This window comes from Pistacia vera, unplaced genomic scaffold (genome assembly GCF_008641045.1).
Source record: "Pistacia vera cultivar Batoury unplaced genomic scaffold, PisVer_v2 Contig350, whole genome shotgun sequence".
NCBI lineage: Eukaryota > Viridiplantae > Streptophyta > Magnoliopsida > Sapindales > Anacardiaceae > Pistacia > Pistacia vera.
Window position 1 is genome coordinate 312,445 of NW_022196169.1, and position 72,089 is coordinate 384,533.

The following is a 72,089-nucleotide window of genomic DNA, read 5'->3' on the forward strand; positions in this document are numbered from 1 at the left end:
GCTCTAACTATAGGGAGCCTTAAAAGGGGTTTTGGTAATTTTGTAAGGGATTGTATGATATATTTTAGGAAAGCTTTTTATAATTATAGAGGGATTATTTGATATTTTCTTAACAATCAAATGAATACATTTTAAGCGATTTTAATTAAAATAAACCCGTTGGAAAAAGATTATAACACTACACAAAACAGAACTTGTTTAAATTTTAAGTTTCCAAGTCTATTTTGACACCAAAAAAAGGATGCTTGATTCAGATGGATGTAACAAACAACTCTAAAATTTCATTCTTCGAAAACTTACATGAGCATTAAGTTTTCAGACACTGAAAAGAATTATCAAACACATATTGATTTGTATCCCACAACCATTTATTTATGAAACAACATCGGAAAATTTCCAGTATTCTATCCAGAATGATTCAAAGTTCAAGTTCCTCAACCGATCATATCTTGATAACGTTTGAACGATTCGTCCCTTTGAATCCTCAACTGATTCCTGAAGTTCTTGATGAAAGCATCAGCTTTTGCATTGATGTCTTCCTTCTCATGATCCTCCACAATCAACTGACTTGTCTTGCTCTCTGTTCTCTTTGTATGACTCTTCCTTTGAGTCATTTCATGGCCACCATGAATAAAAATCTCTCTATGGTGATCCATGAAAGCAGCTTTGTTGAGAAGTGATTTTGTGATTGCAGCAAAACATCACAACCCTGAATTTATAAGTCCATTTTAAGCTTAAAAGCATGAGTTTAACATGCATAAAAGCAAAGGAATCTGCAGAGAAATCTTTGCTAGATGCCAAGACTTGTTTAATATTTCATCAAAAGGTAAAAAGCAAAGGGATTTGTTCTTGAGACTTTCTCGCTCATTTTTCACATACAACTGCTCAAATTGCTATAAAAAAAAAAAATTTGATTCTGATGCGCGGTTGACGACATTAATCACATCACTATCTTATCTGTTCAAATTTGATGGCTTAGACAATTGATGTTTTGACATTCAAGGAGACAGAAATAAAATATATGCAGTAGGTTCAACTGCAGCCGCTTGAACAAAAGTAAGAACATCCAAACATTACAAACACAAACCAGAGTTCATCTCTACAAAAAAAAACAAAAATATGCAGAAGTTCCAGGCAGATTTGAATGCAAATGCTGATGCATGATCGTACCAACTAATATACTCTCTTAATCCTTTCGTAGCAAAGAAACATTGAGAAGATGCCAGACAAATACTTAACATAAAACTCAAACCACAATGCCGATAAAACTCAAACCACAATGTCAGTTGACATTATTTTACTCAAAAGTCAGTTACACCAATTGCTTTGCTTTTGAAGTTGCCAAATTGAAACAAACTGAACCTAACACGAAATTGCAGTAAATGATAAAAAGACTGAAGAAGGCTAGAAATGATAATAGAGACTGCAAACATAAAATATTGTGATATATAAGTACAATTAAAACACAGAACGTTATATATATTCTATACAATACATTTTCAAGATGTTCTATTTATTCCAAGATCTATTACAGCATCAATAAGATGATACCAAGAGATTGTTGTACATTGACATGGTTCTGGTGTAATCCTTTGATACATATGAATATGGGGAGCTTCCGCCTGCAAAGAATCAAGGAAGCTTTAAGAATCTTCCAAAGAATATAATATTTAAAATTTAGCAATTATGGTTTGGCAAGTAGACACCAAAATTTTTAATTGTAGTATAAACTTAATGGAGCAGTGAATGCAGGAATCTTAATATCCTGAATCTTAATATCCTCTAATTCCACTATGTAATGATAGACTACTCTATCAAACCAATGCCCCCAACTCCACGAAATAATTCTCATTGCCTAAATTAGAACCTTATTTTCTTTACCTTTGATCAAGATACTGTTTGTATATGAAAATATTGCCTTCCAGCATGTAGCAACTTTCATGTTTTGATCTCCAAAAGGGCCCCCACTGAACATGCCTAAATTTTAGGTGTGCGTGTGATTGTTTAGTAAGAAGTACCCGAAGTCATGTTGATTCCAGAACAAGGGTCCCTATTTCACATATGATAATGCTTGAAAATCTTATTCCAAAACCCTCTAGCTATCTATTGTTTCAGCATAAAAGTTTGATTCAAAAAGAGACAAAAAAAAAAAAAAAAAAAAAAAAAAAAAAAAAAAGGCAAGCTCTCGACCAATCTCTTTGAAGTTTTATGAACATTTTATACATAGAAATTACACATATACGTCATATTTCCATCACCACTGCTAATTTCAGGAAAATGCCATCAGAAGTCTGCATGATACCACTATAGCATGGTAAGAGAAGTAGTAGGCAATGATGAAGTTCAGATATTGAAACATTTTTCATTTCTCAGCAAAATCAAGTTAAAGCCCTGTGTCCATTCCAGGGACTGTGGGAGGTCATTCACCCAACCTGAAACTGCCTCTATGCCCACTGAGATGTGAGAAAAAGTACCTCTAACTATGGCCCCAAGAACTAAACTGCAAGCAGGATTGAGCCTGTAAGGATTGAGAAAGAGACAATTTTGGAGGACTGCAGATTCTGAAGTGCCTAGAAATCAGGTATGAATTAATGAATGTGTATACCAATGTCTAAGTGGAAGCCTTTATGAACAAATGGAACCACCACCCAAAACCTTCACTTGTGCTGCCACTTTCAACAGAGTAAGGAATTAACAGCATTGGAAAGAATTATCAAAAGTTTCATTCATGGTCCCAATTTCATCAGAATAAGGAATTAAGGAGCACCAGCTTCCAATACAATAATCCTGGAAATTCAGCATGGACTAGCACCTAATGCAGGATGGTTCAGTTAATAAGGCGTAAAAGCCTCACAATGTCCTCTGTTCATATTTTGTACCAGAAAAATGTAAACCTATCCAAAGAAATAAAAACTGCTTTGTCTCCGAAGCATATGCTATGTCTTTGCTAATGCGATTTTTGCTTGAAGCGTGCTAACGAATATTTGTTCTAATTCTCTATGACCTGTAAAGACAGTCAACTTCCATAAGGTGATTCAATAACAGCCAACTTTGTGATTGTTAAAACAACGAGTTGGCTTAAAAACTGAACCAACTAATATTTCACAATGAATATTATAATGCTCCATTCCCGGCCCATGTTTGAGCCTCAAGGTTCCCCAAATTCTCATTTTTTCTTTATACTATTGGACGTTAAGGATGCTTGAAACAAATGGAAATGAATGTCCAATTGGACTAATTCCCTTGATCAATACACCGTGGAGAGTACAACACTTGTTTATGATATCCTCCCATTTCTTACTCCCCAAATCATACACACGCTACAAGAAATCTTTTGACCCTTCAATCGTAAGTTTAATGATCCTAACAAATTACAAGGATTCAAACACTATTGATTAACATGTGAATCATATAAGGACTCAAATCCACTCTACATTCCTGGTTAATGAATACAAAACTTGATACAATTCATGATCTTTCTTGACAATCATCACACTGCACATTCTATTCCCACAAACCAAAATCACTAAATTCACAAACAACACAAAACCAAATTTACCCCTCATCCCACAATTCTGAAGCACCAGATGACCAATTTTCCCAGAAAAGAAACTCATAAATAAAACCTCAAACAAAAGAAAAAATAAAAAATACAAGGACATCAAAATTAGCCAAAGAACTAATAGAAACAAAAAACAAAAACAAAAACAAAAACTTAAACTTTACCTCAAATGGAAGCTAAATTAGTCCTTAAAGAACAAGCCTTGCTCTTACAAACAGGAATATCTTGAAACTGCTGAGAAGGCAAGTCCTCAGACAAAGCACCAACATAGAATCTCACCATATCAGACCCTTTAACCTTCTCCATCCCAGTGACCGGAAGCCAAAGGAACAATTTTTTAGCTTGAATCCCGGACACTTCACTCACAGCGCCATAACTCAACTTCCCTTTGATTTTCTTGTCGTAGTACACAAGCTGATCGAACTGCACGTAGCACGTGCTCGTTAGCTCGACGGAGAAGGCGCCTGTGTCGTTGGCAAGCGTGAAGGACTTGACGTTGCCTGGAAGAATGCCCTTTGGAAGACCGTACAAAGGGAGGAGATCATGGACGTCTGTGATTGAGTTGAGAGGCAGAGATGGACGGTGGAGATTGGTGAGGGAGAGAGTGAAGTGGGGTTTTGATAGGAAGATGAGAAAGAGGAGGGAGAGGGAGATTGAGAGGAGAGAAGTGGAAGCCATTGATGATGGAGACGAAGGAGAGAAGAGAAAGGTAATTAAGAGAGGTGGGGAACGGTAGAATGGGAAGATAATTTTGTTTTGATGAGTTTCAGGAGAAGTTGGGAGTTGACTGGGGTCGTTGAGTTGTTGAGTTGGTGTTCTTGTTCAATTGTTAGTTGGGTTTGCGTTGGTAAAGTTGCTTGAGAAGTTGGATAAGGTAATTTTGAGGGACAAAGAAGGGTAATATGGTAATAAACTTTATATTTACAATCGGTTAGTGTTATTTCGTGTTTCCATTGTAAAAAGATAAGAAAAATCTGAACCTTATGTTTTCTGGTTTTATAAACAGTATGTGATATGCTTTCAAGTTTTCAAATATGTACTGTGTTTATGTTTTTCATGACGAAACTAAGGGAATGTTTTTTAGTCAAGTGTATTTAGAAAATAGGTTTTTATAGGTTTTCACCTGGTACATCTAGATCGCTCGAGTTTCATGGGAGTGTCTAAATTCTACAAGATAAAGAGGGTCAAAACAGATCATATCAACTTAATATCAGAATTATAAAATATCATATTATTATGTGTAATATTTAATGTTCTATAAGATATATAACATATAATCTTCTATATAAGGTTAATCATCGAATTTATCAACACTCGTTTCATAATGTTAACAAACCAATCATAATTTGTCACGTCAATACCCGTGGTTTTTATAACAATTGTAAGAGTATTAGATTATGTCATGCAAAGCTTAGCTAGATGATACAATTCCAATCAAAATTAGGGTTGAATTTACAAATGAATAAACTTTAGGGGTGATTAACTTTTCGTAATTTATTGTCACTGATTCCGATAAAATTAGGGTTTAAATCGAAAGAATTTAAAACTATGTCCAAGTAAAAACCTAGCGTGGATGTTCGGTCGGTTGCTTTTCATTAGGGCGACTGAGACGTCGTATATAAAGGCGCCACTTCGGTAGTATCCCATTCGTAACAGAGCCATGGCTGACAAAAAGAAGGTTTCAAAAGGCGTTGCCGCCATTGAAGAGGCAGAGTTTAACGGGTATTTTAACACCAAGAAGGAGATGATTTACAAAAATATCATATGGGATTTATTGAACAAGTCTCATAATGAGAAAAACAAGGCTCAAAAACAAGAAAAGATGAAGAAAGATGATAAAAGGAAGAGGCATGCTTCAAGAACTAATCATGAAGAAGATGATAATCAGAGAAAGAAGAAGAGGCGCCTGAGTTCAAAAGTGAACTATGATGTCCTGGAAAAACTAATGAACGATGACGCGACGACGCCGGAGCCTGTAAAGACTGAGAGAGAATGCAAGGAGGAGAAGACTGTTGAAAGAGAAAGCTGTGGAGAAGGTGATGAAGTTGAGAATGGGAATGAGAATGAGGAGGATGAAGATGTCGATTATGGGAATATTTATTATGGTGATGAAGATGAAGAGGAATACAACAACTATGAGGAAGATTACGAAGATTACTGATGAAAGAGTTGATTTTTTTTACAATTTTGTATTGGATGTAAATTCTGGTTCAAGAAATCAAGATGATGATGTTCTTGTACTCAAAATATANTTGTAAGAGTATTAGATTATGTCATACAAAGCTTAGCTAGATGATACAATTCCAATCAAAGTTAGGGTTGAATTTACAAATGAATAAACTTTAGGGGTGATTAACTTTTCGTAATTTATTGTCACTGATTCCGATCAAAATTAGGGTTTAAATCGAAAGAATTTTAAACTATGTCCAAGTCAAAAGCTAGCGTGGATGTTAAGTCGGTTGCTTTTCTTTAGGGCGACTGAGACGTCGTATATAAAGGCGCCACTTCGGTAATACCCCATTCGTAACAGAGCCATGGCTGACAAAAAGAAGGTTTCAAAAGGCGTTGCCGCCATTGAAGAGGCAGAGTTTAATGGGTATTTCAACACCAAGAAGGAGATGATTTACAAAAATATTATATGGGATTTATTGAACAAGTCTCATAATGAGAAAAACAAGGCTCAAAAACAAGAAAAGATGAAGAAAGATGATAAAAGGAAGAGGCATGCTTCAAGAACTAATCATGAAGAAGATGATAATCAGAGAAAGAAGAAGAGGCGCCTGAGTTCAAAAGTGAACTATGATGTCCTGGAAAAACTAATGAACGATGACGCGACGACGCCGGAGCCTGTAAAGACTGAGAGAGAATGCAAGGAGGAGAAGACTGTTGAAAGAGAAAGCTGTGGAGAAGGTGATGAAGTTGAGAATGGGAATGAGAATAAGGAGGATGAAGATGTCGATTATGGGAATATTTATTATGGTGATGAAGATGAAGAGGAATACAACAACTATGAGGAAGATTACGAAGATTACTGATGAAAGAGTTGATTTTTTTTACAATTTTGTATTGGATGTAAATTCTGGTTCAAGAAATCAAGATGATGATGTTCTTGTACTCAAAATATAGAGTGGTTTTTGTAAGTCTTTCAGATAGATCTTAAACCTGTCTTCTGATCCGAGTTTTTGTGGATATTTCTCAGTCTTTCTGATCTAATTGATTTACGCACTTTCTGCTTCTGGTAGAGTTTTGATTGGGCACGATGACACTTCGTGTGAATGTTTAAGATACATTTTAAAAAGAATTTGTCAAATTATGAATTTTATATAAATGGGATGTTAGTTTCAGGCAAATTTCCATGTTTTTCACTCTTAGAAAACTAGTTTTCTGTGGTGAAGGAGCTTCCATAATTAAGAGAAAACCAGAGAGAACTGACACAGTTTAATTGCAAATCAACAATGACACTTAACCCAGGTTTGAGATCAATAACAGTAAGCAACAGAAATCTTCTGGCTCGTACCAAAATAGCAAATTGAGGCTTAATTTTGGGAGAAATTTCAGGGCGACGTGTCCATTGCAACAAGAGAGCCATTATTTTACAATACTATGTGCTCCGGATCTTTCATTCAACTTCACAATCCAAATCCAACCTCAAGAACATCAGAAAGAGTAGGCACAAGTTCCATCCATTGTTCTTCAGGTCTAATATTTCATTACACAAGTCTCAAACACAAGAGTACATAGTGGTACATTGAAGACTAAAGCAGAAATATATTGTCTCGTATATACATGATAAGAGTATACAACTTGCTTTTGAAAAGACTATCAGACTCCTGATTTTTGGGTCTGAAAGCAACTAACTCTAAATCGTGAACCATTAACAACCATTTTACGACTCTAGATATAGTAGTAGAAGAAAGCACTCGATAACATCTACTCTGTAATTAGCATCTGGACTTCATCAGCGATGGGAGTTGGCAGCTGCAAATAAAAAAACTCAAGAAGTTCAGACATAGAGACAAGATCTTAGTAAACTACTGAATATACCATACACTGCAACCAACTTCAGACAGGAAAGAAACGACGAGTGTAAAGAAGAGAATTATGCTAGTTGAAAAGTATCAGCCTATTTCTCAAAAGTAGAAGATGAAGCAGGAGCATACCAGAATATTTATATATTTATGATAAAAAAGTGCACAAGTTGCAGTGCCTTCTTTCCTTAGTCTTTAATAGCCGAAAATCAACATAAAGATACTAGTTAAAGGCTGAGCACAAACAGCTTAATCCTATACATTCAAATGGCATCACAACTGAATGCGTATTAAGACTCTTGGGTGAGGTGGAAGAAGAAGAGAAGAGGTGGGGGGAGGAAAAAATCCTTAGAAACAGAAACCATACACAAAAAAACAAACATCCTACAGCGAAAATATAGTTAAGGCTTAAAAGAAGTCAATGATGACAATATCTATCCCAATATCTCAAAAGTCCTGTCTAGTTAAAAGAAAAAATAGTGAATAAAATACTTCATGTATTACTAACACCAGAACAGTTTCTCCATTGATCCAACTGTGACAACCATCTTCAATCTTCGGTTCAATAGTTCAATTAGTGTTGTGAAAGGGAGGCAGTCAATCGGTGTTCATACAACATGGGGAAATGGAAAGTGCCATAGAGACTCTCAAGGTGAGGTGAGTCCCATGATTTTTGTTTTCATCATAAACATAAAAATGCTTGATCCGTTTCACTTGTAACTTCCCCACAAGAATTAAAACTTCAATAACTCACACTAATCGACACCATATGCAAACAATCAACCAATCCAACAAAGCTACACATCCCAAAAAGTATCCTAAATTTTCAGTGCGAACAGATACGTCATCCTAAGCGATATTATAACATCATCAACCACATTAACTCATCGTTCACTCCAAAAGTGTAAAAATATTCTTCTATAAAAGAAATGCATGATTCATATTTCTCAATACCACAGACACAAGTCAAGAATTTAGGAAAGATAATCACAGAACCTTCTCAAACAACACATACCCAATTACCCACAACAAAGAACTCAATGAACACATATCATAAAAACACATTAAAACCTAATCAAGCCACAAATTTTCAATTTTCAAATCCTAAATCTCAAAAACCCCACATCAAAACAATCAACAAATCCCTAAAATTCAATACAAAACCCGAATGACAGCTTGACAACCCGAACCCGACCCGGAAACTAATATTAAAACCTAGCGAAATCACAAAGTTTTCATTCCCAGATCAAGAATCTCAAAACCCCACATCAAAACAATCCACAAAACACTCGAATTCAATTCAAAAACCCGAAAAATACCTTCAGAGCCCGAGACCACGACCCGCAACCAGACCCGGAATATCCCAACTTATCATCACGGCAAGAATGGACAGTTTTGAACTGGCCCACGTCGAGCTTCTTATTGATCAACCCAACCTGGAAGTAAATCGAATCAGACGGCGGCAAATCGACCTTGATCTCATCAACATCGAACCAGAACAGAAAGCGCTGAACTTGAATACCCTTGAGGTGGGTGATAGCGCCGTAGCTGAGCTTTCCGGTGATGGTATTGTCGTAATAGACCAAGTAGTCGAACTGGATGTAGCAGGTGGAGGGAAGCTCAACGACAAATGAGCCGTCGTCGTTGAGGGTGTAGCTGGAGACGGTGGCCGGCAAGAGGCCCTGAGGGAGGCCGTACTTGGGCAGGAGCTCGTAGACGGTGGGCGGATTAGAGGATTGAGATAGAGAAGGTTTGAGGAGGGAGAAGAGGAGGAAGAGAGAGAGAAGAGAGAGATTTTGAGCCATGGTTTTGATCAGAAACGAAACGACGGATTGAGAGTTTGAGCTGGGAGTTACGGGAGGTTTTATATAGAGAAATGAAATGGGATTTTTTTTTTTTTTATTTTAAATAAGAAAAAAGGGCATGAATTTAATAATCATTATTATTGGAAAATGAAAATTAATTTATGTAGCTTTTTTATTATATAAGTTTTACCTATTTTATACATAAAATTTAAAAGGAAAGAAAGAAAGGTAGATGTTGTTATAATATGGAAGGCCATGTTAGTACCCATTTCATTTGTGAGAATCCTTAAAATCATAATCTAAAGAGAAGGGGTATTTTTAATTATGTAATTTATTTAATAGGTTTATGGAATTTAGAGGTATTTTAGTTATTTTAGTTTTAATTAATGGTTTTGACTAATATTCGTTAAAAACGTGTAAGAGTTTCCTAATATTTGTAACGATAAGATGAAGAATATGATAGATTGAAACTATAAAGCTGATTAAGTATTATTCCTCTCTCAAAATTAAAGAGAAAATAGATCTCTTTGCTTTAAGAAGGATAGAGTTAATCATAATTGTGATATGAGAGTTTTGTTACACGTCTTATCCTTGCATTTTAAGTGATATTGATTTAAAAATCATAATCCACATCCACATCGTAATCACGAATTGAGTATCAATTTTTTTTTTTTTTTTAATGACAAGAGATATCTGGGTTAGTTTACGGATATTTCAACTAAAATCTTAAGACCTTATAATTATTGGTTGGATGCGAGTTTCAGTGATCACCTCTATCAACAACTGTGTGGACTCGAATTTAAGAGATCATGTTAAATCTACTTCTTGCGCTTTTACCCTCAATGAGGCTCGAATTTGGAAGACCATGTTTGATTTTCCTCTTGCTCTTTAATTTTCAACTTCAAGGGAACTCGAACTTGAGAGACCATGTTAGATCTTGTTTTGCTCTTTTACTATTAAGTCATCCAGTGGTGGTTGAATATCATTTTTTAATATGGGTTAAGTTTTTTTTTGTTTTTCTCTATTCTTATAAAGGGTTAATCACAATCTTTTAGTTTTTGATGAAGTAAAAATTAAATCAAAAGAGATGGTATTATTAATAGTATTGAAGGTAAATTATTTGTCTCATATTTTCAATTACAAATCTACATTCAATTTCACAAACTTACAAATCTATATTCAATATTATTTGTTATTATTATTCTAGTATTCAACGTTAATACAAATCTATGTTAAAAACTTGTTACATATTTAACATTCAATTTGGGTGCGTTTGGATTGAGGGCATATAAAATAACGGGGGTAATCTTCGTTTATTTTGGAAGAATCCAGTGTTTGGTTTGTAAATAATAAAATATTATTGAAATCTTTTATTGTAAATAATGTTTACTATTGGTATTGTGGGGGTAATCTGATACCCTCCCCTACCCTTGGGATTAAAACATTATCAGGGTAATTTGATTTTTATACTCATTTTATCCTTAATTAAAAATCATTTCAGACACAATTGCTCTCAAATGTCTATAAAATAACAATTACTCATCTCTCCTACATTTGAGAAGTTAGCTAAAATATCTCAACCACAAAAAAATTTAAAAGTTAAAAAATACCCCCACCACTCAAGACCACCGTCGGCCGCCGGTGTTAGTTGTCGTAATGGTGCACAACCAGCGAGATCTGGCAGGTCGTGCGCCGGTAAGGTCTTTTCCAATCATGGATCACATATCTATGGCAAATAACGACCAAATCTAGCCATTTCTATGGCGTTTCACGGCCACGTCTTTGGCCGTGAAATGGCCAAAGATATGGTCATGACCGGAAATGGCTTTGTCGACGCACGATCGGCCATATATGGCTAGTCGTGCACCATTCCGTCGACTGCCAGTGGCGGTCGATAGTGGTGGCTGGCTATCGACAATGGCTTAGGGTGGGTGAGGTGATTTTGTTACAAATTAAAGTTTTATACGGCTGTGGTGTTTTAGCAAAATTTTAAATGTAAAAAGTTAAAAGAAATGATTCAAAAAATAATATTATATTAATATTTAAAAAGGATGACAATTTAGTAATCTATATAATATACCCACCCATTTATCCTCTCAACCAAACATATTATTCACCAATTTATTTGAACCAACTAAACACATTTTTTAAACATTCACAATAATCTTCAAGCTGATCTATTTTTCCGTTAATATAACTTTTCTTATAATAAAACATTATATAATCCAAACGCCCCCTTTGTGGCAAATTTCATGCTTTCTCTTAACTTAAATTAATTAGAATCTCTATCAATGTTTAAAATTAAGTAATAAAGAATGATATCCTAAAATATAATATGTCAGTTTAAACAAGATATTCGGAAGTTTAAAGTTTTATATTCACTACAATAATAAAATCAATATCCATATTTTAATATGTCAGTTTAAACANTTTTCAATTACAAATCTACATTCAATTTCACAAACTTACAAATCTATATTCAATATTATTTGTTATTATTATTCTAGTATTCAACGTTAATACAAATCTATGTTAAATGCTTGTTACATATGTAACATTCAATTTGGATGCGTTTGGATCGAGGGTATATAAGATAACGGGGGTAATCTTCGTTTATTTTGCAAGATTCTGGTGTTTGGTTTGCAAATAATAAAATATTACAGAAATTTTTTATTGCAAATAGTGTTTACTATTGGTACTGTGGAGGATAATCTGATACCTTTCCCTACCCTTGGGATTAAACATTACCAGGGTAATTTGATTTTTATATTCATTTTACCCTTAATTAAAAACTATTTCAGACACAATTGCTCTCAAATGTCTACAAAATAACAATTTCGCAGCCCTCCTACATTTGAAAAATTAGCTAAAATACCCCAACCACAAAAATTTTTTAAAGTTAACAAAATACCCCCAACCACTCAAGACCACCGCCGGCAGCGTGGTGTTAGTCATCGTAATGGTGCATAACCAGCAAGATCTGGTCGATTGTGCGCGGGTAAGGCCTTTTCCAACAATGGATCACATATCCATAGCAAAAAAAGACCAGATCTAACCGTTTCTATGGCGTTTCACGGCCATATCTTTGGTCGTGACTGGAAATGGCTTTGTCGACGCACGATCGGCCATATATGGCCAGTCGTACACCATTGCGTCGACTACCGGTGGCGGTCGATGGTGGTGGCTGGCTGCCGGTAATGGCTTGGGGTGGGTGAGGTGATTTTGCTGCAAATTAAAGTTTTATATGGTAATGGCGTTTTAGCAAAATTTCAAATGTAAAGGGTTAAAAAAAATGATTCAAAAAATAATATTATATTAATATTTAAAAAGGAGGGCAATTTAGTAATCTATATAACATACTCACCCATTTATCATCTCAACCAAACATATTATTCACCAATTTATTTGAACCAACCAAACACATTTTTTAAACATTTCCAATAATCTTCAAGGTGATTTATCTTTCCGTTAATATAACATCCCCTTGTAATAAAATATTATATGATTCAAACGTCCTCTTTGTGGCAAATTTCATGCTTTCTCTTAGCTTAAATTAATTAAAATCTCTATCAATGTTTAAAATTAAGTAATAAAGAATGATAGCCTAAAATATAAATATCTCGGTTTAAACAAGATATTCCGAAGTTTAAAGTTTTATATTCACTACAGTGATAAAATCAATATCCATATTTGTTGGATGATTAGATTTATGGTTTATTCTCGTTGTATTTAGATACGAGTCCCTTACAGATATCTACATTATTACAAACAATAATTTCTGCTATTAAAAAAATGATAGTTTCAAACTCGGGATGTTACTATGGATTTATGGATTATTAAAAAACGTAGCAATGAAATAATTTGTCTTGTGTTTTATCTTGGAGTGGGTGAGGCATGGTGTAAGGTTGATATGGTGGGAGGTGGGGTTGGAGAAACATGATCCGTTGGATTGAGTGAAAATCTTTTGGGCCATGTGATGTGATAGGATCTTGTCTCTTTGTGCAATAATTTTACATTATCCTTAAAAGAGGGTTTTTGGATTGATGAAGAGTGTTGATTATGGGACTCCTCAATTCTTGAGAATGCAACATTTGTTTTATTGTTCATTAAGATGATTTGTTTTTTAAGGATTTTAAATATTAAAAATATATGTAGAGTTTTAATTTAAAAACATATTTTGATATATGGTCAAAAAGTTATTGCCGTCCATATGGATAAGTGAAGATAGATATATATAATTATGTATACACTCACTTTAATTCAATGGTTTAGTCAAAATTTTAACAGTACCACATGGGTTAGTTTTTATTGTTATGCTTAAAGAGTGGTAGATTTTTTTTTATTTTTTTTTTTTGATACGATGTCTGAACCAGTTTGTGTATACCTCAATTAATTGTTCAAGATCTTGAAGTTAACAATCGGACAAATCCTCTAATGATCACTCCTATTAGCAATCGAGAGAAATCGAACTTAAGACCTCTTGAGTAATACACCCAAGATTCTCTATTATCCCATCTGACCACCTACTGATTAGGACTTAGGAGTTGTAAATTTATTGTCAAGTATATTTTATATTTTACTATAGAAAATATTATTAGGATGACACAATGTTTGATTGGTAAATCATGGGGTAAGAATCAAATAAATTTCTATTTAATGCGAAAAATAACTATCCCAACAGTATAACAATATCTACAAGAGAATTAGCATATTATTATATTGTAGATAATGTAACTCACACAGTTGTAATAAAACCTATCCATGGATTTATAAATAGTATAAGGAACAAATATATAATGGTTCTATTGTGCCAAAAATACACACTAATGTCAGCATCTTCAATCAGAGTTCAATAAACACTTAAAGATTAAGGTGATATTAGTTGTCATAAACCAAAACCGCTTCAAAGAGATATTTTATATCAATCCTATCTCATTTTAAAATAAAGATTAAGAAGTGGTCCTCACGTGTCAAGGCAACTTGCAAAAATACACATTACATTGACTTTAAAGATATAAATGGACACCTCTTTTTGTCAAAAAGAGGTTGGTTGGGCATATGAGAGCTAGACAAACATTTGAGCTTTATTATTTTTTCTCTGTAAATAAAATATTTTTCCATTTTTGTACGCTTTACAAGTAATATCAGAAAAATAGTCAGAAAATAATAAAGAAACAATGGACCTAGGATTCGTTTTAAGTATCCGAACCACTTTAAAAATCATCTCTCATTTATTATTTAGTCTTTGCATTCGATTATCCCAATCATTCACGTATCAACAAATTCATAGTTAAAAATAGTATAAGGAAAAAACATAATGGTTCATATATAATAAACTAGATCATCTGAAGTCACAATAATTCTTACTTAGAATGTAATTCGAACTTAACATTTTTTTCATATTTTGAGAAGAGTTGTTATTTAGAGTGCATAGTACTTTGAAAGTTGTAAATATCTACCGAATAATTTATAACATCGAATTTATTACGTTTTAGGATAATTGTACTGTAAAACTATAGTAGAAGTGTAGAGCCCTATACATGAACATACAAAAATGAAGGGAAGTGAATTTTAGCCCAACCTAGTTGATTTTCACACCCACTTTTAAATTTTTCTTTTTGTTTTGACAAATATAACCTTAATTTAAATTACTAGAAATAACCATATAATTTCTAAATACACTCATGTTCTATTTTAATTTTTAATATTTAATCTTACATAAACCTTAACTCTAATTAAATTTTCATGATCATGAAAACATTTTGTTTTATTTTTTTATTTTTTTTGATGAAAATATAATACTAAAACTATGAAAAACATAACAGGATGAATTTGAATATGAAAAAGAAAAAATAAGTTGAAATTAAGAAGTTAGGAGGAAAAAGACGTAAAGAAAAACCATAATTAAGTTTGAAATTAAGGAAAATAGACCTAATTAAGCTTAAAAGGTTATTTTGGGTATTAAATGTGGTTTAAAGAATTTAAAAAAAATAAATAAATAAAGAAAATGTGTACTTAGTCTTGAAGCCTGGAGGATGAAGATCAATTAGATGTGTGACTAAAATTCACTTCCCAAAATTAATGACCCTTTCAATGCCACAATTGGTGTCCTATTTGATATATCAAATTAGAAATCCAAGGCCCAACAGTAAGCCTAATTGGGTGGAAAGCCTANTTTTTTTTTTCCTTTTTGTGATATGATATCTGGACCAGTTTGTGCATACCTCAACTAATTGTCTAGGGTCCTGAAGTTAACAACTGGGTAAATCCTCTAGTGATCACTCTTATTAGTAATCGAGAAGAATCGAACTTAAGACCTCTTGAGTAATACACTCAAGAGTTTCTATTGTCCCATCTGACCACCCACAGGTGGATAGGACTTAGGAGTTGTAAATTTATTGTCAAGTATATTTTATATTTTACTATAGAAAATATTATTAGGATGACACTATGTTTGATTGGTAAATCATGGGGTAAGAATCATATAAATTTCTATTTAATGCAAAAAATAACTATCCCAACAATATAACAATATCTACAAGAGAATTAGCATATTATTATATTGTAGATAATGTAACTCACACAGTTGTTATAAAACCTATCCATGGATTTATAAATAGCATAACGAACAAATATATAATGGTTATGTTGTGCCAAAAACACACACTAATATCAGCACCATTAATCAGAGTTCAACAAGCACTTAAAGATGAAGAATTTATCTGAATCCTATCCCATTTTAAAATAAGGAATTTACAGGTATTTTTGTTATTTTAGTTTTAATCAACAGTTTTGACTAATATTCGTTAAAAACGTATAAGAGTTTCCTAATATTTGCAACGATAAGATGAAGACTGTGATAGATTGGAACAATAAAGCTGATTAAGTACTATTTCTCTCTCAAAATTAAAGAGAAAATAGATCTCTTTGTTTTAAGAAGGATAGAGTAAATCATAATTGTGATATGAGAGTTTTGTTACACCTCTTATCCTTGCATTTTAAGTGATATGACATTGATTTAAAAATCATAACCCACATCCACATGGTAATCACGAATTAAGTATCATTTTTTTTTTTTTTTTTTTATGATAGGAGATGTCCAGGTTAGTTTACGCATACCTCAACTAACCTCTCAAGACCCTAAAATTATTGGCCGGATACAAGTTCTAGTGGCCACCCCTATTAACAACCATAGGGACTCGAACTTGGGAGACCATGTTAAATCCATTTCTTGCGCTTTTACCCTCAATGAGACTCGAATTTGGAAAATCATGTTTGATTCCCCTCTTGCTCTTTTACCCTCAAGGGGACTCAAACTTGAGAGACCATATTAGATCATGTTTTACTGTTTTACCATTAGGTCATCCAGTAGTGGTTGAATATCATTTTTTAATATGGGTTAAGTTTTTTTTTTTTCTCTATTCTTATAAAGGGTTGATCACAATCTTTTAGGCTCCGTTTGTTTTAATATTCTTATCCTATCTTATTCCACTATCTTATCCTAAAAAATAAAAAATGTGTTTGTTTTAATATTGTTTAAAACCTAATTATATCCTATCCAACTCAAAATATTTAACAATTACCTTTCTTAACAAAAATTTTAAAATTAACAAAAACACCCCCACCCACCCAACTTTTTGCCGACAATCGGCCACCACCGTTGGACGGTGGCCAAAAGTCATCGGAATGTCGCACGACCGGCTGGATTTGGTCGATTGTGCGCCAATCTGTCCGTTTTCAGCCAGATCTACAACCAAACGATACGACGACCAAGATATGGCCGTCATCAACGACCAAATCTTTGGCCAAAAAAGGCCAGATCGATGCATGACTGGCCAGATCCAACTGGTCGTGCATCATTCCGGTGACTTCTGACCACCATTCGATGGTGGTGGTTGACTACCTGACAAGTATTAGGTGGGTGGGGGTGTTTTTATTAATTTATAAACTTTTATTGTAGTGGGGTGTTTAGCTAAATTAACAAATGTGTGGGGTTAAAAAGTAATCTAAATATTTTCAGAAAAAGTTTTCAAAAAATGTACCAAACACATTTTGATAATCATATCCTATTTGATTAAATCTTATTCATTGTAGAATATTATTCTTATTCATTGTAGAATATTATTCTAAACGAAGCCTTATTTTTTAAACCTGAGTTTGAAACTAGATCTCTAATCGAATCCTATCATTTTTTTTAATAGCAGAAATTATTGTTTGTAATAATGTAGATATTTGTAAGGAACTCAAATCTAAATACAACCAGAATAAACCATAAATCTAATCATCCAACAAATACGGATATTGATTTTATTGTTGTAGTGAATATAAAACTTTAAACTTCGGAATATCTTGTTTAAACCGAGATATTATATTTCTAATATTTGTAAAATATAATTTAGGATATCATTCTTTATTACTTAATTTTAAAATTAATTTAAGCTAAGAGAAAGCATGAAATTTGCCACAAAGGGGGCGTTTGGATCATATAATGTTTTATTATAGGGGGATATTATATTAACAGAAAGATAACTCATCTTAAGGGCCCGTTTAGATCGGGTTAAAATTTTTTAACAAGGGTAATATTTGTTTAATTGAGCAGATTACCATGTTTGGCACTTTTGTACAAAAATATTACTGGAAAATAAGATGACAAACAGTGCTCAAAAGGGGGTAAATTGCCGAGAATAATATTACCTAATGGGGGGCTGGTATTAAAACATTACCCAGGTAATCATAATTTCTGTCCAATCTTGCCCCTAAACAGTATATTATGCAGTAATAATTACAAAATAGCAAATTTGCACAAACAGACATATTTGTCGTCAGTTTTTTTTATTTCCAGACGAAACTGCCCAGATTTTTATCATTTATTTCAGAAATGCCACGATGATTTGTGTACCCATATTATCCTCAGATTTTTGCATATTGTGACCAATATGCCCTTTAACTTCAATAAAACTACAGGATAAAATAAATTTTTTTTCCCTAAATCGCACAACAGGCACGATTTCGTTCTCAGATCTCTGCACTAAACTCGTTCGCCGCCGATGGAGAAAAATATCTCGACGATCTCGTTCGTCAGTCCGATCGCTATTTCCGGTATGTGGTTGTCCTCTTTTCTTTGAATGTATCATTATTTGTTTCGATTGCAGCCGTAAACCCTAACTTTGAAATTTTCCATCTGTCGTTTGTCCACTATCTCCGCCATTTGCTTCTTTGCTTTGGCACCGTCTACTAATAGGAACCCATTGGAATTGATCAGTTGTTTTATAGAATTAATCGGCTAATATGTACATGGTGAGGCAGAGTTCAGTATGACTTACTCATTTGCTGAGGTCCTTATTGTCTTATCATCAGTTGTTTGATTTATTGTTTTCTTGAATCTATACTTGGTTCGATAACATAAGTGCCTTGCTACCTTGCTGATTTTGTTTTGAATTTTTTAACAACAAGTTCGCTGCTGTCTGCCTATTCTGTTGTTGAGTTTTTAAGGATGTTTTTGCTGTTTTGTTGCTAAGATTTTAAGGCATTTTTTGTTGTTCTTTTGCTAAGATTTTAAGGCTGTTTTTTGCTGAGGTTCTAAGTTGCTGTCTTTTATGTTCTGTTGCTGCTCGTTGTTGAGATTCTAAGTTGTTGCTTTTGCTATTATGCTGTTGAGACTCTAAGTGGCTATCCTTTGCTGTTGTGGTATTTAGATTGAAATGACAAAGTACAAATAATGAAGATAATATGCTGCTGTTTTGAATTTTATAAATGTAGTATATAGTTTAGTTTACAGGAGCATATTAGTATAAGTCTACTGATATGCTTCAGTATTGTCTAGTTTAAGGGAGCATATTAGTATACTATACTGATCTAGTTAGTGTAGTCTAGTTTAAGGGAGCTTATTAATATAGTGGGGTGTGTTTTGCAATTCTTTAGAGTTTATATGTTTGGTACAGGATGTCTTTTGTAAAGTCTAAAAACTTAGAGATTAAATTGTGCGTTTCAGTCTAACGACTCTATATAAATTAGCCGCCTCTTGTAACCAATTCAGTTAATAAAATTTTCTAGAAAGTTTCAGCTTGAATCTGTTTCTTCCTCTCTTGCTCTTAAAGTCATTCAATTGGACATGATTGAGGAATTTAGTCTTGTAACTCCTAGAGCAAATCATCTTTATCGCCTTCACAAATATTGACATGGCCTATGTAATTTCTGAAATAGTCTTCAATCATGCACATAAGAACTTGCATTCTATTGAATCTATACTTGGTTCGATTTTATTCTCCAACTACGTATTGATTTATGCAGTTGCACATTAACATTTATTCTCCAAGTTCAAATATTTTAACAACAAGTTGGTTGCTGTCTGCTTGTTATGTAGGTGTGAAAATGCTCAACGTTCATACAGTCAAGGAAATTTAGAGTAAAAGCAGAAAAATTGATGATGAAAAGTATAGTGCTGCTTTGTTGTTGTTGTCTTATGAAAACAGATGGGAATGTTGTGTCACTTTTTGTTTTACATTTTGAGGGAATCTGAGTATATGGCAATTTGTACAGATTATTCCTTTATCAAGAAAAATTATGAATTAAGCTCCTCTACCTTTTTGGTATAGCATTACTTGCTCATTTTGGCATATGACTCCAAATATGTTTTTATTTAGGAAGGCACATAATTACCTATATTTCTGGTAAAGATTCTTGGCGGGGGCAGTTTTGAAAAGATAGCTAAGATTATACTTGTAATTGGTTTAGGCAGTCAGGTGAATATAAAATTGATCTTGGTCTTCTTTTTATTTGATAGGTCTATAAATGTCATTTAGTTATAATCCTCTGATATCATAATGACAAGTAATACACAAACTGTAGATTTGCTTAAGAATATTAAAACTGCAATTGCTAAAATCGAGCAAAGCGGTAACAAATTTAGGATTTTTTAATGTCGAATTATAAGTCAATTAAATTAAATATGTACAGTTAAAATTAACCCTACAGATTATGTTACCAATTGAATTGCTAAAGAATACAGTTTTCAGGGATTGATATGAAATTTTTGTGATGTTTATGTTGGCTTGTGTGATGGATGAGAAATTTTGACGTGTGGGACGTTGAGAATTGTATGAGTGTTTGAGGTGAATTTTGTTTCATTGGTGATATTATAAAATTCTGGTGTTTATGTTGTTTACGGTTTCATATTTAGTTTGATTTCTTCCATATACACTTGCCTGTGTTGGGTTTAAGGACTTGTACATGCTTGATTGACTTCATTATGCTTTGACCCATGAATTATGTGAAATAGCTATGGCCCGTTTAACAGTCAGGCAGAAGATGCACTTGGTTGCCATTCTAGTCTTTCATTTGGACATGTTGGAAACCATGTACACCATGCTCGTCCTTCTTGGGTTGGCTAATGCACTTAATATACGGGGTAGACGTAGGGCTGCTATATCATATGCCAGTGAGTCTACATCTAGGTTTAAGGTTAGGTCGATCAATTTACACACCATGATTTTCCAAAGTGATGAGTTATGTTTTGAGAGCTGTAGGATGAATAGGGCTGTATTTCACAAATTATGTAATTTACTTACTATACATGACAACTTAAAATCAACTCGTCATTCATCCATAGAAGAATTAGTTGGGACCTTTCTTCACATCCTTGCCCATAACCAAAAGACCAGAGTAATGAAACGTCAAATGCGTAATCCACTAAGACGGTAAGCTGCAATTTTCACTTAGTCCTGAATGCCGTGTTAAGGTTGCATACCCTACTGTTTAAAAAACCAGAGGCCATTCCCGAGAACTCAACCGATGAGCAGTGGAAATGATTCAAGGTATAGTCTAATCACTAGCTTTACGATGCACATGTAGTTCAGTACCTTATTAAAATCAGAGTCAGTGTTTTCTCTAAAATATTTTTGTTATTGTTCTGTGTTAGAACTGTTTGGGAGCCTTAGATGGAACATACATAAAGGTTCACGTGCCGGCTGATGATATACCTAGGTATCGGTCAAGGAAAAGTGAAATCACAACTAATGTCCTTGGTGTTTGCACACCTGACATGTAGTTTATATATGTCCTCGCTGAGTGGGAAAGTTCCGCTGCAGATGGTAGAGTTCTTAGGGATGCCATTACTGAGAGAAATGGATTAAAGGTCCCCCAAGGTAATATAACAAAAAAATTGTATTTTTAATGTTAGGGTCTGCCATAATAGTGCACTTAGTAATTGTTATTGACTTGAAATTGTTTATTTTAGGGCATTACTATTTGTGCGATGCTGGACACACTAACGGGGAAGGGTTTTTGGCCCATTATCGAGGACAACGATATCATTTGAGTGAATAGCGACAAGGTCACCAACCGGCATCACCACAAGAATTTTTCAATATAAAACACTCTAAAGCAAGAAATTGTATTGAGCAATGTTTTGGCATCCTGAAAGCTCGATGGGGAATATTGAAAGACACATCTTACAACCCCGTCAAAACTCAATGTAGAATCATTACTGCATGTTGTCTTTTGCACAATTTCATAAGGTCTGAGTTGCCCATTGACCCGGTTGAAGCGGAGCTTCGAGAAGAGGTGAACGAGGAAGGGCAAGAGGATGACGAAGGGGAATTGATCAGACACGTTGAGCCTAGTGCCGCGTGGACTGCATCTAGAGACAATTTGGTGGCTGAAATGTTCAATACTTAGATGGCTGCGCGGAATGAATGATTGTGCTTTTGTTTAGTTTATGTGTACTGTTGTGACTTTTTAAATTTTTGTCTTTTTTTATTTGCCATGTATGAATGAACCCAAACACTAATCTACCTTTGTTAGTGGACTTGTACATTGACTTACATTTGTCGTAATGTGGATGGTTGAATGTTAACTGATCCTGTTCATGTATTATTCTTCCTCATTGACTTAAAATTATTCAACTCGCGCATATTAGTAGGTCAGACACTGTGTATAAACGAAGTTGTAACCTAATTTTTTTGTACAATATCACTAATCTGCCTGTTTTTTGTTTTGTTTCAGCAATATGGATAGGTTAGCACCGCGGTCCCATGAGTCCGACAGGAGCATTAGCATGCGTGACAACCTTGTGCCTATGAAAAAGGGCAGAAAGGGCAAGATAAAGGCTAAGGGAAGTAAGTGGCAGTGGAAAAAAAGGAGGACACTGTGTTGGTGGAGTGTTTGCTGGAGCTAAAAGAGCAGCCACTTTGGAGAACTGAGCAGGGGTTCAAGTGCGGTTACCTAGCCAATGTCGAAAAGATGATGTGGGAAAAGCTTCCTCATTGCGGTCTGAAAGCACAACCACATATCGACTCGAGGGTGAAGATGCTGAGGAGGCAATATAATGCAATCAACAAGATGCTTGAGAAAGGTAGCAGCTTCGGGTGGAATGATGAGGAGAAATGCATTACGTGTACCAAGGATGTCTTTGATGACTGGGTTCGGGTAAGTATGCTTCTGTTGGTTTATTTGTGTAAATTTTAAATTCTAAATTGCACGTTTATATGTACTCATACAGATGCCACATATCTTATGATGATTAACGTTTTTGTAAAGTCATCATTTTGCAAGAGCACTGCGACACAAACCATGGGTGCACTATGAATCCTTTGTCGCAATCTATGGCAAAGACAAGGCCAATAGAGCTGGTGCGAAGACAGCAGTTGATGCTGTTGAGGATTTGGATAATGATAGTGCTGAGAACAATGATGAACAGATGGACATCGATGTCGATGTAGATGTCGATGTCAAGGGCCACACTAGTGCCCCGCTAAAGGATGATGTAGTTGATTCTAATTGTCAGCCGATGGCTGCCAGTCAAAGCAGAGTTGCGGTCAGCAGTAAGAAGAGGAAAAAAGATTCTGGAAAAGCAATAGACTGGCACGCCACATTGGGCAAGTTTGAGACTGCCTTGGCTGGGACCTGAGCAGAGCTGAAGGGTATTGCTGACTACTTCAAGAAGGAGACCCAACAGAAAGACCGTAAAAGGCAGGTGTATTCCATCATTTCTCAATTGGATGGATCCATAGTCACTGAGATGCTGACAGTGACCACGGAGATTTGCAAGGAACCTCATAAGATAGATATCTTGTTTGGGTTACCAATGCACATGTAGAGAGAATTTGTGCAGATGCAGCTTGGAGCAAGTAATGAGTACCGACCAACATTTGATTTCTAATGAAGTCTTGTAATGGGTTTTATTTTTTGTGCACAGGGTTATTAGATATCTGACACAGTGGTTGTATTCCCATAGTTATATTTTGCCTATATTCTAACAGCATACAGGATGATGTCTTTTGTTATTTTTTTGTGAAACCAGGTATGTCTAGTAATTAGATGGTAATGGTCTAAGATTGCAGTTAGTACGGGAAGATACGAGTCAGTAATATATAATGTAAAAAACTCCATAACTTTGGTAGTGAAGTATAAAAGGATCTGTACATATATGTGCGTTTAATGTTTGTTGTCTTAGTATGTTGAATGTCGCATTTTGATTTACTTATGGAAACTAACATTTAGGTCACCAGGAAAGTACGGTGAAGGTATTCTAGCATTTATAAACTGTCATTTCAAGAATTTTTGTTTTCTTTCCCTCTTTGATATGCTTTGTTTTGTGGGTTGGTTTGCAGTAACGATGGGAGGACCACCACGTTGCCTAATTGTGACGACAGAAAGCACAAAAGTTCGTGAACAATGTCAAGAGAGCCACACAGTTTGTATAGATAGCAATGTGAAAGGTATTACGATTGGATAGTTATGGAGTCAATTTGTTGTATGGTTAGGAATAATGGTTATTAACGTAGCTCATAATTGATTGATGTGCAGGTGTAGGCGGGACCAGTCATTCGGTACATGAAGAAAATGAGGAGATGCCTTCAGCCTTAAAGGGCAGCAAATATAAAGGTACCCAGCCTTGCAACTAGTAAACCGACTAATGCTTTCAGTTATGAAATATGTATGAAATGGTTTGCTAATGTAAATGAATGATGAACATATGTAGGTGCCACAAATCAACGAAGGTCAAGTAGGCGATTGGCAAACAAAAGGGGAGGGGGCATGTTGAGTAGTAGTATGTTTGATCTCCACATGGGATACAAAACTGTTTTACAATTGACATGCTTCACGTCATATTTACATAATATGTTTACCTCATATGATGGGACTGCATATATACTGATCTGCAGGAACTTGTGGAGGAGTTTTAAAGGTGACAACTTGCACAATTTCATCACCCTGGACTGCATGTGGTTTTTTATGTACACAGAAGAAGTGTACAAAAGAAACGTGCTAAAGTGGATTCACGAATTGAACATATTCTCAAGGAAATATGTGTTCATTCCTGTAGTCCTCATGTGAGTTTTTTGATATTGTGGCTATACGCATTTGTTTTATACTTACCAAACGCAGACATGAGTTGATTTTGGTTGCTTAAGAGTTGACATTGATAATATGCAAAAAATATGCTGACAGGGGTCATTGGAGTTCACTGATTTTGTGCAACTTTGGTGGAGATGTAAACTTGGAAATTAAAACTTGATGCATGGTGCTACTTGATTCGCTTGGATCAGAAAACAGAAAGACACTGCAACCTCTGATTCAACTGTAAACTTTAATTATTTCACAATTATTTGCAAACACATTTCAGCACATGATGAAATTGTATTGTTGGAGATGTGGTACTAGAGTGGGTTTCAAATTGTCCAAGCTTAATTATGCAGGTTTGTGAGGGATATTTATGAATCAGGAACAATGCCTCAGCATCCAGCATTGGTTAAGAAACTGTCGTTGCTAGTGCTTAAGGTGATAAAACAACATATTGTGTTGGTTGATGGTAATTAGTGGTTGATATGTTCAGTATTTGATGTATTTGATGTGACTGATAAATGCACTTACCAGGTCCCTCAACAATGGAACCAGATGGATTGCGGATATTTCGTACTGTATTATATAACGAAGTTTGTGGAAGCTGCCCCAGAAGATTTTTCAATCAATGACGGGTATCCTTACTTTGTAAGTACTGTAGTCTTTTAATTGATCTGGTTGATTTGTTTATTCTCTCTTCAATTATAATATTTGGGTTATTGTTGTTGATTTTTATTCTCCACAGATGACGCATGATTGGTTTACACAAGCTGAATTTATAGCCTTTCGTGAAAACTGTTGTGTGAAGTTCAGTAGCATAGCTTGCATTTTATTCATTTATGTATAATTATTGTGTATTGAGTATTGTGTAATTAGTTTTTGCGGATGTAAAATTGATTTCATTTAAAAAATGGTGGTGATTATGTTCACTGTTGCCAAGTGCAAAATTATGTAATATTATTGGTTCACAGGTTTAAAGAGCATCATTATTCAGCTTTTAGTTAATTTATTGGAACATTGCTTGGATTCAGCATAATGTAAATGCACAGGTACTCCGAAATATGCGATATGACAAATGCACCAATAATTCTCACAATTTTCACACATAGTTTCGGCCCAGGATAAGTGGAAAAAGTTAACAAATTTCCTCAAATTTGGAAACTTGTTTCTAAATTTCGGCCATGGTGTAAACCAAAAAAAAATTTAATTTTTCTTTTGCCTTGAAAAAAAAAAAAATTTGGTTTCAATTGAATTAAAGTAGAAATAAACATGCATGAATTATAATTTGTGGTAATACAAAAATCAGAGCTGTAGATAGAAGAAATACAATAGGTTCTTTTTAGAGTTTCAATAGTCTGTGTAAATTTGTCAATAAATAACTTAACAATAAAATACTTGGCTAAAATGCAAGAAAAAATATTTTGTTAATTGATAATTTCTTTTATTAACCAAACATGTTAATTATTTACACCCAGTAATCATCTAAAGGACATTTTAGTAAAATGTAATCAAGACATCTGCTGTTACATCAAACCAAACAGATTAATTAGTAATACAAGTAATCATTCCAAGGGCATTCTAGTAAAAGGGTATTTAAGGACATAAGTTATTACTGTCAACCAAGCACATTAATTATTAATACATCTCAATTGAACCAAGCACAATAATAATTTAAACCCGTTAATCTACAATGTAATCTTTCTTTCTGGTAATTTTATTAACTAAGATAAAAAAAATATTATATGATCCAAACGCCCCCTAAAGATTACTTGGAATGTTTAGAAAATGTGTTTAGTTGGTTCGAATAAATTGGTGGATAATATGTTTGGTTGGGAGGATAAATGGGTGAGTATATTATATAGATTACCAAATTGTCCGCCTTTTTAAATATTAATATAATATTATTTTTTGAATCATTCTTTTAACCCTTTACATTTGAAATTTTGCTAAAACACCCTAGCCATATAAAACTTTAATTTGTAAGAAAATCACCCCCACCTACCCCAGGCCACTACCGGCAGCCAGCCATCACCGTCGACTACCGGAATGGTGGATGACTAGCCATATATGGCCGATCGTGGGTCAGCAAAGCCATTTCCCGTCACGGCCAGATATATGACCATTTCACGGCCAAAGATATGGCTGTGAAACGCCATAGAAACGGCTAGATCTAGTCATTTTTTGCCATGGATATGTGATCCATGGTTGGAAAAGGCCTTACCGGTGTATAACCGGCCAGATCTTACTGGTTGTGTACCATTACGGTGACTAGCACCGGTGGCCGACGATGGTGAGTAACGGCTAGTGGTGATCTTGAGTGGCTTGGGGTATTTTGTTAACTTTTAAATTTTTTTGTGGTTTGGGTGTTTTAGCTAATTTCTCAAATGTTGGGGGGTTGGGTAATTGTTATTTTGTAGACATTTGAGGGCAATTGTATTCGAAATGGTTTTTAATTAAGGGCAAAATGGATATAAAAATCAAATTACCTTGGTAATGTTTTAATCCCAAGGGTAAGGGAGGGTATCAAATTACCCCCCATAGTACCAATAGTAAACACTATTTACAATAAAAGATTCCCGTAATATTTTATTATTTGCAAACCAAACACTAGAATCTTGTAAAATAAACGAAGATTACCCTCGTTATCTTATATGCCCTCGATCCAAACGCACCCAAATTGAATGTTAAATATGTAACAAGCATTTAACATAGATTTGTATTAATGTTGAATATTAGAGTAATAATAACAAATAATATTGAATATAGATTTGTAAGTTTGTGAAATTGAATGTAGATTTGTAATTGAGAAGATGAGACAAATAATTTACCTTCAATATTATTAATAATACCATTAAGGAGACTGGTTCTCTTTTGATTTAATTTTTACTTGATCAAAATTACAATTTGGTGATGAGATGTCTGGACCAATTTGTGCATACCTCAACTAATTATTCATGGTCCTAAAGTTAACAACTGGATAAACCCTCCAGTGATCACTCATATTAGTAACAGAGGGGAATCGAACTTAAGATCTCTTAAGTTGAGTAATACACCCAAGAGTCTCTATTGTCCCATCTGACCACCCACATGTGGGTGGTTAGGACTTAAGAGTTATAAATTTATTGATCAAATATATTTTATATTTTACTATAGAAAATATTATTAGGATGACACTATGTTTGATTGGTAAATCATGGGGTAAGAATCATATAAATTTCTATTTTATGCGAAAAATAACTATCCCAACAATATAACAATATCCACAAGAGAATTAGCATATTATTATATTGTAGATAATGTAACTCACATAGTTGTAATAAACCCTATCCATGGGTTTATAAATAGTATAACGAACAAATATATAATGGTTCATAGCTAGAAATAGTATAAGGAAAAAATATAATGGTTCATATATAATAAACCGGATCATCTGAAATCACAATAATTTTTACTTAGAATGTAATTAGAACATAACATTTTTTCATATTTTAAGAAGAGTTGTTATTTAGAGTGCATAGTACTTTGAAAGTTGTAAATTGTGTTTAGAGGGAGTTATTGTCTATCGATGGTCTCTATGGTATAATTAGTGGGGGTTGAAAAGGTCGTGGTTTACTTTATGACGAATGTCAATGGTTCACATCCACTTATCTCCGACTAATGAACTTAATTGATAAACAGTTATATGAATATGATAGCACTTAATTTTTTTCTGTTTCGGTGGATCATTTTTCATCAATATCTACCGAAGAATTTATAACATCGAATTTATTATGTTATAGGATAATTGTACTATAAAACCCTATCCATGAACATACAAAAAATGAAGGGAAGTGAATTTTAGCGCCACCTAGTTGATTTTCACACCCACTTTTAAATTTTTCTTTTTGTTTTGACAAATATAACCTTAATTTAAATTACTAGAAATAACAATATAATTTCTAAATACACTCATATTCTATTTTAATTTTTAATATTTAATCTTACTTAAACCTTAACTCTAATCAATTTTTCATAATCATTAAAACATTTTGTCTTATTTTAAATATTTGTTTTTTTTTAATGAAAATATAATACCAAAACTATGAAAAACATAACGGGATGAATTTGAATATGAAAAAGAAAAAATAAGTTGAAATTAGGAAATTAGGGGGAAAAAGCCGTAAAGAAAAAACTTAATTAAGTTTGAAATTAAGGAAAATAAACCTAATTAAGCTTAAAAGGTTATTTTGGGTATTAAATGTGGTTTAAATATATATATATATATATTTTTTTTTTTTTAAATTAAAGAAAATGTGTACTTAGTCTTGAAGCCTGGAGGATGAAGATCAATTAGATGTGTGACTAAAATTCACTTCCCAAAATTAATGACCCTTTCAATGCCACAATTGGTGTCCTATTTGATATATCAAATTAGAAATCCAAGGCCCAACAGTAAGCCTAATTGGGTGGAAAGCCTATAGTGGATCACAATTGAGGCCATCAATGGCCCAAAGAATAAGAACCGAATTCCATTTACTCTTTAGTGAACATTAGGGTAACCTACATAGGTAGAGGCAATGAAGAACTAGGGAGGGCTCATGCCCCACCTCAAATTTTGTTTAGTATGTTATTTTTTATCATTCCTCTTTGTACTTGTAATTAATGCATTTAATTGTGTTCATAATGATGCTATTAAGTAGCCTTGAAATCATGAAAATAGGTGAGAAGTCTCGAGATGCCCCCACACACAAAGGTATGAAACTAATTCTGCTCGGTGTGAATGCCCCTGGCCACCACTACTGGTATAATTATTATTAGTACTAATCAAAGTCAATTTGTTGAAAATTTTAAAATGATTTATATTTGGCTCCACCACTGGTATAATTAATGGTAAACGAGATAATTATGAAACTTTAAAGCTTGCATCGCATGCTTGAGAAAGTTGTGACCGAAAGCTATTGGAATTGGAATTATTGGCCTCCTTGACTTGATTTTTAGTAGCTACATAAAAAGAAGCTAAATTGTGTTGAAAATTTTCATTTCTCAAATAAAACCCATAATCATTGCCCATAAATGTGGAAGAAATTTAATCACTCGATAGAATCATAGAGACTTTTGAGTGTATTACTCAAGAGATTCTAAGTTCGAGTCTCTTCTTAATTGCTAATATGGATGGTCACTGGAACTCTTACTCGAAAACCGGTAGTTTTAGGTCTCAGAGAATTAATTGAGGTAAGGCTAAGCTAATTCAGACAGATGCGTTATCAAAAGAAAAAATGTGGAAGAAATTTGAGACTTTCAAGGTACAAAGACTTAGAATTGAACATCATCAAATTTCAATTAATTATTCTCCAACAATTATTTCACATAAAGTATTATATACTTTTAAAATTATTAAATATTCTTCCTAGATTATATTTAAAACCCTTTATAAAAAATATTTTCTAATGATTATGGGTGCGTTAAATATTAATCAATCTTATATGGTATACGAAATAAACTCTATTCTTTCTTTGAAATTTTTATGAGAAAATAAACAAATTGAGCATGACTTATCTTGTGGTGACCCAAAAGGGCAAAATATGGTTGGTATTTTATTCAAGTTGGTGAAATGATATAAATCTGTCCCATTCCCAAAAAAGCCCCATTAAATTCACTTGGGTCCACTTAATTTCAATTAAAATTGAAAACCCAACTAAATACAACAAAGAGATAAGATATTGATGTCACAAATCACAACATATTGTTAATAAAAATAAAATACATCACCTCAAAAAAAAAGAAGAAGAAGATAAGACTTAACATTCATTAATTAATTCTACCTATCATATATTATAAATCATATGTGTAAAGTAAAGAAAATTAAAACTAAAACCCCAAAAGCCATCTCTATTTTTGGCCATCTCTTTTCTGATCCACTCGATTCCTTAGCTGAAGCTGATTCACTAGTGGAGTTTGCTGCTGGCGTACTTGTGTGCCCTTGTGTCATGTTTGAAAATCCCTGGAACATCTTCGCATCTGCTGAATTGGGAGCCAAATGCAACAAAGCTGAATTCATACCAAAAAAAAAAAAAAAGAGAGTTAAGATCCGGTATTGATACCGTCACGATATTGCAGAGACGTTAAGTAGAGACTAGTGTGGTCGATCGAAAACATAATCATACAGACTTAAGTAGAGGTGTACTTACATATGCAATCAGAGACATTAGCAGGAGAGTGGCAAGCAGAAGGGAGGGTGGCAGCAAGAGTGGAATTAATCTTGACGCCAAGGGAGGGATCATCTCTATCTTTGATGAGGAGGCAAAGGCATTTCTTGCTCTTTTCAAGGAGTTGTTTGAGGCCGGAGCAGCAATCAACGGTGGGGGTTTTGGCTTCACCACCAACGTATGGAAGACAAGTGGCGAGAGCTACCACTTGGTTTGCACACTCGGCTTTATCTTGATTCACATCGGAGCTTGCAAATCCAATCAACATGAGCACTAAAATGGAGGCAAATGGCACCAGGGTTGCAAGTTTTGAGGCCATTTGTGAAGAGAGAAGAGAAAAAAGAGAGAGAGAGAGAGAATTTGAGGAGATGGGGATGGATGTATTGTAGAGATAAGTGCTTTTTATAAAGTGCTTTTGCTTCTGAGAAAAAGACAGACAATTCTATAATTCAATTTAGCCCATGTGGTGTAGGCTCAGTTTCATCAAGGACATTTATTTGAATTTAAATTCATTTCAACTATCAGATTTCAAGGGTAGTATTGTCTTTAGACAAAACATATTGTGTTAGTTAATACAATTGTAGTTGAAGGTAAAGTATTTCAAATGAATGTCCTTGCTTGTATTCAGCATAAACTATAGGAATCAAATAGATGTCTCTCGAAATTAGAGATGGGCATTTGGTGGAATTGAAGTTTTTACAAGACACAAGACTTCACATGTGAACAAGAAGATTTGTCTTGACTTTTGAGGTGGGCAAGCAATTTGATGAGAGTACATTAAGCTTTTGTCTAATAGTAAATACAATTCTTAAAAACAATTATGTCCTTTGGAGTACCAGTCATGATTTTCAGGAAAAAGAAAAAAGGTGAAGTTTTATTTCACCTTATTGTACAACACATCCATCAAACAATGGGAGAATTAATGCTAATTTCAAGAGTATATAATGTTACCATATGGAACACAATTTTGTTACATTATATCGTTATATCAGCATGTTAATGAAAATTTTGTAAACTTATAATGTAAAACTTAGTAAATAAAAAGCGTGAAACCTTTAACATACACATCTATATAATAACTCTCAAACATGTGGGACTACTAACGTCACTAGATCAGTATTTTACAACATATTTTAATTTTGTAGGCGTAAGGATCTATCCTATACTTTAACTAAAATTAAAGGAAAAAGAACACAAAATGTAGAAAAGAAGACATTAGTCAAACTTCATGGTACAATGCATCGCACAATTAATTGAAAAAAAAAAAAAGGCCCTAAAAGATAAAGTAATTCAATGAATAGCCTAAAAAGCACTCATGCAAATTTATTTACCCAAGTTATAGAAACTAAAATTTATGTACAATTAAAAATGCTTCTAAGTTTGGTCTATATAGTACAATGTTGGGACCACCCCACTATAAATAAGCAGTTATTTCTATAAGCACTTATTGACTTGTAGAAAAAAAAATCCCATATTAGAACAGATATACAGTGAAGGATTATTGTTCTTTTGTGCTATAAAATTCTTCAATTTCAGTCATCCACATCAAAATCTGTCACTTGAGGCTTATAATTTATCAGATTTTAGAAAATAAAAACTAATATAATTCTTGTCTTGAGTGCTCTTGGAGCATTTTTCTTTTTGTTTGGTTAATCCGTGATTTCTTAGGTCAATCCGTGATTAAGCTTAATTAATTAGTAACCCACATGTAAAAAAATGACAAATGTTCAGAGTCAATGATAATAAGTTAGTAACCCATGTAAAAAATAAAGCTGTTGATGCGTGATTTTAACACCAACTAAACGCACGTACGAAATGCTGAGCTGGCTCAGAAGACACACTCGAATGAGAGTAGTGAAAATGAATAATATGTGGAGAAACAAAGTTTTAAAGTGGTTCGGATGTTTAAGCAAGCGACTCCCACGTCCACTGATATTGTATTAATATGGAGGGTCAGGTCGCGTTCAGCGAGCTGACCTGCAAATGATTACATAAGAGTGAGTAAGCTATTACAGAGAGAATTTAACTATTACAGAGTGAAAATGAGCCAATCCCACAAACGGGAAATGACTCTCTATTTATAGTGGGATGAATTGGAGTAATGATTACAAAATCTGTAAAAAGGGGGCAGATACCTTGTAAATCCTTCTTTGCGTCCCGTTACTCACCCACTCGAGTGATTTTCTCGTTTAGTATAGGGGTTGGACACGTGGATGGCCTCTAACCTTTCGTTAGTCTGGCATGCACCCAATACACTGGCAAGAGCATGCTGCTCACACCAGCATGCGACATGACAGTGCCTAGACTCTGACTATTTACGTTGATCAGGTTTTGCATCAGCCTTACTTTTTCAGGCATAACAAAAACGAAAAGTCAAAACATTTTTATCAACTTCCAATGCTTTCAGAGAGTATTATTATCCCTTGCGAAGGTTAATTTAATCATTAAAACCCGAGTAACAAAAATTAAAAAACAACAGATTTGCGATACTTTTGATAATATAACGGTTTTTTTAGGGAGTATATGATAATAACCCATATAATATGAAAGCAAAAATCAATTAAAATTCTTCCTCTCACATATCATATGGATGATATTGAACAAAGAAGTCTTTGATAGCTTTTGGACTTTCTCTGCTTTTTATAAAAAAGAATCTCATCTCTTACCGTGTGATTGTGACCAAATTTGTTTTATACTAAATTTCTTTGTTTTTTCACATTATGCTCTCTATTGTCCCTTCATTCCCAACAATGCATCTAATAATTATACTCTTTGCCCTCAAATTCATTTAATTCTAATCATTTTATTAGTACATAAATCAATTCTAAACCCTACACAATTCAATTAACGGTTTGTTCTGCAGTTAATCCTCAGAGCACAGATTTACACCACGTGTCATCCTATTTTAAGTTAACTTATTTACAAGTTTGCTATTGTAACTGTATATAAACTTACTTTTCACTCAAACTAAGGATCGATCTTTTTTGCAAGCCACATGTGTATGTGAAAAAGAAAAACAAACACAAAAGGTAATAATAATAAAAAAAAAAACGATGTAAGCTTTGCATCTAAAAAAAAAAAATAGATGTAAGCTTTGCATCTAGCATTTGAACCACTTTACAAATCTGTTTCGTTTGTATTTTTTAGTTCATTCATTGATTCAATATCACATCACAGATTTCATACAAATCACTTATATAGGTTTTACCTTAAAATCTACGTACTTTTTGTTGGTATAAATCATCATATCAACAGAGTTATTATATAAAGAATTAAGGTCATTTCTTTAAATAGTTCTTCGTTATATAGTTTATAACCTTGGCTCAATTGTTTCCAATTAATGGATTAACATTTGTTTTTAAAATAAATTTATTGGTGTATATGATATTCAAACCTTAATAGACACGTGTCATAAAATTCTTTAAAATATTGTAAGCTGAAATAAGAACAATCTTGGTATTTCAAGAAGCATCGGGAAAGAAATTAATAAGATGGTGATGGTTCATAGCTCATTAATTTAATTTACTGGTGACTGGTGAGCTAGGGTATCTCTGCTACTGGTTTTCAATAAATAATCACACAAATCCCAAAAAATTGAGAAAGAGATTAGCTTATTCTATATACTATATAGTATATACTTCCACAAATTCATAAGAAATACCAAAATTTGTTATAAAAACTTAAAAAAGTATGACAATAATACCACAATATCATTATGACTTATATAATTTTTTAAGATTATAGGATATTCAATAAATCTTGAAGATTAATTGATATATATACAAACTAGTCTATATATCTCGATTACCCAAAAAAGAAAGGGTAATGTTATTTGTACAAACTCTTTGTATAAAAAAAGTTTGTACAAACTGACGTGACATATCATAAAACATGTCATGTGGTATTGAGACTAACGTAACTTAATATCACATTAATATTATGTGGGTTCTCATATCACATGACATTCACATGGTGTATCATATTAGTTTGTACAAACTCTCCTTGCATGAAGAAGATTACCCAAAAAGAATTATATAAACATAAAGGGAGAACGACTTATACATACCCAAGATTTATCGTAACGACAAGTTGATACCCAAAAGGTTTTGAAATGACAAATAGGTACTTTCCGTCATGTTCTGTTAGTGATTTCTGTTTATTACTGTTTATTAATAGTGAAAAGACTAAAATGCCCTTAAAAGTTTGAATTTTAGTTTTTTATAAATTTAAAAATTTCAAAAAACCCCCTAAGTTTACAAATTTCACTAAATACCCCAATATATAAAAGTTTTATAAAATAACAAAAACACCCCCCACCGGCAAGTGCCAAATTCCGGCCACCACCGCCGGAATCTGGCCGGAAAGTTGCGTTACGACACAGACCCGTCGGATCTGTGTCGTAACGCGTCGATCTGGCCTTTTCTGGCCAGATCCGTGGCTGATCTGGCCGGAAAAGGCCAGATCTACGGCTAGATCTGGCCGTCGACGCCGCAAAACTCCATCTGCGGCGTCGAAGGCCAGATCTGGCCTTTTCCGGCCAGATCAGCCACGGATCTGGCCGGAAAAGGCTAGATCTGGCTGCTGCTTCGACGGCCAGATCTTGCCTTTTCCGGCAAGATCCGCCACGAATCTTGCCGGAAAAGGCAAGATCGGCACGTTACGACACAGATCCGACGGATCTGTGTCGTAATACAGTTTTCCGGCCAGATTCCGGCGATGGTGGCCGGAATCTGGCACTGGGGGTGGTGGGGGTGTTTTTGTCATTTAACAAAAATTTTATATATGGGGGTGTTTAATTAAATTAGCAAACCTAGGGGGTTTTTTAGAAATTTTTAAATTTATAAAAAACAAAAGTTGAAACTTTGAAGGGCATTTTAGTCTTTTCACTATTAATAAACAAAAATCACTAACAAAATATGACGGAAGGTACCTATTTGTCGTTTCAAAACCTTTTAGGTATCAACTTATCATTGCAGTAAACTTTGGGTATGTACAAGTCGTTCGCCCAAACATAAATTATATATCATTCTTTGTGAACGGTCTTATCATTGAAAAGATAAATGAAACCCTAATATGTGGATACAAATTAAATGAGGTGGTTGTGAGCATGCGGGTTGTGTTCATATTAATTAAATTGCATTGTTTATTTATACTAGTTTTTGAAAATGCTACCCAACCAAAATCTGCTTCAAGAAATTAATGCATGCATGCATGAACGTTTTAATTAATTTGATTTAAGATAAGCTCTTGATGTGATGGTACATATACTTCATAAATACAGGTAGCTACCTAGACATATTGATGATCTCAATATTTTTTTTTTTTTTGAAAGATACTTAATCTATATGCAACTTATATGATCCATTCACTCAATTAAAACTTACGGATAAGTAGAACATTTTTTTTTTTAAATATGATAATCTATCATATTATTATTATTATTATTATTAGTATTTAGGTTTAGGTTAACTTAATTATATACAGCAACCAACCAGTTCACGCCCGCGTTGAAAGCTTTCACATGCTACGAAGAAAATATTATGTTTTTATTTATTTATTTATTATTATTCTTCACAAACTTTGATGAATATATGAATAAGATATGGTTCAACGTGGTGCATGTCTGTCCATATAATTATTTTTTCACATTTTCAATTTTCAATTTTGTCTCTTATATATATATAACCGAGTTATTTGGGTTAGTTTATGCACGCCTCAACTACTTTTCAGAATCCATTAAATGACCTACAAACCCAATGAACTGGTTAAAACACAATTATGAGTAATACTACACTAACAAACACTTCTTACTAATTAACTTTCTTTCACAAACACAACGTGTCAGCTCGCATGGGTCTCGTCTGATCAAATACAAACTAAGCAATTGCGAGTTACCAAATTGCGTTTATGAGAGAGTATTAGTGAGAGGTGTTTGTTAGGTTATCTTTATTCATAAAGAAAGGGCCATGGACTTAAATCTTTGTACATTATAATCTCACACCCATGATCATATAAATTTTACAAGCTTTAGATTACCAATTGGTTCATCAAAGAATTTCAATACAAAAGTAATCTTTTAAGGTTTTAGGGTGTTTATTCATTCGTATAAACATACAATATTTAGTTAGAGGTGTTAAAAAAAATGCAAAAACCAAACCAAACCGAACCGGTAACCAAACCAAAAACCGATTAACCGAAAAATCGGTTCGGTTACGGTTTAAAGAATTCAAAAAACTAGATTTTAGGTTCGATTTTCGGTTTGGGTGAAAATGAAAACCGGTTAACCGAAACCGGTTTACTAATATATATATTAAAAAAAAAATCTTAATCCCTAAACTGTTAAACCTAAATCCCAATATCTCATTTACGTTTTTTGTCTCTGTTCTCAAAACTCTTCACTTTCACGTACTCCAAGCGTCCACCCACACCATAGTCCACACTACACATTACACCGTCGTTCTTCCGGCAGCATTGTTGTCTTCTTCTGGCAGCAGGAGCGACTTCATTCTCTGTAGTTTTTCGGCAAGAAAGAGCAGGCAAGCAACTTCGTTCTTTCGTCACCGCTCACACCATTCCCTCTAGTTTTCCGGTAAGTAGCCCCACCTTTCTTCTGGTAGCAAGAGCAGCTTTAGTCTCTCTAGTTTTCCAGCAAGCAGGAGTAGACGAGTAGCTTCGTTTTCGTCACACCATTCTCTCCAGTTTTCCAGCAAGCAAGAGCAGCTTTGATTTGCCAGCAACAAGAGCAACTCCGTCCCTCATCTTCTTCAACTTCGTCTTCTCTCCAAATTCATCACACAAACGATCAGGTATCTCTTCTCCTGTCACAATTACTCTATCTTAACTTTTACCGATTTTGCTTTTTTTTTTTTTTTATTTAAAAAAAATTCAAAGAGATACTAGAGCCTAGACATCTGGAAGTAATATGCTCGGCTCTGTATAATGGTAGTTGAAGGACTATGTTGAAAACCATCCTCCTACAGTTATCATTATAGTGGTTGTGGCAATTGATGAAGATGGAAAACCATTTAAGTTATGTTCTACTCAAGCATGATACCAATTATAAATTTTATTTGACCAATAATGTGCTTAATAAAAGTTATAAATGGAGGAGGAGAACTAATTACTTCAAGGCTAAAGAATGAAGACATTAACATCAAGGTTAATTAGAGGGAAAAATGATCGTGAATTTATATGACACAACCATTAACTTTGTCATGTATCCTTGTTTAGAGTAATGGGTAGTAACCAGGTATATACCTTACGCAATGATGCGCACTTATAAATGGTCATTATATAATCTATTTATGCTAATTAGTGTTAGGGCCAAAAATCATCCTTGGCCTAAATAAGAAATCAGGACCACCAACGAGGAAGAGACCAGGCCCAATCCTAAAGAGGAACAAGCCAGATTAGTCCCATTTGATACGAGATACGGCCTGCTCAAACCATCTGGGCATGGGCCTCCTAGTTCCAGCTCACTTCCTGGGCCTATAGGCTAGTTCGGAGCCCACGGCCCCTACTGATCATTTTCCTGTTCCTCATCAATCTCCTATTCGAAGTCACTTTCTTGTTCCTAATCACTTTCCTACTCAAAATGGTTTTCCTGTTCGGATCACCTTCCTATTCGGACGTTGTTAAGACAGCTCACCACCGCCCTAACTCTTCTAGGGTTTGCATCAGAGTCACACTAGGACTCCTACACCTACCAGGATTGGGAGACCAGACAGTCACTATATATATAGAGGCCAGCCCTCTCACAAAGGACACATTACATTACACCTTCACACCCGAAGCTCCTACTTGAGAGCTTCACATCACTGCCATAGTCACAGTCTCCGACTAGACTTCTGGTAACTTTTCTACTCCCTAGCCTTCATTATACTAGCCTCTTTTAGCCTTGCTGACTTGAGTGTCGGAGTGTCTATGACAAACGCCACCCTGGTGTTTCCCGTTCACTTCATGCATTTGTTTCTCTACGTGTGCAGGTGCAGCGGATCTCTAGTGGCCTTAACCTCACGGGATCAGACCCCCCTTTCGTATAGGTAGATTTTTACGTCTACAGTTTGGCGCCCACCATGGGGCCTCTAGCAATCATTCGGCTCGACGAACCTTGCGACGTAGAGGAACTTTCCATCGCTGACAACTCCAACAACGCTAATCCCGGCCTCGAGGCCAAACTCGAGGCTCTGACCGCTCTCATGCAATAGAACTCGGACAAGGTAGCAGCCTGGAAGCCGAGAACAATGCAATCAAGACGGAAAACACGTCCATCAGGTCAGAAAACCAGTCTCGTAAGGAAAAGGTGAGTCAATTCTATGATCTAGAGTTCTTGCCTGGCCAGGCACCCCCCAATCGGTTCTGCACCCCTGTTCCATCCATGTAACCTCTCCATACGCCAAAGCACTGACCCTCGGTCTCCGGCAAAAGGCCGCGTCCGTTAAACTCATCGGCCGTCGATGATTCTGTCCTAACACATGGGGGTGAAGATACGCCAACAAAACACCATCCATCCGACTTATCCCAACCTCAAGATCAAGACAGTCCAGTGACAGAAAGCCTGAACCCACAAGACCAACCCATTCTTATCGTCCCACCTTACCTCCAATCAACCTTCACAACATAGACCCCATTCAGCTCGGCTCACCCCCACGTGTTGAACGGCCAAACCCAACAAACCACAGCACTCGAGCCCGTCCATCCTGACGAACCGAGTGATTATCAGACTACTCCACTGACCATTCATGTAGGGCGAAACACCAGAACTATTACCATGGGAGTCATCCAACTAGAAGGAATGAACAAAGATCTAGGCTACCAAGGTGTGCACGAAGCAATGAATCACCAAATCACACCGCGTGGGACGGTCCAACGGAATATGTCAAAGAAAATTGCAAAGACTAACCCAGTCATGCGGGATGACCTAGTGGCGTCCCCTTCTCCTATAGAACAAGTACTAGCCAAGAGATTGGCCGATGTGGAAGCAGTGATGAGATGCATCCCAGGAATGCCGGTCTTAACCAAGAAGAGCAGGCCCCATTGTTACGCGGATTCACCCTTCGTGGATGAGATCGCCCTAACCGACATGCCTCAGAAGTTTACCATCCCCAACATGAAACTGTACGACGGCACAACCGACTCGGACGATCACATAGCCTCGTACAAGCAGCGGATGTTCACCGTCTCAATACCCCGACCACTTAGGGAAGCCTGCATGTGCAAAAGTTTCGGTTCGAGGTTATCCAGCCTGACACTCCAACGGTACACGAATCTCCCGAACGGATCCATCGACTCATTTGCCCAACTCACCGACACCTTTGTGGAACAATTCGCCAGCAGCAAGAAACTCGAGAAGCTGTCGGCCGACCTATACAGAGTATACCAGAGAAAAGGCGAGCCACTGAGAGAATATGTCAGCAGGTTCAACGAAGAGAAGATCTCCATCCCTGCATGTAATCTTGAGACAACCGTGGATTCCTTCAGGAAGGGTTTCCTCCCGGACGGAGAACTATACAAAGAGCTTACAAAACTGGGGTGCACCACAATGGAAGACACCCTGGCCCGGGCAGTGATCCAAATAAGATGGGAGGAGAATGAGATAAACCAGACGATTCACTCCAGATACGATTCAAGGCGGAATGACAAGAAGCCAGAGCACAGGCCAGCGAAGCATTGCTACCAACCCCCAACATGTAATTCGAGTAGAGTCAGGAAATCTTATGATCGCCAGCCGATAAGAACCGAGAGCAGACAGTTCAGATAGAATCGGTACAAAATACCGGAATACAGCCTCAATGTCGAACCAACCCAGGTCGTCGTGATTATGAAGGGAATGGGATCCACTGTTAAATGGCCAAGCAAGCTCAATCCCGAGGCAAGGAGAGACAAGACCAAATGGTACGAGTTCCACGGCGATCATGGACACAACACCGCGGACTGCATTGCCTTGCAGCTAGAGGCCACTGCACTCCTAAAGAGGGGACATCTCCGGGATCTGCTAACCGATAAGGGGAAGAACACCATTAGCCATAAAAGTTCAAAAGAACCATCACCACCTCTGCGAGAGCCTACACCAAAAGGATTCTGTTCGCTCATCTCTGGAGGATCAGAGATCAGTGGGGTAAGTTACTCATCAGCCAAGCGATATGCTAGAGCCAACCTCCACCATGAAGTCCAGTCCATCCATCTGGTCTCACGGTCACACACCCATCAGGTAATTCAATTCGAAGATGACGAACCGGTCACCTTGGCCGCTCCTTATCATGATGCTCTAGTTGTCTCCCTGCAGATCGCTAACATCCTTGTGAAAAGAGTATTCGTAGATAGAGGCTCTTCAGCAAACATCCTATTCCTCGAAGCAGTGAAGGCTATGGGATTGGAAGAGGCAAACATCAACATGTGGCCGACGCTGCTTGTTGGTTTCAGCTCTGAGCAGAAGTATACTATCGGGGAGATCATCCTCCCTATCTACGTTGACAGAGTGAACAAACATACCATTTTTCTGGTAATCGACTGCCCCTCACCATACAACGTCATCTTGGGTCGACCTTGGATTCACGACATGCGAGAAGTCTCATCTACCTTCCATCAGACGATCAGATTTCCAACCAAGTAGGGGGTACGAGAGATCAAAGGCGACCCCAAAACTTCCAAAGATTGCTACAAGAATGCCTTCAAAGGCAAGGGTAACTCTTCATAGCAATTACAGTCTCATCCAACCCCATCGACTAATCCGGATGAACCATTTATGGAAGAGTTGGATGAAGTACAGATACATCCGGATGATCCCGAGAGAAAGACACACATAGGGTCTCGCCTCAAGCCCGAGACAAGAGAAAAGCTGATAGAATTCCTCAAACAGAACCAAGATTGTTTCGCCTAGTCCCACGCCGACATGACCGGAGTCAGTCCGAAAGCAATGGTCCACCAGCTCAAGGTAGATCCAGATCACCAACCAGTGAAACAAAAGAGAAGGAAATTTGCACCAGAGCGTAACCGAATTGTCAACGAAGAGGTCGAGAAGTCCTGAGCAATGGTATGATCAAAGAGGTCCACTATCCCGAATGGCTGGTGAATGTCGTGGTCGTAAAGAAAAAGAATGGGAAATGGAGAGTGTGCATCGACTTCACGGACTTAAACAAAGCCTGCCCCAAGGATTTCTTCCCGCTTCCACATATCGACATGATGGTCGATGCGACCATAGGTCACAAGCTCCTTAGTTTCATGGATGCTTTCTCAGGGTACAACCAGATCTTGATGCACCCGGACGACCAAAAGAAGACATCCTTCATCACGGAAAAGGGAACCTACTATAAGGTGATGCCATTCGGTCTAAAGAACGTTGGAGCCACCTACCAGTGGCTGGTCAACAAGATGTTCGTCGAGTACCTCGGAGACACCATGGAGGTATACATCAATGACATGCTTGTCAAGTCACTGATGGTCGAACAGCACCTCGACCACCTCAGCCAGGCATTCACCATTCTCAGGAAGTACAATATGAAGCTAAATCCAGCCAAGTGCTCATTCGGGGTCTCGTCAGGTAAGTTCTTGGGCTACATGGTGACTCAGCGAGGGATAGAAGCCAACCTCGACCAAATCAGAGCAATCCTTAGCATACTGTCTCCAACTTGCGTCAAAGATGTATAACGCCTCGCAGGACGGGTAGCCGCCTTGAGCCGCTTCATTTCCAGGTCAGCGGACAAGTGCCATTTCTTCTTCCATGCTCTCAATAAGTCCAAGAAGTTCGAGTGGACCGCCTTCTACGAAGAATCCTTGCAACAGCTGAAGAGGTATCTAACCTCCCCTCCGTTCCTCTCCAAACCCGTGGACGGGGAGAAGCTCTACTTTTACCTAGTGGTCTCAAAAACAGCCATCTCAGCAGTACTAGTTCGAGAAGAAGAAACGAAGCAATTGTCGGTCTATTATGTAAGCAAGTCACTCCTTGACGCGGAAACACGATACAGTCAATTGGAAAAATTAGTCCTCGCCCTCATCCATGCATCTAGGAAGCTTAGGCCATACTTTCAGTGCCACTCAATAGTTGTACTCACTTCCTTCCCACTCAAGAAGATACTGCACAAACCAGAGTTATCAGGTCGACTCCTACAGCGGACAGTAGAGCTCAGTGAGTTCGACATATCATACCAGCCTGGCACTGCTGTCAAATCCCAGGCCTTAGCTGACTTCATTGCTGATTTCACCCTGGATACCACCACCCAAGCAGAAAGTGAGTTGTTATGCATGAACAATGAATCACCCTCCAAGTGGACTCTCTTAGTGGATGGCTCGAGTAATGTAAATGGAAGCGGACTTGGAGTGGTACTGGTTGCACCAGAAAGAGACATCATCCAGCGGGCAATACAGTGTGGGTTCAAGTGCACAAAAAACGAAGCCGAATATGAGGCCCTCATAGTTGGACTTTCCTTAGCCAAAGAAATTGGAGCAAAGAAACTAAAGGTGAAGTCTGATTCCCAACTCGTGGTCAATCAACTGCAAGGCACGTATCAAGCACGCGACTCGAAGATGACATCCTACTTGAGCATGGTCAAGGAGCTGTAGGCGCAATTCGATGAGTTCTCCATCGTCCAAATCCCTAGAGCGGAGAACTCCCATGCTGACGCTCTTGCAAATCTTGGTTCAGCCCTCAAATGCTCTTCCCAGTCATCCATCCCTCTATTATTCATGCAGTGGCCTGCCAACTGGGAGGGACAACAACCAAACAAGCCACCTGAGGAAGCCATGGGAGTTGAACTAGCCGACTGCTGGATGACTCCGATAGTGAGATACTTGGAACATGAGGAACTCCCATCTGACAAGAATGAGGCACGATGACTAAAAGCAAGAGCCGCCAGATTCATCATACATGAAGGCCAACTCCTTAGAAAATCATTCTCGGGCCCCTACCTCAAGTGCACAAGCCTGAGGAGGCCCAACGTGTCCTTGCCGAGCTACATGAAGGCGAATGTGGAAACCATGCTGGGGGACACATCCTTGCACACTGGGTGATCACTGCTGGATATTACTGGCCGACCATACGCACCGGTTCGACCGCTTATGTGAAGAATTGCAACAATTGTTAGAGGTTTGCTCATGTCTCACACCTCCCACTAGAGCGACTCCATTCCATCCTCACACCCTGGCCCTTTATGAAGTGGGGAATGAACATCGTGAGAAAACTACCTACTACAACTGGACAACGAGTCTTCATGTTAGCTGTGACAGACTACTTTACGAAGTGGATTGAAGCCGAAGCCTTCGCACAAGTTGGAGACCGAGAGGTAAAAGCCTTCATCTAGAAGAATGTCATTTGCAGTTCGAGATACCGAAAGAGATCGTTACCAACAGTGGATCCCAGTTCACCAGTTCAGGCTTCAGGGATTTCTGTGACAAGTGGGGAATAAAATTGAGCTTCTTAACCCCCCGCAACCCCCAGTCTAACCGCCAGGCTGAGTCGTCAAACAAGACCATCATTCAGACACTAAAGAAGCGATTACAGAAAGCAAAGGGTGCATGGGCAGATGAGCTACCTGGAGTCCTTTGGTCATACCGAACCACGGCTCGCTTGTCAACGGGCGAGACCCCCTTCTCCCTCACATACGGTTCTGAAGCAGTCATCCCAGCTGAAGTATTAGTCTCGTCCACCAGGCTCCAATGGCTAGACGAGGTAGCAAACGACCAGAACCTTTGCCAGAACCCGGACACCATCAACGAGCTATACGAATGGGCGAGCATCCGTAATGTAGTCTATCAGTAATAGGCCACCCGACACTACAACCGCAATGTGAGGATCCAGACTTTCAAGATAGGCAACTGGGTCCTCCGCAAGATCTTCCAAAACACCAAGGAGATTAAGTCTGGCAAACTCGACCCCACCTGGGAAGGCCCCTACAAAATAACCAAAGAAGCAGGGAAGGGTGCTTACAAACTCTAGACCCCCGAGGGCAAAGACATCAGTAACAGTTGAAATGCCGTTCACCTCAAACGCTACTACTTCTAGGTGAACTTATCTTTTTTCTGTTTTCCTTGTTTATTTTAAAAGGGATGAGTAGGCCTATCCACCTCCTCATAGACAGTCGGCCTCATGGCCAAATATTAATGAAGTATTATTCAGAAATTTTTCATCTTTAAATCGACTTCGGTCGATCAATTATTGTTAACACCTTCAGATCAGTCATGCCCGATCCACGAAATTGCACCTTCAAATCGACCTTGTCCGATCCATGATTTTGCACCTTCGAATCGGCCCTGCCCGATCTGCCAATAACACCTTCAAGTCGACCCCGCTCGATTCATGATAACACCTTCGAATCGATCCAGCTCGGTTCACGAAAACACCTTCAAATCAACCCCGCTCGGTTCATGAAAACACTTTCGAATCGACCCCGTTCGGTTTACGAAAACACCTTTGAATCGACCCCGCTCGATTCACGAAAACACCTTCAAATCGATCCCGCTCGGTTCAAGGAATCATCTTCGGTTGGCCCCACCCGATCCATGAAGGGACGCGTCAAATCGGCTTAGCCCGACCTATGAATCACACCTTCGAGTCGGACCCGTCCGACCCAAGAATTCACACCTCCTGATTGACTTCACCCAATCCAAAAGACTTCGTATTCGGTCGGCCAGACCGAATGAATGGTTCTTACACCGACAATAAGCAAAGCACCAAACTAGCCCAAGATAAGGCTTACATGCCTTAGCCATTGGGCCACACTAAAGTGGCAAACACAACTTGGTGCATCTACAAGTAAAGAAACAATGAACAACTCATTCATCCATGAAGAAAGCATCAGAAGTTAGAACAACTGAGTATAATATAGATAGCCTCAAACGACTCAGTTCAAAATACATAAAAAGGGCACATGCCAAGAAAAAAGGGCATCACAGGCCCCAAAATACAAGGAAAAACTAAGCTAACTATCCTCAGTACGAGTCACCTCCTCCATCTCCGACTCGGTCATCATGTTCGCACCACCAGTACCTGTCCTAGTAGCCCGGTCGTTCGCATCCCCAACATTTGACGGCCCTTGCTGACTAGCAAGGTTAGGCATTTGTTCCTTGTCCTGTCCCCCTGGATGACCGATTCCCTGTTCCAGCAACTCCCACATGAGCTGGATGTCTTCGTCCGGATTCCAGTGAGAAGACTTCCCTTCCTTGAACTCAAGCATGAGTTCACCATGGGCCTTGATGATAGCGTCATCAGCGATGAAAATACACTGCCCCTTAAGGGACTCGATCTCTGCAGTCTTCTCGGCCAACTCACGCCTCAACTGCTCCAACTCATACTCGCTATCCCTCAAACGCTACTGAAATTCTTGGTCGACCTTTCGGGCTACTGCCTCTCTTTGGCACAAGCTGGTGTTGGCCTTGGATACATCCTGTATCTGTTTCTCCTGCGCCATGATAGACTTCCTCAGATGAAGACTGCTAGTGAGTACCTGCACAACAAAACATTGCCATTAGAACAAAATTCAGGAACAAAATCATCGAATACTACTATCATACCTGAACGGCGCGGGCTACCCCCCAATCAGCAGCAGCAATTGCACCCATCTGGCTCAGACGCGCCTAGTCCGCCAGGAACAAAAATGAGTCGGCCAACTTACTCATGGTAGTCGCATCAAAGTAAGTTGACACATTAGCCGGAATCGTGATTGTAATCGTCCCGGCCTCCTCATCCATGACTGCAGTCTGAGATGACCCAGCTTCAGCTACGGGCTGCTGACTCGGCGGCATCGCTAACACATCCTCTGCTCTCCTGTCCTCCCTGGCCAAGGACTCCCTCCTCATTTTCTCTTGGTGTCGGGCGATAGATTCGCTCACACTCGGGATGGTCAACTTCTTCATCAGTGATTCTGCAAGTGCAAACTCTCCAACGGTTAGTGGGTTCAGCCCGGACTCACCAAAAATGATATGATTGCAGTATCGACTCAGAATCACATCCCAAGTCTACTTCAGCGAGGGGAAGGGAGTACCTCTCTGTATCGCCTCTACTCCGACCCAAAGAATGCTGGTCCTCAGGTTGGACTTTGTTAGCACTACTCGCCAGTCCCTTTGCTCCAATAGGATGGCTAACACTTTCTGGGTCGCAACGTCTAAGCCGTCTCCACTCTGCCCAGCCTGATTGAACTCAAGCTCTGCAAACAAAAACACAATCAAGATTTAGTAATCAAAAGTACAAAAAAAAAAAAAAAACAACTAAGTTCTCACCAGTAGCTCGCCAGCTGATCGAGATCTCGCCCTGACCTCTCTCTTCAAAAACAGCCTGACCCCTCAGGAAGAAGTACCGGTCCTTCCAGTTCTTATCACTGGACCGCGGTCAATCACTATGTGGGACCGATCATGCCTCAAGTTCAACAGATACCGACCCTTCTCCTTATCATTCTTCTTCAAGAAGTACGAGTACAACAGCTTGTGCAACCCGAACCTCACTTGATTCTGAACACAAAGGTCATCGAAAGCCATCAGCAATCTCCAAGCATTAGGCATAAGCTGAGATGGGGCAATCATGAAGTGGTTCAATACCTCCCAAACGAGGCAAGGGACGGGTAACCTCAACCCATCATGAAACCACTTCTCATAAACACGAGTCCTGTTAGAGTCATGAAAGTGACTCTATTTTGGTAATAAAAATACCCCATTTGTGATTAAACTGAAGTATATTGAGACAATTAAAGAATTTATGAATTTATTCATGAAAATCGCTTCCTAATATTTTTCTTATGAATTTAACGTGTTTGGAATGATTTTGGAAAATATATGAGTTGATATTAGGTTGTGGTTTATGGATTACAGGCGGTTGATTTTGTCTCATTTATGCTATTTAGGGGGTAAAATGTCATGTTTTAAGGGGCTGATTTGTACTTTTTAATTGTGCGGGACTAAACGAAAATTTTGCAATATGTGCTATAAAAGAAAAAAACGCAGATCGAACCAGGGGCTGTTCATCTTCACTTTTCCGGGACCCTTCATCTTCCATTTCCGCGACCTCCGGCGACGTTTCATTTCCTCGACACAGACATCATCATCCCGTCAAAGCCACGGCAAACCGCCACGGCAAACCACCACCGAGAACCCACGCCCGACGCTTCGTCTTCCACAGGACTCTTCATCTTCCCGGCCAGTTTTGGCCGTTTTCCGGTGACGTTCCAGCTCCCCAAGGGTAGATCTCACTTCCCCACAGCCGGATCTACACTTCCCTAGCTTAGCCGCCCGCGAAAACCGCCGGAATCCGTGATTTAGCCGCCGTGCTCTTCATCTTCCAGGCCAGATCCTGCTCATTTCCGGCAACTCTCACCTCCCCGGGACCTGATCTGAACTCCCCATCCCCAGAGCTTTCCATCGGTACCTTCGGATCCCATTTCCGCCACCGTTTTCCGGAGACCCGCTGGAAAATTAACGTTTTCCGGCGAACCGCGGCTGTTCGGTATTCGGGCGTGTGTCGTTGTCGTTTTCGCCCCTTTCGCACCATATCGCTGTCGGTTACTTCCTCTCGCCATGGTCAGCTCCGTTTCCACCGTTTCGGCCTCCGTCATCACCACCATGAGCGGCTAAGCTCCTGGTTGTCTGTTACGGCATAGGCGAGATCGGGATTGACTCCACGACTCTCCTCATCAGCTCTCGACTAGTTGGATGAGCCCGTAATAGGACATTTGGTAGTATTGTGCTTCGGATTATATTTGTTTTCGTTTCATGATTGATTCGATACTTTAATATGATTTGGGCATACTTGTGATGAATATTGTTGTCCATTGTGATAATGTTTTCTAGAACTTACTGAATGATAAACGTTGGTTTGGAATAATTAAATGATGAATATTGCTTACATTACTTCGCATCGATGTAATTGGTTGTGTTTGGATTAATTTAATTTCTATATTGTTGGCTTTATTGTGAAGTTGGTTGATTGGATATTACGTGTGACAGATTGTATTTGTTAATGCGTACCAACTAGTGGTATTGCCTTGTAGCGTTTATCGACGTTCAATGATAGTCTTTAACCAATCGAACTTGAGTGATCGGGTGAGACAGGATAGATTATACCTAGAGTGGGGAAACCATTTCATGATTTACCTGCCTGTAGTGTTTAGGGGGTCGTAGAGGGTGGAGGAGAATTGTGTGAGTCGGTCTCCTGAACCAAAACCGTAACGGAACATTTATTATAAAGTTTTTATTAGTTTTAATTGCACTATTTCATTATTTGCATTTAGTCTATTTAGTTTCATTAATCCATTGCCAATTTCATTTCCGCTACTTAAAAACATTAGGTTTTAAGTCTTGCCCCTGTGGATTCGATCCTGCTTACCGCTACTACGGATTTAGGTTAATTTAGACGTGCGATCGTCTAACAAATTTTGGCGCCGTTGCCGGGGAGCAACGTGCTTTGACTTGTGTGTTTGGGTAGTTATAGTTTTTTTCTAGGTTTATTTTAGTCTTTGTTGTTTTGTTGTTTTGTTTGTATTATTTTCTTTCTTGTGATTATTTGTTTGCGTGAATTGTTAATATTGTGTTCCGTTTAGTTTGTCTCTTTGCATTTTTAGTTAATTATTTTCTTTTAGGTTGTTTGCGTAATTTCATTTTTACTTTGTTTTTATTTATTTTATTTATTTCATTTTATTTTCATTGGAATGAGTTCATTTGTGTTTGTTTTGTTTGCAGAAAATTGCAATTGGGAAAACGCACGCGTGTCGTGAGCATTGAAGATCCTGCAGTCCCGATTGTGAAATTCTCTTAACCTTTGATTTTTCTTTTTACTAGGATTTAATTTTTGCCTTAGTATTAAATCTTTAGGTTGCATTGATAAATTTAGTTTTGATTAAACATTTGTTGTGGGAAATTCATTGAGTATAGTTTCGTTAGTTTTAGATTTGTTTTAATTTGTTGTTGTGCTTAGTAAAATTTGTTTCTTAGGTTTTGCATTTAGTTAATTTTCTTGACATTGTTGCTACGCTGCTTGTTGAGCCTTTTGTGTGTGTGGTTGGTGAATGCAAACTAGAAGGTCTTGTAACGAAGAGTTATTACCTTTGAATCTTGAAATTGAACGCACTTGTAAGAAGAATAGAAAACGCACGTAGGATGGCTGACAGGATGAACCGCATATGTGCCCTTAGCCAACATTTCGCACCCACCACCTACACTTCAGCCTCAGTATCCATATCCTCAATGCCAGACACAACACTATGAGATCAAAACTAGTGTCATTTTATTGTTGCCAATTATTTGGGAATTTAAATGGGAGCCATACAAACACTTAGATGAATTTTAGAGGTTTGCTCCACAGTTAGACTTCAACATGGGAATGAAGATGTCGGGCGCTTAATTTTGTTCCCATTTTCACTTAAGGATCGAGCCAAACAGTGGCTCAATTCTTGGCAGCAGGGTCCATTACCTCTGGACCCAAATGCAACAAGGATTCCTAAAAAAGTATTATCCCATTGGTAAAACCAACAGCATACGACGAGCCATTACTAGTTTCGCTCAACTTGATGGCGAGGATTTTATGAGAGTTGGGAACGTTTGAAGGAAATGCTTAGGAAGTGTCCCCATCATGCAGTCCCTAGGTGGCAATTAGTTCGTAGTTCTATGACGGACTAACCGAGAGGCATAGGAATATGGTAGACGCCTCTTGTGGAGGAACATTTATGCACAAGGACGAGAATGAGTTGGCAACTCTTCGAGACTAAGTGAAAATTCAGTGCACCACATTTCTGCGTCTAGAATGCCTATCTCAGAGCAGCCATCCAAGAAGGGCGGCGTATATGAGGTGTCAGTTAGATGACATTAGTTCTAAGTTAGAGGTGTTGGCCCACCGATTTGACCAGTTTGTATCTATACAAGGGCAACCCTCTACACAATCATCTCAGAAGGCGAATCCAGATGTTTTTGCCATGCACTCCACTCTTGACCATCCGGTTGAGGAACCTGTCCCTGACCCTTTTGAGGAGCAAGTGCAAGTTGCACAAGGCTTTCAGAGACGGAGCGTCGTACCGAACATACAATCCTGGGTGGCGTAACCACCCTAATTTTTCATGGAAGCACAACCACCTCAGAATGTCCCTAATAACATGCCATACAGGAACAATCCTCAATCAGCAAGGCAATTATAGGGAGCAACCTTCAATCAACCACCCATCCAACCTAGGTTCTCACCTCCTGTCAGCAGCCTACTCCAGTGTCTAGTTCACTAGAATCAATGATGGCTCAAATGCTTCAAACCATGCAGGAACAAAAAGTCGACATGAATGCTAGGTTCCAGGATTTAGAGCAGAATACCAACTTCTACATTCCCATTCCCAATCCATTAGTAAGCTAGAGACCCAGATTGGTCAAATAGCCGAAGCAGTCAATAGGAGGGAACAAGGCCAATTGCCTAGTCAAGTCATAGGTAACCCTAGGTGTCTTCTCAGCAGAGAGGGTTTTCCGAACAAGCTAAGGCCGTGATGACTCTTCGGAGCGGCCGAGAGCTAATTAGGCCTGAGAGGGAAATAAAAGTCCAGGGTAGAGAAGAGGAAAGTCTAGGTAGAGACCAAGCCAAAGAGAGTGAGAGTGAGCCTCTTTTGTTGAGTTAAGTGTTCAGAGACCGGGTAAGGAAAAAGTGGGGAGAATAAACCATCCCCTGCATCGTACATACCGAGAGCACCTTTCCTCAGTGCTTAGAGCCCCCCAATGTTCCCACTACTAGGAAAAGCGCTAGGATGATGAAATGATTGAGTTGTTTAAGCAGGTGCAGATTAACATTCCACTCTTAGATGCCATTAAGCAAGTACCTGCTTATGCCAAATTCTTCAAAGATGTGCACGCAAAAGAGGAAAATGAAATCTCACACACCTAAGACTGTACATTTACCGGAAATGTAAGGTGCGGTTGTCTCAAACTGCATTCCCCAGAAGTTAAAGGATCCAGGAGCTCCTATTATTTTCTTGTGTGATAGGTAATGTCACGATTGATAGAGCACTCTTAGACTTAGGGCGAGCGTGAACTTATTACCACTTCCGTGTATGAACAGTTTAACTTAGGTGGCTCAAGTCGACTGAGTCATACTACAGTTAGCTGACCGATCGGTCAAAATGCCTAGGGGCTTAATTGAGGACGTGTTAGTTAAGGTTGAGGAACTATATTTTCCGGTGGATTTCTTGTTTAGACATGGAGTATATGAGCAGTGGAAGTATGCCACCGATTTTAGGGAGACCTTTTTAGCAACGGCAAATGCTTGCATTAACTGTAGATCTGGAGAGATGGAAGTGTCTTTTGGGAATAGGAAATTGAGACTAATGTGTTTAATTGCTGGGTTAGGACCAATGCGTTAGGACGATAACGAGTGTTTCATGGTTGATGCTATTGACAGTCTAGTGGAGGCTCATGCCCCACAGATGTTATGTGATGATGCAATTTACACTCTTATGAATCCATGTTGAGGAGATATCGAGCTTGAGTGTCGTGTCTGAGATTCAGGAGGTTAGTGCATATAGCTAGGTCGCCCACTCTAGAGCGTCGACCTTGGAACATCAAGTATGAAACCTTACCACCTTTGTCTAAAACGACACAACCGAGGTCCACTGAGTCTCCACCAGTCTTAGAGTTGAAAGCCTTGCCTGATACTCTAAAGTATGTTTTCCTAGGACCCAACAAGACTTTACCCGTGATCATTGCCGCCAACTTAGATAGTGAGCAAGAGGAGAGATTAGTGGCGGTCTTGATAGCACATAAGGAAGCAATCGGTTGGTTGGTAGCCGATTTGCGAGGGATAGCCCTTCTTTGTGCATGCATCGCATATTTTGTGAGGAGAATGCTAAACCGGTGCATGAAGCTCAAAGAGGTTAAACCCGAACATGAAGGAGGTGGTGAGAAAGAGGGGATCAAATGGCTTGATGCGGGTATCATACCCTATATCCGACAGCCAATGGGTGAGTCCAACCTGTTGTACCTAAGAAGAGTGGCCTCACCGTTGTTGAAAATGAAAAAGGGAGCGAATTCTACCCGTACTCCCAGGATGGAGAGTTTGCATTGACTATAGGAAGCTCAACCTAGCCACTATAGAAAGATCATTTCCCGCTCCCATTTATTGACCAAATCCTAGAAAAACTCGCAGGGCAAGCTTTCTATTATTTTCTGGATGGCTATTCGGATATAACCAAGTACCCGTTGCCCGAAGACCGGAAAAGACCACGTTTACATGTCCTTTGGCACGTTTGCTTTCGTCGCATGCCCTTTGGGTTGTGCAATGCACCGGCAACGTTTCAAAGGTGCATGTTATCGATATTTTCTGATAGGTGGGTCAATTCCTTGAAGTTTCATGGATGATTTTTCTGTGTTTGGTACATCTTTTGATGATTGTCTCGAAAAACTTGAGTTGGTTTAAAACGTTGCAAAGAGACAAATCTGTTCTTAGTTGGGAAAAGAGCCATTCATGGTTCAAGAGGGATTGTCTTAGGTCATGTAGCTTCCAAGGAGGGGATACAGTGGAAAGGCAAGTGAGTTGATTTCTCGACTACCCCCGCCTTCGTCGGTCAAACAATTAGATCTTTCTAGGCACTGTAGGATTTTATAGGCGTTTCATCCAGAATTTTAGCAAGATCTCCAAGCCTTTGTGTGATTTGCTTGCTAAAGATGTGCCATTGTTTTTGATGACTCTTGTATGATTGCCTTTACCATTTTGAAGGAAGCGTTGACCCAAGCACCCATCATGCAACTCCTGATTGGAACCTACCTTTGAAGTGATGTGTGACGCGTCGGACTATGCCATTGGTGCAGTCCTTGGCCAAGGGGAATAAAAAGCCCGTTGTGATCTACTATGCAGCAAGACCCTCTCCGATGCTCAATGTAATTACACCACCACGGAGAAAGAGTTGCTTGCAGTAGTGTTTTCCTTGATAAGTTCGGTCTTATCTTCTTGGGTCTAGGATAGTTGTCTTTACAGACCACGTTGCAGTTAGGTATTTGTTAGCCAAGAAAGACACTAAGCCTAGACTAATTCGATGGATTTTGTTGTTGCAAGAATTGATCTAGAAATCAAGATAAAAAGGGTAGTGATAAGTGTTCGCCGACCACTTGTCTAGACTCTTACAGATTTGTCCTGGTCATATTAAATGAATCTTTCCGGATGAGCAATTGTTTGCGATATCCCAATCCAAAGCACCTTGGTATGCCCATATAGTCAATTACTTGGCCGTTAGGACATTACCATTAGGGTGGACCAAAACTCAGAAAGATCATTTCTTTGCAACCATCAAGCATTATTTTTGGGAAAGACCAGACCTTTTCAGGGTGTGTGCAGACCAGATAGTTAGGAGATGTGTTCCCGACCATGAGTTTAGTAGTGTACTTGCATTTTGTCATTCTTATGCTGTGGTGGTCATTATAGTGGCAAGAGGACCGCTTTAAAGGTCCTCCAGTGTGGTTTCTATTGGCCCTCTCTTTTTCATGATGCATTCTTTTATTGTGCGTGCTTGTACTTCATGTCAAAAAGTAGGGAATATTGGTGAAGAGATATGATGCCCCTGAATCCTATTTTGATTGTAGAAGTGTTTGATGTGTGGGGTATTGATTTCATGGGTCCATTTCCCTCCTCTTTGGCTTTGAATATATCTTGCTGCAGTTGATTATGTGTCTAAATGGGTAGAAGCCATTGCCACTAGGACCAATGATCATAAAGTGGTCGTTAACTTTGTTCAATCGCACATCTTTAGCCATTTCGGTCATGCACGCCATCATCAGTGATGGTGGTATATTTCACCAATAGGCACTTTGGCTCATTATTGAAAAAGTACTCAATCACCCATCGAGTTGCCAAACCTTACAACCCTCAAACTAGTGGACAAGTGGAACGTGCTAATAGGGAAATTAAGAATACTTAGAGAAAAGGTACGGCCCGATCGTAAGGATTGGTCAATGTGCGTCTAAATGATGCACTTTGGGCCTATCGAACCGCATATCGTACCCCTATTGGCATGTCCCCTTATCGGTTAGTTTTTGGGAAAGCATGCCAACTGTAGAACTTGAACATAGAGCATATTGGGCCACAAGGAAATTCAATTTTGATTAGACCAGGCCGGTGACCATAGGAAACTCCAACTTCGGAGTTAGATGAGCTAAGCACGAAGCTTATGAGAAACTCTCGCATCTCTAAAGAGAAAACTAAAGCTTTTCACGATAAACACATGTTAGGAAGTCATTCTCTCCTAATCAAAAAGTGTGGCTCTTTAACTCTAAGCTTCGTCTTTCCGGGGAAGCTTCGGTCACGATGGGAGTGACCCTTTTAGTTTTTATGTTTTCCCTACGGGCTGTTGAAATCCGAAACCAAAAACGGGACAAGTTTTTAGGTGAATAGCCAAAGGCTTAAACCTTATGTCGAGGCATTAATGATGAGAGAGGTGATTGAGGAGTGTTCTTTATTAGAACCACATTAGCCATGTCAGTGCACTGAGTCTGGCTGAAGACTTTAACTTAGCGCTTGGGGAGGCAACCCATCTTTGTAAATATGTTTTTATTGCTTTTATGTTTTGTGGTTTTTGTCTTCGCAGGATTGTCATGTTGGGAACCATTAACTAGTCCAAGGCTACGCTTATGCATGCTCCACAAACTCTGTTGATGACCGCCCCACCATTGTTCCTCAGGTTTGTATCTCTCCACCTTATGATGTTATTGTTAGATTTCTTGTTGGACCTTTTTATATGATTGATATTTGCATTTGAGATCAGTTGATGGTAAGTTGGGGAGGATATTGTAGTTGTGGGTCATGAGGACAATGACATTTGAAGTTGGGAGTGTTGATTTGATTTTATATTTTGTGAGAGTGTTGTTGATGAGAACTTTTGTGGAGATTGTGATATTTTTGTGAAGTGTTGTTGATGATGCTTTTGTGGAGAGTGTGCTTAAATTTTGTGTGCGATGATGATGTTTTTTGTTGAAAATATGGTTGAATCTTATTCTGTAAGTCCAAAAGTGGTTAAAGTGAACTAAAGTGAGTTACTTTTAAAATATTTCATGAATTCATGCATAATTACCATTTTAGAAGCAATTAAGTGCTAGTTGAAATGTTTTGTGAGGTTTTGAAAAAATTTTGTGTAACATGGTTTTAAACATGAACTATTGGTTCTGTTTGTGCTAGGTTGTCCATAATTGTGGTTAGACATGTTTGTGTAAATGTCATGTGTTTTAGTGTTTATGCAAGTCTCCCACATACTTTACATGCTGATGGAGCAAATTTTCATTTATTATCTTGTCTTGTCGTGTTAAAAGTGCTTAAATGTTGCTTGATGATTTGGTTTTGATTTGTGCCTAGTTGACTCGAGTGAGTACGCCCGAGGGGTGTTCTACAACCTAATCCCCTAAAGCTAGCTAGCTTGGGAGCGGTTGGCCTAAAGCTCGTTACATGGGTCCTCTAGAAAGCTTAATAAGTCATATATAAATCATGAGCTTTAAGAAATAAAGAAATAAAGTTTGACTTGTAGCCTAGTTGGTTGGGTGAGTAAGTTCGAGGAGTATTTACACTTAGTGCCCTATAGCCATCTGGTTTGGGAGTCATTGACCTAAAGCCCGTTACACGGACCTTCTAGAAAGCTTAAGAAGTTAAGACAAGAAAAAAAAAAAAAAAAAAAGGTGATGAATGAAAAAGAAAATATATGTAAAATCTTGTGTGGAAAATGAGCATTATGTTGCGTGTACATAAGTTGGGGAGTTTTGCATGACATTTAACATTGTGATATGAATATGAAATGTGTGTTTGAGAAGCTTGAATGGAGATAGGCAAATCTTGACAGAAACTTAGTTCTTTATTTAGGATTGTGATTTACTTGTTATGTTCAAATTCTCACTTTACCTTTTGATAAATGTCTTGGTTGTTGATGAATATGGTTGTGTATGGTTTTGTGAGAAGTTTGAAAGAGTTCCTTTAACTTTACTCGGGCGAGCAAAAAGTAAGTTGGGGAGTGTGTTAGAGTCATGAAAGTGACTCTATTTGGTGATAAAATACCCCATTTGTGATTAAACTGAAGTATATTGAAAATTAAAGAATTTAGAATTTATTCATGAAATCGCTTCCTAATATTTTCTTATGAATTTAACGTGTTTGGAATGATTTTGGAAAATATGAGTTGATATTAGGTTGGGTTTATGGATTAAGGGTGATTTTGTCTCATTTATGTGTTTAGGGGGTAAAATGTCATGTTTTAAGGGGCTGATTTGTCACTTTTAATTGTGCAGGGACTAAACGGAAATTTTGCAATATGTGCATAAAAGAAAAAAACGCAGATCGAACCAGGGCTGTTCATTTCACTTTTCCGGCGACCTTCATCTTCCATTTCCGGCGACCTCGGCGACGTTTCATCTTCCTCGACCACAGATCATCATCATCCCGTCAAAGCCACGGCAAACCACCACGGCAAACACCACCGAAAACCACCACGCCGCGACGCTTCGTCTTCCAACGAGACTCTTCGTTTCCCGGCCAGTTTTGGCCGTTTTCCGGTGACGTTCCAGCTCCCCAAGGGTAGATCTCACTTCCCCACAGCCGGATCTACACTTCCTAGCTTCAGCCGCCGCGAAAACCGCCGAAATCCGTGATTTAGCCGCCGCGACTCTTCATCTTCCAGGCCATATCCTGCTCATTTCCGGCGACTTCTCACCTCCCCGGACCTGATCTGAACTCCCCATCACAGAGCTTTCCACGGTACCTTCGGATCCATTTCCGCCACCGTTTTCCGGAGACCGCTGGAAAATTAACGTTTTCGGCAAACGCAGCGTTCGTTTATTCCGGGCTGTCGTTGGTCGTTTTGCCCTTTTCGCCACCATATCGCTGTCGGTTACCTCCTCTCCGCCATGGTCAGCTCCGTTCCAACCGTTTCGGCCTCCGTCATCACCACCATGGCGGCAAGCTCCCGTTGTCTGTTACGGCATAGGCGAGATCGGGATTGATCCACGACTCTCCTCATCAGCTCTCGACTAGTTGGATGAGCCCGATTATAGGACATTTGGTAGTATGTGCTTCGGATTAATTTGTTTTCGTTCATGATTGATTTCGATACTTTAATATGATTTGGCATAACTTGTGATGAATATTGTTGTCCATGTGATTTAATGTTTTCATAGAACTTACTGAAATATAAACGTTGGTTTGGAATAATTAAATGAGAATTGCTTACATTACTTCGCATCGATTGTAATTGAGTTGTGTTTGGATTTAATTTAATTTCTACTATTGTTGCATTTATTGTGAAGTTGGTTGATGTTATATTACGTGTTGACAGATTGTATTTGTTAATCGCTACAACTAGTGGTATTGCCTTGTAGCGTTTCGACGTTCAATGATAGTCTTTAACCAACGAACTTGAGTGATCGGGTGAGACAGTAGATTATACCTAGAGTGTCGGGAAACCATTTCATTGATTTACCTGCCTTGTAGGTAGGTTTGGGGATCGTAGAGGGTGGAGGAGAATGTGTGAGTCGGTCTCCTGTCGAACCAAAACCGTAACGGCAACATTTTTATTATAAAGTTTTTATTAGTTTTAATTGCACTATTTCATTATTTGCATTTAGTCTATTTAGTTTCATTAATCCATTGCCAATTTCATTTCCGCTACTTAAAATACATTAGGTTGTTAGTCTTGCTCCCTGTGGATTCGATCCTGCTTACCGCTACTACGGTATTTAGGTTTAATTTTTAGACTGTGACGATCGGTCTAACAAGTCCAGCCTTGTGCCTCCCAATCGACCCGCTCATACGACCGCGGTGTCTGGATATCAACCGAACTCGAAATGTGATACAAGGTCCGGATACGCCACACATCACTATCCTTCAGCACGAGCAGATAATCTCTAGTCAAAATCCCGCTGCCCTGTTCGCTCGGCTATTCCTTAAAGCTACTACTGGACGAGGATGGACTACCACTTCGGAGTCTTCCCCACTTCCCCCATGCCTGCTTGAACTACTCGGGCCGGGAGTACTCGTACCTGGGACAGCTACACTAACTCCAGTTGGTACCTTAGTCGGTACCCCAATCGAAACGCCCTCTTCGGGCATCATCACTATGGTTGGGGCACGCTCGTACTCATCCCCAGCGTTTACCACTATTTCGCTCGAGCTAGCCGATTCAAAATCTGACATGTTGGCTTGATCACCCAACCCGACCGACCGACCGACCGACTCAGCCTTGCTCCTGACTCCTAAAAGTTCTAAGTGCTAAGCGACCATTAGGCCCGAGCTACCGATCGAACAAGCCCACAAACACAGTTATCACTCGCCCCTCAGTACCAATCAACGTACCCGAAAACCAGTTCACTCCTAAACCCTAGTCGACCCAACCTACCGACCGACCCGGTCCTAGTTCAAGTCTTCGTTCACTCGCCCCAAGTGACCGATTCGCCTTCAAATCCAACACTGAGCCTATCCGCCCTTGCTCATTGATTCACCAACTCAAAATCATCCGCTCGGTTTGGACGACCGACCACCCCTTTACTACGCACGCCCCCTCTCCACTCGGTCGGATGGACCAGACGACCTATCTCCCCTACAACTCCCCAAGCTATCACCCAATTCGGTCAGGCAGACCGACCGACCGAATCAAATTATACTTAACTCGACTTTGCCTTCCCGATTCCGTCCAAAACGTCCAGAAAAACACCAAAAAACCAACCAACTTGCCGGAAAATCACTAGGAATACCAAAATTCACGCCTATTCTAAAAATCTGTACTCTAAACTCCTCAAAACTAGTCAAAACTATTCCAAATTTAAAAACTTCACCCTATTTTTCGAAGACATCAACCGACAACCAAGACAAACACAAAGAAGAAACAAAAAGACGTCGTGAAAGAAGAATGTTTACTGTGAAAAAGCCGGAGTCTACCAAGAGAAGCTGCCGTTGCTAAAATGACACTGAAAACGTAGAAGAAAAAAAAAAACTTTGGTTCTGTAGAAAAACAAAGGAAAACTTCAAATGGGAGACGAACGGTTTGTTCATTTGTTTTTAAAAGGAAAAACTGACAGGCGAAAACACGTGGCAGCCCACGATTGGCCACGAGTCAGAACGCCTTTTCATTTTCCCACCTTGAAAACCAGGATTTGATCTCCGTCGAACACGTGGCAAGCATTCGTGGCATCTAGGAAACTGCAACGGCGTACGAAAGTCTGGATCGACCGCCCAGACCTCCCGACCGAGACAACACGCACCCGTCAATGGACCCAACATGCCCCCGCGATCCACAAACTCAAGAGGCCCTCCCGACTTGTCAATCAGCTTCGAACGGCACGGCTCAAGCTCTCTTAGATGAACAAAGCAGGGGCCTCGCCCATTCGTTCTTCCGTAGCGGACGAGTGGGCAACAAATGTCAAAGCTCGTACCTCTTCCAATCCATCGCCCAATCCTCCTGATCGACTTCACCCTTGACTTCCAAAGGCATTCAAAATATCCCATGCCTCGTCGGTCCGGAAGGTCTAGTCGACCAGTCGATCAGCTTGGAACGACCCGATGCGAGCCCTCTTCGGAAGAACAAGGCAGGAGGCCTCGACCGTTCGCCCTTCCATAGCGGACGATTGGAAAGTCTTTGGTCGAGGTCCGCTATCTCGCCCACTCGATCACCCATGTACTCCGACCAAGCAAACCTTCATTTCAATATTATCCTTAACTCAGTCGACCCGGCATGACGAGCGAGCACCCTGACTAGAGTACTCCAGCTCACCCCTCTAGTTGGTCGGACGTACCGAACGAGCGTGTGAGCCCACAAAGCCTGGTTCTCTTTCCCTTCAGCCCCTCACACCGATCAGGCACACCACCTTATAATGATGGCATACTCTGGATCATGAACGGATATCGAATGACACCCAACCAGGAGTCTACCTACAACAATCGGATTATCCACGCCGACAATCGTTCATCCAGGAAGGAAGATTGGGCGCGCCTTGATCGCTCCCTACTCTCTGACTTAAGAAACTCTTAACTCAGAGAGTGGGGGTCAAACTGTTAGGGCCAAAAATTGTCCTTGGCCTAAATAGGAAAACAGGACCACCAATGAGGAAGAGACCAAGCCCAATCCCAAAGAGGAACAAGCCAGATTAGTCCCATTTGATACGAGATACGGCCTACCCAAACCATCTGGGCACGGGCCTCCCAGTTCTAGCTCACTTCCTAGGCCTATAAGCGAGTTCGGAGCCCACGACCCCCATTGATCATTTTCCTGTTCCTCATCAATCTCCTATTCGAAGTCACTTTCCTGTTCCTAATCACTTTCCTACTCAAAGTGGCTTTCCTGTTCGGATCACCTTCCTATTCGGACGCTGGTAAGACAGCTCACCACCGCCCTAACTCTTCTAGGGTTTGCATCAAAGTCACACTATGACTCCTACTCCTACCAGGATTGGGAGACCAGATAGTCACTATATATACAGAGACCAGCCCTCTCACAAAAGACACATTACATTACACCTTCACACCTGAAGCTCCTACTTGAGAGCTTTACATCACTGCCGTAGTCATAGTCTCCAACTAGACTTCCGGTAACTTTTCTACTCCATAGCCCTCACTATACTAGCCTCTTTCAGCCTTGCTGACTTGAGTGTCGTACTACCTACGGCAAACACCACCCCGGTGTATCCCGTTCGCTTCACGCGTTTGTTTCTCTACGTGTGCAGGTGCAGCAGATCGCTAGTGGCCTCAACCTCACGGGATCAGACCCCCCTTTCGTACAGGTAGATTTTTACGTCTACAATTAGCATTTTAAAGACATATTTGTGCACAAGTAACATCTTTGTGATAAATAGCCATCCCTCATTTCTTTGAGAACGTTTTAGGACGACAGTACACTCTTTTAAAGGTGTTTAAGATAGAGATAAGAGGTTGTAAGATACCTTAATTGGATTGTTTATATATATATTATCTTCGTCTTTAGTTTTAATCAATTAAAATGAGGAAGTTTATCTTCACTTGAAACATTATATCATTGCTTTTTCAGAGAAAAATCATTATGGTAGTTCACTCACCATAATGTCTAAATTATATCTTTTGATTATTAGCTACACATGTTCATTTAAAGGTGCTACATAATAAAGATTAATCATGTTAATTACGTATAAATTCCTCTTTAACTTTACAACTTAGTGTTGTTTAATAAATCATTTTCACATGTTCTTCGTGTTGATGTTGCATATGTCCAAATCCAATCTCAAGGCCGTTGACCATTCTAATACTGATGAGAGTCCTAAGACACCGACCACTAGGAATCCAACTCCAAACTCATTGGTAGCCCCATATAGCCTTCTACAGATCCACAACCATGACCACCATGAGTCCCCAAATGTGTAAGTTCTAATACTCGAAAGAATATTTCTAATATGTGCGATCACTTTACTGTAAATCCTTGTGAGAATATGGATGATAGGACGACAACGTGTGATTATTGTGGGAATGTGCTTGCATGTCCAAGTAAAATTGGTACTAGTTGTCTATGGAATCACTTAAGTCGATATAAAAAGTATCATTTGAATGTGATGGATAAGAAACAAAGGATCTTAGTTTTTCAACAGACACAATCACATGACCAATCAAGCAGTACTGTTGCCACCTCCACACAATCTTCGCTTACAGCTTGGAAATTCAATCCAGATAAGCTTAGACGGTCTCTAGCTAGAATTATCATTGTTGATGAGTTGCCCTCTAAGCATGTAGAGCATGAGGGGTTCTGCGATATGATGAGGGATGCACAACCTCTATTTCAAGTTCCCTCTCGTATTACTGTGGCTAGAGATTGTTTTAATATTTATGTTGAGGAGAGAAATAAGTTGAAGGCCCTTTTTAGTGAGTTTAGTCAAAGAGTAAGTCTTACCATGGATACATAGACATCTTGCCAAAACCTATATATGTTTGATGGCTCATCACTTCATTGATGATGATTGGAAATTACACAAAAGGATCTTAAACTTTTGTCCAATTGCTAGTCACAAATGTTTATTGATTAGCAAGGCAATTGAGAGGTGTTTGCTCGATTGGGGCATTTCTAAGGTTTTTATTGTTACCGTGAACAATGCAAGTTCTAATGATGTTAGAATAAGATATCTCCAGAATCAATTAGAAAATTGGAAGGGAGGTGTTTTGAATGGTGACTTTCTGCATATGAGATGTTGTGCACATATATTGAGTCTCGCTATAAAAAAAGGGGTTAAAAGACATGGAGGACTCAATTTTTAAAATTTGCTCTACAGTGAGGTATGTGAGGTCTTCTCCAATGAGGTTACAAAGGTTTAAGGAGTGTGTAGAGCAAGAAAAGAGTGAACAAAATCTTTTGGTTCTTGATGTAGAAACAAGGTGGAACTCTACGTACTTAATGTTGGATGTGGCTTTAAAATTTCAGAAAGCATTTGAGTTGATGGAAATCCAAGACGTTAAGTATAGAGATGAACTTACTAGAGGGGAAAAGTCAAGGGGGTTGCCTACGCCTAGTGATTAGGATCATGCACATTACTTGTTACCTTTTTTGAAAGTTTTTTATGATGCTGCTCTACGTGTGTCGGGCTTACTTTTTGTTACCAGTAATGCATATATGTGCGAGATCTTTGCCATTGGAATGAAGATTTCAACATGGTGTAGAAGTAATGATGCTGGCTTAAGTACTATGGTTAGGAGAATGAAGGGAAAACATGATAAATTTTGGTCAAATATTGATAACATCAACTTAATGTTACTCATTGCGCAGTGGTGTTGGATCCTAGATTCAAGTTAGGATATGTGAATTGGGTTATTAGTAATTCCTATGATGATGTTAATGATGAACTTTTGAAGACAAAAGTGCATACAACTTTTTACTTTTTATTTGACCAATACAAGCTCATTTATGCTTCTCCTAGTGGGTAATCTAGTCAACAATCTCAACAAGCAAGCCAGGTTAATGTTAAAAATGTAAATGTTGATCCTAAAGAATTAATGTATTGTATGTACGATGAGGCAATGGTTGGACGAAGTTTTGGTGACCAAATTTGAGATGGCTAAATATTTAGAGGATGAATGTGAGCAACATCACAAGGATAAGATGTTTGATATCTTGAGTTGGTGGAAGGTCAATTCAAATAGATATCCAGTTCTCTCTTTGATAGCATGAGAGGTATTGGCTATGTCGGTTTCTACTGTTGCATCTGAGTCAGCGTTTAGCACTGGGGGTCATGTATTAGATCCATTTCGTAACTCCCTCGCTCCTAAGATGGTGGAGACTCTTATTTATACACAAGATTGGATACGGGCTACACGTGAACCATTTATGATTAAGGAGAGCTTTGAAAAGATATCAGAGCTTGAGTCAGGTAAATTTTTTGCTTTAGTTTCAATTATTAGTTATTATGTTGTCTTTGTTGGATTTAGTGACTGTATTTTGAATTTAACCATTATTTATATGACTTATTTTTTGTAGAATTTGTGTCTTTGGCAATGGGACATTTTGCTCGTATTCATCTTGATGATTGAAAGTTTTGCAACATTTAATTGATGTTTGATTCTTTAACTGTTTTGTTATTGTAGGCAATTAAAAAAAATGATTTAATTTTTATAAACTTCTAACATTTAATTTTTATTTGGCAGAAATTGGGAGAGCTACTCATACTGACTTAATGTTGGTTTCCACTTTCCACTTGTGGAGTTGTATTTGCACAATTTCTTTTGTTGTTTTTCATTGAGACTTATTTTGTTGTTTTATTATGGACATTTCATCACAAACTTTTATTTGTATCAATTTTTTATGTATTATTAATTATGGTCAATGGATATGTATGAATATTTAATTTTTATTTGGATATGTATTGTTGATGTTTACAATTTAATTTATGAGAAATTAAAAAAAATATAAGTTTAATCCAATTTAAAGGGAAAACCGGTTCAAAATCGGTTAATCAGTTTTTTCAAAGAGGTTAATTGGTTCGGTTTTGGTTTACGAATTTTCCTGAACCAAAAAATCGGTTTGGTTCAAGAAAGCGGTTAATCGGTTCGGTTAACCTCTTTTGAACACCCCTACATTTAGTGCTTTCAAAAATAAAATAATAAAAAAAATCTTGGTTTTATAGAGAAATACATATAAATGACCAATGAAAACGACTACACATATAATAGACCCGGAGATTAGTTGAGATGTGCATAAACTTGTCCGAATACCCCGATTACCCAAAAAAAATTAAAAAAATGACTATACATACAATATATGAAACGTGTGTTGATGTGTCGTGCCCTCATTTACTACATTCATCTGTCTATTGGACCAAAGATTTTTCCAGAAAAATAACAATATATTTTCTAGATATAATGAATTCCTTTTGGGATCTATGCTTAAGATCAGGTGGAAATTAAAGCTTTAAATGTTACAATATGATATGTAATACTCTTTTGGGGCCAACTACTCTTGAATCTAGATGATAAAATTATGTTATATTAATTGCTCATTGTTCTCCCTTTAGGGTACATTTTCCCTTTGTCATATCTCAATTCCTTTCTCGTTCATTTTAACTAATGTTGGGTCAAAGTAAAAGTGTTCTTCAATTTACTATTGAGAAAAAAAGAATTAAATGTAATGATAAAATTTTAATTTAATATTATTTGTTTTTCTTCAATGAAAGTGATCAATATGTAGAGAAATAATATAAAAAGAAAAAAAAAATTAAAATATAACGAAAGTATCATATCACTTGTATTAACTAATGAATTTATATCACCTCTAAATTTTTTTCTGATCATCTATATTTATATTGAACAAAAAAAGTAAATTTCAAAAACCCAAAAAATCATTTCTAACTAAGGTAACAATTTGAGAAGGAATCACCCCTAGGTGGTCGGGTGGAGCGATAGGGACTTTTGGACAGTGTTTTGAAAATGTGACTGAACCAGTGACCAACACCCTCTCCAGTTCGGGTTACCATTTTAACTATTTACAAAATCCCTAATTTGACCATCAGCGAATGAGGGTTTTGTAGAGTAGAGGCCGGTGGTCCAAGGGGTGGTGTCGGATTGAATTTTGGACACCGAAATCAGCCGGAATTTGGCCAGAAAAATCAACCCAATGCATGAGTCACGACTGACTAACGGTGGGCTACCAAGTGCCAAGGTTGCATGGGTTTTGTAGAGTGGAGGCTGGTGGTTCAGGTGATGATATCGGATTGAATTTTGGACGTCGAAATTAGCCTGAATTTTGGACGTCGAAATTAGCCAGAATTTCGAAAAAATTAACCCAATCACGACGGTGTTTGTGAGTCATGATCGGCAAACGGGGGGCTACCAAGTTTCGGGGTTAGAGGGGTTTTGTAGATGGGAGGATGGTGGTTCATGTGGTGGTATCGAATTGAATTTTGGACGTCAAAATCAGCTGGAATTTGGCCAAAAATATTAACCCAATCGTGGTGATGTTCGCGAGTCATGATCGACGAACGGGGGGCTACCAAGTTTAGGGGTTAGAGGGGTTTTGTAGACAAAAGGACGGTGGTTCAGGTAGTGGTGTCAAATTGAATTATGGACATCGAAATCAGCCAGAATTTGGCTGGAAAAATCAAATTTGGGTCAGATTGTAGGGGTGCATTTGCTAGATTTCAAACTTTTAGGGACTGCTAAAATTTTTAGGGGTGTGTTTGCAAGATTTCAAATTGCTGGATCACCGGTTAGACCGTCGATTTAATCGAGACCGATCAACATAGGACCTGGCCCCTTGGTCAGGTGACACCTCCAGTCAGGTTTCAAAACACTGCTCTTGGGTGTATTACTCAAAAACTCTTGAGTTCAATTTTACTCGGTTGCTAATAGGGGTAATCACTAGAAGGTTTACCTAATTGTTAACTTCTGGGCAAGATTAGTCGAGTTGCATGCAAGCTGGTCTGGACACTCCCGGTTACCAAGAAAAAAAGAACAATTTTAGGAGGAAGCAAATCCCACCAAATAAAAGAGAAACCAAAACCTAAATTGGTTCACGACATCGTTAAATTCTTGCGATTTCTATGCTTAACGTAATTAAATCACTTAACACAAAACTTAAGGGAGGTTTAAAATCAGGATTATTGGAATACTGAATTGCTGATAAAAAAAATGTTTTTAAACCATGGGAATAGATGGGGTCCTCTACTTTTAATATTGGTACAACTTTAAATTAAATGTTATATTATGGTAGGTTATATTGGTACAACTTTTAATATTGGATTCATGCATGGCAGTATCTGTGCCAGATTAAATGCCACATGATAATACTTTTAACTAGTAAAAGTTAGAGAGAACGCCTTTTTCACCCCCAAGGTTAGGCGAAACGACACTTTCCCACCCATTAAGTTTCAAAATGACATTTTCCCACCCTCCGTCAGGTTCTGTTAGTGTTTTCTATTTGGAAGAAGGGTAATATGGTTAATTTATATCAAGCCACAAAAACGAAAAATAAAAAATTGAAATATAAGGTTTAGTTGCTGAATGGTTGCCACATGGCAGGAAGGTTGACTTTGAAAAAACAAATAACACCAAAAAGTTGATCAACAAAGCTACGGACATCGAAAAAGTTACACCGAAATTCTGTATCGGCCTATGTGTAACGCCCCTCTGAATTTTTTTACAATTTTTTTCTAGTGAACGGCCGTCCATCAAATTTGGATGGCCGTTCACTCACATGGACGCCCGTCCATATTAAATGGATGGGCGTCCATATACAAGGGACAGACGTCCACATACAAGGGACGGGTGTCCCCATTTAAAGGACGCCCGTCCCTCATTAAAATACAATAAAAAAAATTTATAAACATTAGGGACGGCCGTTCATCCGTTATGGACGGTCGTCCCTTTGTTTTGGATGGGCGTCTGCAAATAAGGGACGCCCGTCCTTAACCAAAATATGAAAATAAAAAAACTTTGGGACGGCCGTCTACAAATTTTGGACGGCCGTCCCTTACGTTTGGACTGGCGTCCATTAGAAATGGATACCAGTCCCTTACGTTTGGACGGGCGTCCATTAGGAATGGACGCCCGTCCATACTTTAAAAAAAAAAAAAAACATTTTAAATGAAACAAGGAGTGGCTGCTGCTCATTCTTTCTTGAAGATGAAGATGCAACAGTCGCTCGCAGCAGTGGCTGCTGTAACGGCTGCTATGGACAATCCTCAGTTTTCTTAAATGATAATTTGAAATTAATGGAATGAGGGTGCAATCTAACTCTAGCAACACTTGCAGTCTCAACAAATCGTTTTCCATTTTTATGAGGTGGACACAACCTTGCCACCATTGGATACAAACCAGCCACAAGGACTGCATGTAGTATGCCTGACACATGTGCATTCTGGCTACAGCTTGAGACATCTTCTGGAATAAACCCATTCCTAACTAATTATGTCTGAAGCTGCTTATGCATACCAAGCAGCATATTCATGATGCTTGAAGAGACAAAATACTGAGAACAAAACCGTGCTTCTTGACCCCTCTGTTTTGCATTCCTCCAGCACTCAAAAGCTGCTATGACTGCTAGCGGATCGCTCTGCCCACCGTACAATGAAGCAAGCTCAAATTTAGCAGCAGTTGCTCTCTTCTTTTCATTTGGTAACATAGGAAGGGTAAACGGATCCCTATAGTCAGAAGCACATGCAAGTGTCAAAGCTGGGTCTAGACAGTTCATCATTATGGCAAAGAAAAGCATCTTGCTCATTAATGGATGAACGGAAAGAGAGCAAAGTTGGGTCCTGTTCGGGGCTGAGAGCAAAATGAAAATGGCAGAGAAGCTATGCAGAGTTGGTATCGTATCTGTGGGGGACGACAAAGTTAGCTGCCGGAGATGGTGGCCAGAGTGCAATACGCTTTCGTTGGGCTGGGATGAACGTTGTCTTCTAGCTCGAGTTCACCACGGGAGGAAGGAAGTGCACAGTTTGCAGTTTGCAATCCTATTATAGTTCGCGTGCGTGTAAGCCTTAAGAAGACGAAGCTGGTTTAGAAGAGGACTACAAGTGGTTTAGAAGACGAAGAAGAAGAGCGAAGAAGAAGAGGTTTAGATTTTTTTTTTTTTTTTTTTTTAAAGTATGGAAATGGACACCCGTCCAAACTTAAGGGACTGGCGTCCATCCCTAATGGACGCCAGTCCAAACATAAGGAATGGCCGTCCCAAAGTTTTTATTTTTTTTTTTATTTTCATATTTTGGTTAAGGACGGGCGTCCCTTATTTGCGGATGCCCGTCCAAAAGAAAGGGATGACCGTTCCTAACGGATGAACGGCCGTCCATAACGGATGAACTGCCGTCCATAACGGATGAACGGCCGTCCCTAATGTTTATAAATTTTTTTTATTGTATTTTAATGAGGAACGGGCGTCCTTTAACGGACGCCCGTCCCTTGTATATGGACGCCTGTCCATGTGAGTGAACGGCCGTCCAAATTTGATAGATGGCCATTCACTAGAAAAAAATTGTAAAAAATTTCAGAGGCGCGTTACACGTAATTCGGTGTAACTTTTTCGGTGTTCGTAGCTTTGTTGAAAGTTGATTGTATTCTATTGTAACTGTCTCTCTCTCTCTTTGCTCTCTGAAACTAAAACGCCCAGAGTTCTATTGTACCTCTCTCTACTTTGTAAAACTGAAGCGTCTTCTCCCTCTCTTCTATCGTATCCCTTTCTTCTACTCATGGTACGTATTGGCTTCTTTTCCAAACTCAGTTGCCTTCTATTTTGGTGTATTCTTGGACTGAGATAGAGTGATCATGGTTGTGGTTTGAACGCACAACAATTCTATGGACTAACAAAAAGATGATTTTGTGTTCTTCCTATTCTTGAAACTGAAGCGATTGGGGACTTAAGGTTGGCGACTAAGGACGACGACGGACAAAAAAAAGTTTGAAAGGGCGAGCGACGATTGGCTACAACAACGAGAGAGAAAAATAACAACGATGACGATTAAGCCGAAAGTTGTAGGTAATCTTCTTCTTTTTTTTGTTTTTGTCTTAGTTTAAAACAAAATTGTTATGTGTTTTTCGTTTGGTTCTTAGTGGTTAAATTATTGAGCTTTTAGAAGGAACAAAAAAAAAAAAAAAAACGTTACTTTCTAGAGTGAAGTCCTTTTTGGTACAAAATATGGATTCTTATAACGTCTATTAGTTTGTGAGACAATTGTTCAACTTCTGTCCCAATTCTGCTTAACGAATTTCAGATTTTGCATTGCCATTGGTGCCTTTTGTCTCGATGAGAATCTTCACTTGAAGGTCCTAGGAAATTTTTGTTGCAACATTTTTAACCATTTAGTCTTTCGGATAGGGAATACTGAAGTTGGGACTTCTAGTGTTCAAATTAATTACATATAAGATTTATTGATAGATAATGGGAAAGACACATCTTGCATCAAATTGAAACAAAGACACTGCATTTGTGGAATATTTTATCAGTTTCTGATTGATCTTAAAGAGTCCTAGAATTTGTTTTCAATAATGATAAGAATGTGGAGTTTGTAGAGACCACAATAAGAAGTTATGGTGTTGATATATATTATTTTCTTGGATAACAATGTTCTTGTGTTATTTTAATTATTATGAAATTGAAACATTTAAGTTTGTAGCACCATTGGTTGAAAACTGAGATCGTCTTTGCTTGTAGAGGTTTAATTTACTTGTCTTTCAACTCCTTTAGCATTTTTAATCAATATGTTATCTAATGTTTGTTATTTTTTGTTGTATATCTTGTTTTGGTTAATGAATTGTCTTGACTTAAAAGAAGTGGTCTTTTGGGGCCCCTACATGATCTCTTTGTAATCCCCTGTTGTAAATTAAATTCTTTAGTAGAGTTAACTCTTATTATATTCTAATAACACCAAAGAGAGAGTATTATTCATCACATTTTCAAAGTTCAACAAGTATTCATTGATAGAGAGGGTTAGACTAGTGTTGATGTCTATTCATTATTTGCTTCCCTAACATTATTCTTAATCATGATAACAGGTCAAGCAAATCAGTAATGTAGGGGTTATTTTGTGTGCAGCAGTTAACTGTTTTGTTTCAAATCCACAGGTAAAAATATAGTTTTCTATTTTCAGTACCTACTTATTCTTTTGTTTTTGAAAGAGATTTTAGTTAACCATGCAGTAAAAATACATGTACAGGGTCAGTTAGTTTATCATCTATCTAAATATGTTATATTAACAATTTTTTAGAAAATTTTCTATTACTTATTCAATGATTGTTACATCATGATAGTTTAAGAAAATTGTGATAATGTTTTTATGAGTATTTAATATTACAATCATCTTTGATGGTCCACGAAATATTTATTGAGCCTTATTTATTGGGCAATAAATTAGTCTATTGTAGTTCTAAACGATTTACAAATTTGGGATGGTGATAGGATCAGTCATATTTTATCTTTCAACATTTTTTGGCCTACTATTAAAGAACAGTGATTAGTTTGATGGTTATTTGGACATTTGGTGGTTATTTTGATGTTCTCTGTTCAATTGATGGTTATTTTGATTGGATCAATTGCAAATTTTGCCTTGTTTTGTGGTTACTTTGATGTTTTCTGTTGAATTGATGGTTATTTTGATGGGATCAGTCACAAATTTTGCCTTGACTGCTGGTTACTTTGATGTTCACTATTCAATTGACAGAATATTAAAGAATGATATATTTTTTTGTGTAGGATATCATTCTAGCGATAATTTCAAGTGTAGAGCTAATGTTAGAAAGATGGAGATATCATGAAGGCAAGGAGATTGAAGTATTCTAGGAATTTACGATTTTGGCAACATAAGTTATTTTCGGGACAACTTTTGGAAGAACTAGATAGAAGGGGAAATATATGAAATTTTTGTAATTTGTGGCTACTTGGTTTTACACTTTGCTTCTCTTTTAATTCTCCAATACTATTTTTTTGTCTTTGTACAAAGTTTTTGGAAACCTACTTTCTTTGGTATTGAATTCCCTACTCTTAGTTGGTTTCAATTGACAAATTTTTTTTTTTATATAAATTCGTTAGTAATACTAGTACTTTGTTTTATTTAGGTTTAAATTGACAATTTAAATATAAATGTCAATGTAGGGTTGCAGCAACTATAAGGATAAAATGGTAATTTTATAGGTTTTAATATTTTAAAAATCCAACAGTAACTTCATACATTTGAAACATTATTTTTAATAATAAGGATAAATTGGTAACTTAATTTTCATAAAAGTTGAGGGTATACTAGTGATTTCATTTTTAAAGAGTGGGTATTTTGGTAA

The 72,089-nt window shown here is 37.9% G+C and overlaps 5 protein-coding genes across 5 annotated transcripts; 2 read left to right on the forward strand and 3 right to left on the reverse strand.

The window, feature by feature from the left end:
* Positions 1 to 1,414: 1,414 nt before the first annotated feature.
* On the reverse strand, positions 1,415 to 4,410 carry LOC116139375. The gene is made up of 2 exons (XM_031425054.1): positions 3,727 to 4,410; positions 1,415 to 1,622 (listed from the first exon to the last, which is right to left on the reverse strand). The coding sequence occupies exon 1, from the start codon at positions 4,238 to 4,240 to the stop codon at positions 3,728 to 3,730; it is 513 nt and encodes a 170-aa protein (XP_031280914.1). The 5' UTR covers positions 4,241 to 4,410; the 3' UTR covers positions 1,415 to 1,622; position 3,727.
* An 812-nt stretch (positions 4,411 to 5,222) lies between these two features.
* Positions 5,223 to 5,723, forward strand: LOC116139396 (myb-like protein X). Its single transcript, XM_031425076.1, has one exon. The coding sequence runs from the start codon at positions 5,223 to 5,225 to the stop codon at positions 5,721 to 5,723; it is 501 nt and encodes a 166-aa protein (XP_031280936.1).
* Positions 5,724 to 7,232: 1,509 nt separating this feature from the next.
* LOC116139423 lies at positions 7,233 to 9,465 on the reverse strand. Its single transcript, XM_031425098.1, has 2 exons — positions 8,910 to 9,465; positions 7,233 to 7,540 (listed from the first exon to the last, which is right to left on the reverse strand). The coding sequence occupies exons 1-2, from the start codon at positions 9,393 to 9,395 to the stop codon at positions 7,493 to 7,495; spliced, it is 534 nt and encodes a 177-aa protein (XP_031280958.1). The 5' UTR covers positions 9,396 to 9,465; the 3' UTR covers positions 7,233 to 7,492.
* Positions 9,466 to 30,492: 21,027 nt separating this feature from the next.
* LOC116139411 (protein YLS3) lies at positions 30,493 to 31,313 on the reverse strand. Its single transcript, XM_031425087.1, has 2 exons — positions 30,905 to 31,313; positions 30,493 to 30,764 (listed from the first exon to the last, which is right to left on the reverse strand). The coding sequence occupies exons 1-2, from the start codon at positions 31,239 to 31,241 to the stop codon at positions 30,556 to 30,558; spliced, it is 546 nt and encodes a 181-aa protein (XP_031280947.1). The 5' UTR covers positions 31,242 to 31,313; the 3' UTR covers positions 30,493 to 30,555.
* Positions 31,314 to 40,742: 9,429 nt separating this feature from the next.
* LOC116139397 lies at positions 40,743 to 41,534 on the forward strand. Its single transcript, XM_031425077.1, has one exon. The coding sequence runs from the start codon at positions 40,743 to 40,745 to the stop codon at positions 41,532 to 41,534; it is 792 nt and encodes a 263-aa protein (XP_031280937.1).
* The last annotated feature ends 30,555 nt before the right edge of the window (positions 41,535 to 72,089 follow it).

What these genes read in the sequence shown, in the direction of transcription:
- LOC116139375 (XM_031425054.1), bottom strand. Translation starts at nt 4,240, where the DNA reads ATGGCTTCCACTTCTCTCCTCTCAATCTCCCTCTCCCTCCTCTTTCTC.
- LOC116139396 (XM_031425076.1), top strand. Translation starts at nt 5,223, where the DNA reads ATGGCTGACAAAAAGAAGGTTTCAAAAGGCGTTGCCGCCATTGAAGAG.
- LOC116139423 (XM_031425098.1), bottom strand. Translation starts at nt 9,395, where the DNA reads ATGGCTCAAAATCTCTCTCTTCTCTCTCTCTTCCTCCTCTTCTCCCTC. An exon ending in CGTGGTCTCGGGCTCTGAAG is followed by an intron (nt 7,541 to 8,909) that starts GTATTTTTCGGG and finishes TTTTATTTGCAG; the next exon opens with CTGCCAACTCCCATCGCTGA.
- LOC116139411 (XM_031425087.1), bottom strand. Translation starts at nt 31,241, where the DNA reads ATGGCCTCAAAACTTGCAACCCTGGTGCCATTTGCCTCCATTTTAGTG. An exon ending in TAATGTCTCTGATTGCATAT is followed by an intron (nt 30,765 to 30,904) that starts GTAAGTACACCT and finishes GTATGAATTCAG; the next exon opens with CTTTGTTGCATTTGGCTCCC.
- LOC116139397 (XM_031425077.1), top strand. Translation starts at nt 40,743, where the DNA reads ATGAAGGGAATGGGATCCACTGTTAAATGGCCAAGCAAGCTCAATCCC.